The following is a 72,089-nucleotide window of genomic DNA, read 5'->3' on the forward strand; positions in this document are numbered from 1 at the left end:
AATACACGCCTCACTTCTTTTTTGACAATGGATGGACAGGAGTTAGAACAGATTTGGAGAACCATACATGCTTGAGTAGAATTTTCTGCTAGACCTGAATGCTGAAACTTCTTTTCAGCTACAAAAGATGGCAGAATTGCCTTTGTAATTGTACATCTGTGTTCACAAATGGAAAAAATAGTATCAGTTCAAGCATGGTAATTTACAGAGGAAAAAAACTATCTTTAAAATTCTCTTAAAACTCAATGAGCAAAAACATGGCCATAACTTCTGTCCTGAGTACTGATTAAGTGCACCTTGTCTACATGCTGCTCAGGCACAAGAATATCTAGGATTTGATGAATAAAGAAGGAATTAAAACCAGGAAACCCTCACGCATGCAACATGCAGGAATATATACAGTAATATACACTTATTACATCTGACTAAAAATTCTTACTCGAAACAAAGCCAGTACCAACTCTTACAGTACTCAAAGCCAACAAAAATTATTCATTCACTGATGTAAGGCATATTTCAATGTAAATATTGAATTTATGTGCTTATTCTTCCTTCTATTTCTCTCATTCAAGGAGCCATCAGTTACATCACTAATAGGATGGCAATTTGTAGCACTATTTGAATCACTCAGTCCAACTGACAGAAGACTTAGAAATAAGTACCAACCTAACAGAAACTCTTCCCCTTAATATTGCCAATTATCTTCACTGCAGTTGTTGCTATCTACAACCATTTTCTGCTCCACGTACTAACTAATCCTGTCCCCCAACAGAGTAATACTCATTCCTGGCTTCCTACCAGCTACACTTTTATGTCCTTCAATTCTCAAGACTTTTAGCTAGAAATCCTGTTCCACCACTACTCAAACTTTGGCTAAAGCTCAAAACTTTATGCCTCTTAGGTGCATTTCATAAAACACTCAGTGCTTACAACACTCCAGATTAAATTGTCCTTGTAAATGTCTACAAGTTATCTAAATTAGTTTTATTATAAAAATACACTCTACATCTTCAGGTTTTCATATCCATTAGCCTGAAATCCTTAAATACTAAACCTTTTCCCTGATTGTTTGGTGAATATGAACTCGGTGTTCATGAAGTTTGAATGTCATCACTTTTCTGATACTGACCTCAGGCATTTCTCATTCCTTTCCACAAGGAAAACAGATTAGTCAAGTTGCTACAAGTCCTGACACCTGTGTAACTTAGTTACCACAAACACCAGCTGAGCCTACTTTTTCCACCGACTCTCCAAATCCCACATCATTCCTCCTTACTAAACCAAACCAGAGAAAATGCCTCAGAAATGTCACTTGAGACCAGCTCAGAATGACTCAACACTCTCCATCACTTTGGGCTTCAAGTCTGTACCGGGGCCCAAGGCTTTCCTTATTTATAGCCACTTATTTATGTCTATTTCCTTCTGCAATACTTCTTCCTTTCCCAAATTCATAGAACCATAGAATATCCTGAGCTGAAAAGGTTATAAAAGGATTACTAAAGTCAAACTCCCGGCCCTGCAAAGGACCACACCAAGAATCACACTATGCTGATTCGACAGTGTTGACTAAACACTTATGTCAGACTTAGCACCCTAACCACTTCCCTAGGGAGCCTGTCCCCGTTCTCAACAACCCTCAGGGCGAAGAATCTTTTCCTAATATCCAACCAAAACCTCCACATCTTCATGCCGTTCCCGCAGGCCCTTCAGTGGTCACCAGAAAGAAACGAAGTGCCACCCCTCCACTTCCCATGGTAGCTGCCGACTGCTGTGAGGTTCCCCCCAGTCTCTTCTCCAGGCTGAACAAGCCAAGCGACCTCAGCTGTTCCTCATGCGACATCCCCTCTAGACCTTTTACCATCTTTATAGCCCCCCTTCAGACATTTTCTGACATTTCTAACGAGTTCTCTGAGCTTTCCCCATGATCTTACTTCCTGTGGTTTTTCAAACTATCTTTCGGAGCATCGACAACACAGCCCGAAGCCCCTTCTCTCAGGGTGTGGGGGGAACTTTCTGGCTCCCCTTGAGAGAGGCCCTACAGATGGGTCCAGCAGAGCCGCCGCATCCCCTGAGAAAGGCGAGAACGCCACAAAGCGCGGAAGCCCGGGGAAAGCGGAGCTATTTCGGGCAGGCCCGGGGGCACCTTGCGCATGTTTTTAAATCCGGGCCTCAGGCGCGGAGGCGTGACCCCTGCTTCCACCCGCGGTGCCGCCGCCGCCACTGCCGCTCCTCCCCCCGCGGCTCGGCCCTTCCGCACGAGAACACGGTGCGGAATAACCAGAATAGACGGTCCTGCTGTCCATCCTCGGCGGCCCACGGGAGAGCAGGGGGCCGGGGACACGGGACTGCCAGCGCTTTCCAGCCGGCGGGGCGCGGGAAGGAGAGCGCGAGAGAGGAGGGAGTCAGCGCGCGCGGGCCCCCCGCGACCCCTGAGCGACTGGTGACGAGTGCCGCGAGCGCCGGCCGCCCATTGGCTGTCGGGAGGGGGGCGAGCGGCCAATCAGGGCCGGGCGCGGAGCGGCGCAGCGCTCGCCCTCGCCTCGCCCGGCGGCCCCGCGCGCGGGGGGCGGGGGCACGTGACGCTCTGTTTACATCCTCTCAGCTGTCGGACCCCGCCCCCTCCGTCCCGTCCCGTCCCGTCCCTCGCACGGGCACCGGCCGCCGAACCGACCGTGAACCCCGGCCTGTGGCTGCCCAGCGCCGGAGTGCTCTCCTGCCTACAATTCTCGCTCTCTTCTCGGCTCTCCCCCCTCCCTCCCCCCCACCGGCGGGTCTCGCCGGTGCTGCCCAGCTGCAGGGTCCAGGGCCCGCTGCTGAACGGGTGAGTGTCCCGCACTGTAGTGGGGTGGGCAGAACTGCGCTCCGGCCGCGCTGTGCGATGCGGGGGCCCCGTCGGACGGCCGGGACGGTGGGTGGCGGCGGGGAGGGGGGAGAATGCGGCCCTCCGGCCCCTGCCCTTCGCTGTCTCCCCGGGCGCTCCGATCCCCATTGTCCGCGGGCCCCGCACGCAGGCGCGGGGGAAGGGGGATGGGGGGGGCGGTTGTTTTCGCGCAGCAGGGACAGGGTGAGGGCTCGCCCTGGGGAGGGACAGGACGGGCTCTGTGCGTACGCTCCTGGCAGCCCTTTTTTCTTCTTCCTCCTCCTCCTTCTCCTTTCCCCGACCCTTACCACCCCTCGCGCCGTCCGCGTAATAAATAATCTCTGGCCCAAAACGGGTTGGGAGGAGGAGAGGTGGTTGGTGTAGCTGCCGCGGGCCTGAGCAGCTGTGAGAGGACGGGGACAAGAGAGAAGGTTCCAGCCTCGAGATCCAGGCGGGGGGGTGCTGGTACAGACAAGGTGAGAGCAGCGCTTGTCCCCCGCTGCGGCTCAGCGCTCTGCCTCCCCCCGCCCCCATGACGGCTCTGCGTTTGCTTTCTGCCTTTGAGGAAATGCAGTGAGAAGGGAAGCCTGCGTTTTGGGGGATTTGTTTGGGCTTGGTTTGTTTGGTTGTTTTTCTTGCTGTCGAGCCTTTAGAACCAGAGGGGCTTGTGGGGTCTGCGTCTTCTAGGCCGAGACATCGTTGAGGGGTGCGTGAGACAACATTTTGTTTTGTTTCAAGGAAAAACCGTGGGCTAAGGAGTGGAGGAGGTGGTGCGGCTGCAGCGAGCGGGATACTTTGTTTATATAAATAAAGTGTGTGAAATGCGCGATAACTTCACTTTTCGCCCGTAAGCCAGGGTGAATCGGTCGGGGAGCATTCCTGGCGGCAGCCGCCGGGGGAAAAGGAGAAGGCTGCCTGTGTCCCCAGCTTTGCCATAAACGCACATTCTGTCTCGGTTTATGTTGTGGTCTCTGTTTTGGCTGGGAGAAGAGTAAGGGGAGGAGCAGGAACTGGCTCCAGGGCTGCCACCTCCTCCCGTCTGTTTTCTTTGTTGTTATCTGCTCGAGGAGGCGTCCTGGGGTCATGTCTGTAGCTGAGCTGCGGTCTGCGGTGTTAATGGGATTCCTCTTGGGCCCGAAACCTCGAGCCACCTTCTGCAGTGCATGTGCGGGTCTCGTCTCTCCTCCGTCCGCCGTCCTCTCCCCTGCCTCGGCAGTTAATCAGCGGCTCCCTCTGAAGTTGCAGGAAAGGGAAGGGAGGGCAGAGGGGAAAGGAATCTTGGCATTTATTTGATACTCGGTCAGCCGTCTGCTTTGTGCAGCTCTGTCATATAAAAAAAAAACCACAAAAAAAAAAACCCCACAAAAAAACCCCAAAAATACTCAAAACCAAATCAACAACAACAAAAGTGGAAAAAACCACCTAAGGTGGAAGAGTGAGGGGGTATCTGAAAACAAATTCTTCATGAAACTACTAAACTTCTCCAGTGTGTGGAAAATACTTGTGTCCTTGCAGTACTTGCCAGTGCCAACATAGTTAATTCTTCTATGGGGTATTTTACTCCTGTCAAGTAATAAGTCAAGTACAGTTGAACTGTAGGCTTTAGCAAGAAGGTAAGGTTCTGTCTCATAATCAGCAGCAAACGTTGAGAAACACACAAAAAATACCCAGAATAAGGCTAGTCAGCACTTCAGCAAATTAATGAAGATACCCAATTCCTCTTGACCCTATGACATCTGTGTTACAGAGAATGCTTTTTAAGATGCAAGACACAAAACATCCAGTGCTTAAAGTTAGTAAATTACGATAATGTGTGGTGACAATATCTTTGTAACCTTAATCAGTTATGCTTGAAAATGAATTATAATGTGTGATATGCTTTTTTCCCCCAGCAGGACCATTATCTTACTCTGGGCAGACAATCTCTGGAAGGAATCAGGCTTGGATAAATGGAGCTGTCTTCTGCAGAACTCCTGCCTGATTTGTTGGGAAAGTTTGAAAAGTATTATGGATATGTAGGTGGAAAAATGTGTGACATCTATCGGTATTTTAACTGAATTTGGTTGAAGAAATATAATGATAGGAATGTTAGAAGTATGTGAGTGAGGTCAGAGAGCCACAATGAGGGCTTTGGAGAGGGACACTTAGCCAGATGTTCTTTACAACAGTCAGTGTCCCTCAGAAATGCTAGAAAATACAATTAGATGTTGTTGAAAGGTCTGCAGTGAGGAGGATTTGATGAAATCGCAGAAACAGAAAAACGTATATAATACTGAACAGTCCTGGATGGCCAAATTTTATTGCTCTGTCTACGCAGGGTTAGGTTCCTTCCCTGCATAATCTCTTACCTTCAGTCCAGAATACTTGTAAATATCTTCCTGCCTCTCTTATTGGTCTATTCTCTGGATTTTCTTCATCAATCTGAGTCATGACTTGCTTTTCATATGTGATTAGCCAGTTTTAATTTTGCAGTATTCTATTTGTAAATTATGAAATTTTGCCATTTTTATAAACATAGTCTTGGCAGTTTAGTGGTTTTATTATTTAGTCTTCTGTTTGGCTGTCAGTGACTGCCCCAGCCTGCAGCTCCTTTTGAAGAGGCTGCTGTCTAATAGGAGACCTAAGAATAGGACCTCAGTGTCAGGCATGTATTGTAGTTTTCCATGCCTGTTCTGGACGATACCAGAGCAGTCACTTGGCTGTTTTTGTAAACTTGAAGTGCCTTGAGACGGGAAGCGTGTATTCTGAAGCTAAAGGTAGGCTTCTTAGGCATGATACCAGTGCAGGTAGAAATCTTAAGGCAAACTTGCAAGACATTGTAGTGTATGGTTCTTGTTTTGTTCCCCCCCAGAACCAGGCAATAAAATTTCCCCATGCAGTGTCTCAGAAAGTTGATGTCAGGTGTTTTAAAAGTTCTCCTGAACAAATACATTAAAAGCAATTCTGAAACATGAAGCGTTATGATAATGCTCATGCCACTCAGGTGCATGGAGAGAAACACCTGAAAAGACAGTAATTTTTTCCTGGATGAGAAGTGTCTTTACATGTACCTGTTCTTGTCATTTCCTGCTTTGTTCCCATTTTCAGCAGGAATGTCACAGAGATCTGCTATTCTACCCTGCTGAACTGAAAGTGATGTTCTGTAGCTGATGATTAATTAGCTCTCTGTGTAAGAAAAGTGCCTTGAAGTCTCCAGCACTTGGCACTTTTAAATGCAGACATTGTTTAATATAATCTCATTTATTTTACCTACTCAGAATGTAAACTCCTCAAAGCAAAAGTGGGTAGGATATATGTGCAATTATGTTTTACAGATGAATAATGGGGTATGTGACTGGCCTAAGGCAATCCAGGAATCTTCTGGTAGGATCAGAAGTTGATCTGCATGCTTCATCCTCTCCAACCAAGTGTGGATTTTTTGAATGGAGAACTGTTTAAATGTATCTGCTTTGCCAAACTGTGTTCACACTATTCTGCTTCGTAATTTATGGAGTTACAGGGACTGAAGTGTGGTAGTTATATCAAATATTATGGGTATAATTACATGAGAGCATCAGGAAATAACTGCTGTGCTCCAATTCCTTTGGGACTTATTTGTATGCACTGGATGTTAATGAAAGCCTTCAGGCCTCCTTCATGCAAGCTCATAAAGCAGTTTCTGCTGCTATGTTATTTAAGAAATTTGGGCTGGACTTCTGGTCTTTGAAGAAAGGATAGAATTTATAGCAGCTCAGGATGGTGAATGTGACTTTTTGCAGAACTGAAAGATAGCTGGCTGGCATTCAGAAGAGTGGTATTGGTTTTCTCTCCTTTTTGTCCTGGTATGTCATGCCTACTTCATGTTTCAGAAAAAGTATTGCAAAGCCGACAGTGATGTTAACCTCAAGGAGGTTGGAATACTGATGGAATGTATGTTGTGGATTCTTGCTGAATCTGCTTCTGGTCAGAAGCTTATTGGAAATGTTGAAAGTAAGAAGTAAAAGTAAACTGTAAGCAAAGATGTCTTTAAAAATGGCAGTCCAAAGAAACTTATTTTTTGGAAAGAAGAAAAGGATTGGAACCTGTAGGATTGGAAATGGGTCTGGAGAACAACTGTAGGATCTTTATCACTTGTACATTGTGGCTACAATTGGTGACAAATTTCTCAATTAATTTTATCTGTCCTTTAAATTGAAACACAAACATATAAATTGTCCTTTATTGTCAGAAAGACACTGGTTTAGAGGTCACTACAGAGCACCTAAAATAAACAAAAGACAAACTCCACAGCCCTAAAAGAGATTAGATGTGACATCAGGAATCACCTTGGGAACTCACAGGGTACAGGTTCTGGTGTATTCTCATATGGTGAAGTTCTAGGGTGGGGAATTACTGTGGAACTCCTTAGAAGGGCTGTTTTGGGGCAGAAAAATAAGCCTGCTTCTTAGAAAATGCACTTAAGGCTTGTTTTGTTAATGTTTAATGAAGAAAGGATGTAAAGATCTTGCTTTTATAAGTGCAGAGTATTGAGCTCTATGAGTTGCAGGCAATTGGAGGTTTAAGATACTGTGAGTGTTGTTAAGGTGACATAACAGGTGAGGTTTGGAATGCCTCTCAGGTATTTTAATTTCACTTGATTTTCTCAGGGTAGTATTTGCTCAGCATACGAAAAAATTTGTACATACGTCTTTGAAAAACAAAGTTGGGTTTTCTGCATTTCTGGGGTGTAAAAGAGTACAATTGGAATGAACATTGAAAAACTTGTTTGAGTAAACAGTTCAGAATTTGACAACAAAACCTTAAAATCAGGTTTAAAAGGTAACAGGCTTACATCAAGTGGTTTGATAGAGACATGAGATGTTTTTAATCCCGAATGAAAGACATTTATATGGAGATGCTGCAGGGCATCAGAGTTGTCAGCATGGAGCTGTTAGATATGAGAGGATTTACTGAAGGTATACATTATTTGAAGTATTAAAAAAAAAAAAAAAGATGGCAGGCAGGGTAAATCTGAAGTAGAGGTAGCTAAGCAGTTAGAGAAGAGAGCTCTTGTCTTGGCTGATGACATTCCTGCTTTACTGGAGATGGCATGTGTTTAGAGACACACACACACAAAGAACATGTGGACAACCAACCAGTTCTGTGGCAGTGGAGATACTGTAAACAGGATCTCTGTTCTTAATGTTTTTTAGGATGTGGTGATGAGAGACTGGTTAAAAGTCAGTGGCTCAGGTTTGCTCTTCTGTTTCTCTTTCGGCCAATAATGCCTTTTATCTGGTTGCTTTTCCAGTCTCAATTTTCAAAGCAGTCTTAAGTCACACAGAAAGTCAGAAAAGCTGCTCTTACTTGCAGAGAAGCAAAGATAGGATGTGGGCAGAAGAATTTTCTGTTTTATTTAGCACTAATTGTTGCTGTAGCACCAGCCAAGTAGCCAGTAGTTAGCATGAGCACCTTAAATAGCACTAGAGGTCTGTGTTTGAGCACTCAAGTACCACAAGCTTGCTGTTTTTATTACAAAAACTTTCCTTTGCATGATTTATAAATAGGTAAGTCTTACTAAATCTGTCAGTAATCATAATTATTTCTTCCTTTTTTAACAATTGTCTTGTTAAAGTCTTTAGTGATAGGTGCATATTTCTAATGGCAAATTAAGCAATCTTGAAAACTATTTTCAGGATGAATAGTGACAACTTTGTAATACTGGATAATGTTCTTCCAGGAGGCATCTGTCACTGGGAAGATTTTTTTTTTTTCCAGCTGATGTCTACAAATGTCATTTTAGATTTAGTGGTAAGAGTTAGAGTCAAATCAGAGTTGTTCTAAAATACTAGTTGAAGACGTAGTGAAAGGCAGTATGCAGTAATATTGTAGACACAGAAGGAATGTAACTATTAAAAGTGTGTATTGATACCATCCTACAGGCAAAACAAACAAAATTTGTTTTGAGTTGTCTTCAGGAGTGAAAGGGAACTAGATTTCAAAGAGATCAGCTCAGAGGTGACGTGCTAATTATTTATTCATATTTTAAAAAAGACAAATCTGCCTCTCCGAAAGGAGATTGCTGTATCAACGTGTGGTTTTTGGAAGTGAAGTGATAGTAATTGGAATTGTTTATAGGAATAACCAGCTAATAATGAATCACAGTCAGCAACTGATGTGCTGTGGCATCCCTGTCCCAAAGGAAAGGCTTGATTCCTGTAAGTAGTTGTTTTAACACTGAAAGAGGAATTAAGACTATGTGGTTGGCAGAAAATGAGAAGTGATTACTATTCTGAGATTTATTTTTATTTCTATAGCAAGTGTTTCTAGCAGATACTTGGGAATTTGCATATGGTTTTCTTGACAGATAAAAGAAAAAGGAAAGTAATACTACTCAACCCAGTCAGGATGACTGTGCTGTTATATCATGGTCTGTGTATCAAAGTAAAAAAAGACATGATTGTGGGAGCCGTTATCTTCTTAATCATATTTTCAGAAAAGTTTTTGCTTGATAGGCATGACTGAAATGAATGCAAGTTGGCATTGCTGAAAGACTGAACTCCAAAGCAGTTGCTAAAGGAGATGCTGAATTTCGACAAATGGTTAATTTTTCTGTAGTACTAATAACTTCAAGTAATCAGGAATGCTGTATTTGTACTGGTACATCAGTTTGCCATTACAGGATTTGATTTTCATTTGAAAATTTTTGCCTGAGACTGATGAAGTTCTTTCATACTCTGGTAGTTCCTGTTGTGTTCAGGTGGGTGGGGTTTTGCTGGCTCTTCTTCTGCTGGGCATGTGATCCTGCTCTTTATTTGCAAAACTGTTTCCTTTACCCTTTTGAGAATGAACTGTGGTTTTCCTTCCATTCAGTGTAGTCCAGTTTAAGCTTTGCTGTGTTCTGCCTTCAAGAAACTCTAAATTTGGCGTTATTGCAGTCAGAAGGTCCATGAAATTGGAAGGACATAGAAAAGTCGAGCCGCCAAGTTTCTTTGAGTTCTGCTGAGCTGACATCTGCAGTATTATAAAATCCCATAGGCCTTAGTCTCTCATTATTTGCTTCAGTTAATTATGCATTCATCATGACTAAGACTCATTACTGCCAAGTTTCCTGAGATTCTGTGATGTTTTCTGAAGTAATTCAGTTGTCAGAAAAAGTCAGTGTAAAATTTGACTTCTCCCTTCTGGCATGCTCTGGATAAACTGTAGTTGTCCATGGTATAACTACATCAGGTTGTGTGAGTGTAGCAGCCTCTTGTGTTGTATCTGTAAACTACACTTCTGTCAGGTGAAAACCATGTGCTTTGTATGACTGCAAAAACCTGATACAGTAAGATTATGGGAATTATGATTATCTTGAGCTGTGCAAGTGCGCAGCTGCTATACAGGCAATGATAAAAGGTTCTCAACTTCCATTTCTTGCTGAAGTATTTGCATGAATATCTTGGAATGCTCCAAGCTTTCACAAATGCTCCAGATCCCTTCCAGATGACATCTGGAACATTACATTGTTGGTACTTTTAAGTAAATAATAAGTTTGGAGCCACATTTACAGTAGTACTTGATTCATACCTGAAGACAAAGAAAACCATTAATTCAGAAACGTTTTCAAGTTCTAAATGTGCTTATGTATTTTGGTTTGTGTTTTTAAAGAAGGCCTATAAAGAGTTTTGTTCAAGTATTTCTTGTTTTTAGTTTAGGTGTCCATGTCCTCAGGTCTGGTGAGTTGTGAGGCTAAGCACATATTCTCAGTAGCAAACAAACACATGTATTCAACGTGTACATATATAATTTGCCACCACACCAACACTAATGCAGAGATGGCATTAATGCAAGCACAAACAGCACCAATGGCCTCATCCTTTTACACTTTCTGGATGGCCAAGCTGAACTGGCTGGTCTGCAAGCACTTGTCTGTGTATTACGAATCTTTCCAGTTACTGGGTTTAGGCACTCATTCTACCCTGGAGTTCTCCTGTCTGTTTATGCCCCATTGCCTCTTAAACACATGCTCAGCTGCCAGTCCCAAACACCACAGATTCTCCAGCAGCTCAGCCCTCTTTGTTTCTCCAGCAGCCAGCTCACTCAGCTGCCTCACTCAGCCAATGTGTCCCATCCCATTTCCAAGGCCACTCTGCCAGTTTGCTGGCCAGTCCAGTTTGGTACTCCGTGTGACTACACCCAGACCTGCGGAAGCTCACGCCCTGCTTTACTGGTACCACAGACCCACCAGCCCTTGTGACTTGTATCCATGTCTTGTAGATGCACATGGGCACCAGACAGAGGCCCAAGAAAGAGCTGCAAAAGGAGATTTAACAGTCCAGCAGGATAGGCAGGGCACAGCTGGACACACATACTGACCTGCAGCCTGCTCACAGGTGACCTGTCCCACTTGTCACCATAGCCCTGACTTTCCCAGGCTTGTTTCTCTCCTAGTCACTGTGATTTTTCCCTTTCCCTGCCTCTGGTTTCTCCCCCATGCATCCCCTCACAGGGGATGTCCCTTTCCCCTGCACTCAATGGTAACTTTAGTAACTCCGTAAGAGTCACACCTTCGGATCTGAGAAATGCCTTGGAGAGGCTCAGTGGTGGTGGGAGTGTAGGGGCAGCTGATCCTAGCCCAGTTCATGGTATTAAAGTGTTTCCCCCACTTGTAAGTGCACTCCTGCTCCTTTGTGTGCAGAACAGCTTTCTGTCACATAACCCAGCAAGGTCAACTTTGATATGTGCAGGCAAATAACCTGTTTAATCATTTGCAAGCACTGTGGAAAATTTAAGGTAGAAGGTACTGACTGGCCACAGAGATGTAAATTAAAGTGGTACTGTTACAAAAGTAATACTTTGAAACATTACCTCAAAGTAGGGAGAATAATAAAGTATTTACATAAAACTTTGTGAAACAGGCTTTGATAACAGTATTAATGCTGTAACCTTTTACATTGTAAAGTGTTGATTTTTTTTTCTTTGATGACAGTAGACTTGCTGGTAGAATTTTAATATATTTAGTTGGTGCTTGCTTCAAATGTTTTAAAAGTTTTGATAAATTATCTCTTTTGATTAGAACCATGAAAGGAAAGTTGATCTCTGTTTTATATAAAGTAAGCATCGAAAATCTTAAGTAGTAGAGATTTATGGGCAAAGTCACGTCCTTTTAGGCTGTGCTGTTTATAGATTTATGGTATGTGTGGATACTGAGACAAATTATGATACGGATCCTTAAAGTCGAAAGCTTTTGGATATGTAGGATTTGGGGATTAAAAAGAAGAAAGTGGGGTAGATATCCATTGCTTTCTTTGACAAGATAAAACTAGCTCAGTATGCAAATGTTAGTAAACAAATTACCTTTGATAAAAATGGTGATTCCAGTGTGATGCTTCTGGAAGGTTGCATCAGTGAAAGAATTTTGTTTCATGGTTCTGAGGAAGAGAAGCAGAAAACAGGAGTAGGTTTTTCTCATTCTTCCTTCTTGAGAATTACAGGACTAAGTAATAAAATAACTTCTCAAAACATAATGTTGTATTGCATTGTACTGTTTTAAGAGTTGAGCAAAGAAGAATTGGGATTTCTTTTTTCCTTTAATTTTATTCATTTAGCATCTCATAAAAGGATGCATAATAAATTAAAGTTGAGATTCTCAGGCTATGAAAATAAATATGATAATACAGTATTTAAATTATTTATGCTGTGATTATTGTGTGCTATTTTGAAGCTTTTAGATACACTTCTGAAGATTAGAAACCAAAAATTTTCAGTGTACTTGGAGCTTGGTAAAGTTGATTGTTATTTTTTGATTTTAATTGGGCCTGGTTTTGGTTGGTTTTTTTTTTTTGTTTGTTTGTTTTTTTTTTTTTAGAGACTGAAGTAAATGCATAGCTCTAAGATGAGGTTTCAAGTGTCTGGAATGCAACTATCTTCTATTTTTACACTTGACCTCATTTCTATTTTCTTTTGCTAAAGGCAACAGGCGTATGTTGTTCTGTTGCTGCTAGAAGTGAGTTATTTAAATAACTTTAAATGTTTATGTGCAGTAAGTTTTTGAACTTTAGTACTGGCTGAAATAGTGAAAGTTTTGTCAGGAGGTACATTTTGCCTAGTCAAAGTTATATGAAGTGTGACTTGATATGCTTAAGAACTGTAACTTTTATGGTAAAAGGTTAGGAAAATATGTTTCGGTTCTTGTACAAAATCAGTTTTGTATTTCATTGTAAAAGAGCATTCTCCCTCCCCATCCCACAGTTGTTATTGGTTACTCTCTTAAGGTTACTCCAAGTAAAGGAGCATAATTTTTATATTCTGGTCACCCAAGCTAAATTATTAACTATCTTCTTTCATGAAGAGAAACAAGTTTTGTTTTAAAAATGTTGACTATTTCACTTGTTTTTATATATGTGTATATATCAAGTTATCTTAGATGGAAAATGATCACAATATTAAAATCTGCAGAAAGTGTGTCACTTTTATGCCTTTTTCCTTTTCATTCTAAACAGAATTAGATACACGAGAACCAGTTCTTTTTACACATCGCTCTACAGCTCTCCTGATTCTTAACATTTGTCTGTTATGGCTTATGTGAACCTGCTCAAAATAAATACTCTCCATTAAATATCCTTTTACAAAGCTCTAGCAATCCTTCTACAGCTGTGGCTGTAGCTTGTACAAAGCTGTGGCAATGAGTTTTGCAGCCTGATCATTCTGTAGCTCACTAATTTGTGAAATATGTGCACAGACAGCAGTTTCTGATGTGCAAAACAGGTGCATGAGACAGGCTCGGTGAGTATCAGACACCTGTATGTATTAAAACTCGTCAATTCATATCTGTCCTGAAGTCCTGATGTTTTAGACAGTGAACAAACTGCTATTACCTGGTACCTCCTGTTTCTATGGGTCTGTTAGGCCCCTGAGAGAAGCTTTTCATCTTTCCCCTTTCTCCTAACCAGTCTGATAAAAGCTTTTTGGCTAGTTTATACTGGTAAACTAAAAATAGTTGTGGCCTGGGAATAGACAGAGCTGTAGGCACACCTCTCAGGAGCTGAGACCTTTACAAAATGTGCTAGAGGAGAACTGCCAGGTTCCGTCATGGACACTGGTATTAGAGGAAGGATAGGGAGTATTCTGCATGTTAGACATGGGGTTAAACTGATATCCTTTGCTTAGGAGATCTTGAATGGAGCTTTGAAAGGTCACTAAGTCATCTTAGGCTCCCCAGAGATGAGAGCATTTTGTGCATTGTCTTACAATTAAGCAATAGGAAATGTTTCGGACTGTTGTGGATAGTGTGGCAATATTAATTATTTTGAAGTCTGCAGTTGATGGTATTCAGAACTAGGGCAGAGCTAGTGTTCGTTCAGTCATCAAGGTATACATGCAACCTGTTGAGAGGGAATCATCAGTTTGCCTACAGCAGTTAATGAGTCTGTGTTTGAAGAAGAAACTGCTCCTGAAGCCTGAGGGGCTTAGCTTTGTTAAAATGATTTGATTGTCCAGATTTTAAGTAATAAGGAGAGCTAACTCATGATGTGGGGTTAATCTGCACATTAAAATTTTAGTCCAAGAAGTATGTAGGATTGTTTGCTTTACTTTGTAGTAACAGGTAATGCATTTTCAAGCCTTTATCAGCATACCTGAGAACAGGTCCGGCATAAAAACTATGTATAGAAAAATGTTCCTTTCAGCATTCAGTCCTTAGTGTGGTGTGCAGAGGGTAGGTAGCATTTTAGATGAAAAGAGCAAATTAAGTACAATAGACAGTGGAGACCATGAAAGGAATGTCTCCTAGCTCAAAGAAAAGAGAAAAACAATTAAACAAACAAAAAAAGCAGCTAACAAAATTCTATGTTGTTTTATTATTTTTTTACTCAAGGTCTTGTGAACTATCTCAATATTAAAAAAAAAAAAAGTTGAGTAGCTATTCAGCAAGTTAGTCCAAAATTATGCCCTTGCGTAGCTACCAAGGTTAAATTCATTTGATCATGTGCTTATATGCTTGTCACTGCTCATACGTTTGTGGAGTTCCATAAGTTTCAGTACCTCCTCTGAGAGAAACGCAGTACCGTGTCTGCTGTTCAGTGTGTTCAGGTGACTAGAGGTGGAGGAACAGTGAGAGCAGGCACATACCTGGAATCTTGTATAAACAGCTGTTGAAAGCTCAAACAGGAAGATCAGGGCTTAAGCTTACATCAGACCTGACAAACATTTTCTGCCCAAGTAGGTCAATGCAATTCAGGTTAAGTCAGTAGTTGTAGCTGTTTACATTCATTTGACTTAACGCTAATCCTGTGGTCTATTTTTTGTTCCATTGCTATATTGCAAAGAACCTCGAAGTATGCTCTGTGGCGTACACTGCACTGGGGAGCTGCCTCTGCTTGGTTTTGTATTTGTGTCTGTTTAACTTGACGAGCTTCTTGAAGTGACCCACTGAACAGCAGTTTAGGAGTGAATGCTTTTATGTAAGATTAGTCTAGAGTATAGACTTCAAAAATGTGCAGTGTTGTCGACAGTTTTCCTTAATGCACCAAGTAGCATCATATATCCTAAAAACAACAGGTTTTCTTCTTTCACAGCTGCTTGGAGTGACAAAACAAGTAGCCATTAAAGAGAAGGTAGTTCTAGTAGCTGGGTTTCCAAACCACTTACACTTTTTGCTGTCTTTAGTATCAGTTTAGCAGCAAGGTTTAGGTGTAAAAATTTAAAAAAAATATTTATGAAGACTTCATTCCAAAATACCTCTGTGTCCCCCTTTTTTTTTCTTAATTTTGTAGTCACCTACTACTTTTAGTTAGTGCCAGGACGTACTTCATATTTTGGTTTTCTCCAGGCTTTGCTGGCTGACAGTAATATTAGAATTATTCTTTTCCTTGCAGATCTTAATCAATCATACTGTCTGTTTGAAAGCTCCTGCTGAAATCTCAAGCTCAGCTCTGCAGTTTGGGGTTGAATTCCCTTGTGTGAGTCGCTATTATGATACTTGGGAGAAGAAAGGAAGCTAAACTGAAAATAGAGTCCTGTGGTTGAAGGAGTCATTGGATGGGATGACAACAGACAAAACATGATCTTGAGTTCATAACAGCTGCAGGGATGTCATGTATTGAGTCTGGACAGAAAGGAGTAGGTCTGATATCTGATTTGTAGCCTGGGGAACTTAAAATCTATGCTGATCAGAGTGATTTTGCTTATCTTTGCCATGAGTAAACTGAAACTCTTAAATTCACTGAAGTGTTTGAGGCCTGTGTGTGTATTCATCGTTAATTCCCTTCTATTGCCAGTCACAGAATATTCCTTTCTGGGGAAACTGAACAGCTGAATCCTGATATTAATGTGCAGCTCAGTGAGTTCTTCCTCTCCTAGGAAAGAGGGAGGATTCACCAAGCAAGGTTGTATTCTATGTATGAGTTTAAAGTAATGTATCACACTCCTGATTCATTGTCATATTTCTCCAAGCTGATGTGTTAGTGAAAATAGTTGTGAGGAGACTTCAAATATGGCTGATTCTAAGTATTCTATTTTCTATTTTCCATTCTTTGAAACAAAGTTGGGGATCAAGTTAGTTGGCTCAAGTCGTTTGTATTTCTGAGTAATCTGTGTGGAGTCAGGTCATGTCAGTATTGCAAGATACTAAATTTTAAGATACTTGGCATTGTATGGCTGTAGCAATGTCAGTGAGGTTTTGTCTGGCAAATTCACTGAATACCTTGTTAACATGGTATTTAAACTGTATTTAAGAGAGTGTGCATGTCCTTAGTGGCCCAGGAAAATAACTTGAAGTGCAAATACATTTACAGAAATTCTGAAACGTGCAGAACTTGTGTACTTTTAAAAGCTGGCAAAAATACTTGGTTAACCTTGTACCTTGTTACTAACTTCTCAGCCAAGGGTTTTACAAATAGTGAAGAATTAAAATGCACTCAAATTGTCATCGCTTCTTAGCCACATAGCCAAAAAATGTGTTCCATTAATGTGGCAGTATTAAGGAGAAAAAAAAGGAAAACAATCAAAAAACCACCCAGAAATTATTTAAGGTATTTCACTGAAACTGGTTACAAGTTAGGTCAGAAACAGTTCAGAGGTGGTATTATACATTTTTGTAGATAGTTACGGAAATCGGAAAGTGTGTGTCCATTTCATTTTTTATCCTGAATATAAGAAACTTCAAGACAGGGTTCCACCTTACGAAAATAAATCCGTGAGTAGTGCGGAATGAGAAATGAAGATTGTGTTAATTGCATTTGGTTTTACTAAGTGAATTAACTTTTTTTATAAAGACTATATTGGAATTTTAACTCCTACACTGTAATTTTTGTTGGCTTCTGTATTCCAGAGATTCCTAAGCAAATATATATATATATATAACATATATATATATATATATATATAACATATATATAGTTAGCTATATGTATTGGCTAATATTCCTAATAGCTGCATTTTGTTAATTTTGAAGGTTTGATAAACCTTTCTTGTGAAGTTGCTCTACCTCTTGGTGTAATGGTATCAGAATGCTGCTTATGCTCTTTGTGAACTGCTTGTGTTTCAGTCTTAATATCAGGGAGCTTCACAGGATGTTTTTGGTGAGTATTCAGCTGTGTAGAAAGTTTTATCATAGTATGCTCTGCTGTTTTTGTCTTGGTCCTGGGTCAACTGTCACACGGAAGATTTGACTAACTTGCCTTTTTTCTCCACCTCTGCTAAAACGGCTTCTGAGATGTTTTCTTCTGTGTGTTTAAAGTATCTGTCATCTCTGCTAGTAGTAGTTGTACTTCATGAGCAAGTTTGTGCACATAAAAGCATTGGAGGAAAGTGAGTGATCAAAAAGTATTTCTCTGCAGCACAAGAGGCCACTTCTCATGAAAAGATCTATTTCTTTCACTTCCTAGGGCATTTTTTGGTTTTGAACAAAGATACTTTCCATTTGAGCAGCATTTTTGCCCACCTGTAGCTGTAGAGTGCAGAGTAGAGCACTGTAGATGACTAATGGAAGTAAACCAAAACAAGATACCTAAAAAGCAAACGTCATCTACCTAATGTCACCTTCTTAAGACAAGGGCAGTGTATGTAGAATGAGATGTAGCCTTCAACTGCGCTGCCAGATAGCCATGCTATTTTGCTTTGTCTCATTCTTGAGAGGAGACTCCATTTCTCTTCTCCCCTACTTTCCTCAATGTTACAGTGTTGACCACACCTTTTCTGTTCTTGCCTTTGAGATTTTGTGTGATAACCATTACTGAAGATGAGACTCTTCGTTGGTGTCATCAGTAAAAAGTCTTGTGATACTGCAATAACTTGAGCCATCATATAATGCCAAGAACACAAAATTGTCAAATACCTAAAATAATTCTGTTTCAGTGTTGTGATTGTCAAAAGTTAGAAAAATGTTATTTACAGGGAATAAGCGTTATGTGAAAGGAGTGAACACACTTGTTGATGGAAATGCTAAAGCTTTATGTTTTCCCCGTCCGCGGGCTCTGCACATTTGCTGGCGCACTGCTGATGGCTAGCCGAGGTCTCCATCTGCTGGTGCGAGGTGGTGGATGCACCCTGCAGGAAGAGCTGAAAGCAGCATTCCCATTTCTCAAATGAAGCAGCTGAATTTAGTCTTTAGGAACCTCAGTTTTTACCATTGTGGTTTTAGTTAAATTTATTACCAAACATATGTCAAGATAACCATGAGCTTCCTAGTATGAAAGAAGGTAGAAACTATTGTTTTAGTCTCTGTAGATTGTTTAACTGAAGTATCATAATTTGCTTCATTGAACCTTCAGGTGTGGTACAACTTCAGACAAACAAGGAGGGCTGGAATATTTTTATAATCTATACTTAGAATGTCTCAGGTTTCATATTTTCTGTCTAAGTTGTCCTGTAGTTTTTTCACAAGTAGAAAGAAATATTCCTGTGCAGTTGGATACACATGAGGTGTTCAGAAGTCTGTTTTTTCTACTTTAATCAAAGGTTTTGTTACTGGATAATTGCACGTGGTGACTTTTTACATCTTTCCATTCCTGCATGTCAGTGGGAATTGGTTTTGCTTTAGAGGGAAACACACAGCTGAATGGCAAGCAGTCATCATTTCATCTCTGATTTACCAGAGCTTTAACAGCCTTGAACATTCCATCCCCATCCCCAGTAAACTCCCTCTAGTTTATATACTGGTCTTGACACCCTGTGCTATGGAATATCCCATTGGTCATGTCAGGTCAGCTGTCCTGGCCATGCTCCCTCCTGGCTTTCTGTGTGCCTGCTCACTTCAGAGTGTAGGAAATGGAAAAGTCTTTGCTTAAGCTAAAAACTACTGAGCAACAACTAAAACTTCAGTTGTTGTCAACATTTTTCTGATACTCACTGTGTACTTTATTTGCCCAGAAGTGATGCATTAAACTTCCTGTTTTCCTGTCTCCTAGTCTTCTGTTGCTGTTTTACTGGTAATTCATGAAACATGAAAAATGTTAACATCTGGATTTTGAGTTTAGTAATTCATAATGAAATAACTGCAGATAAAATACAGATCTGAAGGGATTATTTTGAAATGTTGTTGCAGTGTTCTGTGTAGAATTACACTTACGAGCTGGCAAGCTGTTAAAAATTTCTAGGTACTTTTATTCTTTCTACTGAATATGGCAGGCATTAGGAGGCACTCTGACGCTTTTTGGGCTTTACTGTTTTGATTCCAGAAGAGAGCAATGTGCCATTGTATCTGCATTAGTATTCTGTTTCAGCGAAAAAGTGAACATCTGAAAAGCATCTCCTGGGCATCATCCCTTACTGGGCTTTGTTTTCCCCCCCATGGGGTGATCTTAGAGCATGGAAACCTATTTTCTTTCAAAATTATCTAAGTTGGTACAAGCTCCAGCTGCTGTTGGACACTTAGTTCTCAGGGTGGGACTGGAGCTCACCGAAGGGCAGTTGCTGTCCCATCCATGCCCCCTCAAATATATAACAAGGATGATGAGTTCTTAGCACTGTAGTGTTTGCAGTGTCTAGCAAGTAACACATTGTAAGGGTTTGCACACTGTAGACTGTCCATGTTGACATATTAAGCTGATGTTTCTCAGCTCTGAGTCAAAATCTGAGGAGCAGAATTTTGATTGAATACTAGCTTTCCTGACTCTTAGTTCTGCTTCGTAAAGTTATCCAGTACTATCAATATTTCATTACCTGCTAATAGTTGTCAATTTCTTTGTCTGTTGAAACTCAAGTTCTGTTAATATATCTGTTTTGCAGGATTCACTTGTGATGTCCTTCTGAAAAAGCAGCCGAGACTCCATTACATACATACAGTGTTGAGAAAACTCCTCCTAATGTATTTTGTAAACTAACTGAATTACCAGGGAAGTTCAGCATGGGAGGAGCTGTGAGTGCTGGAGAAGACAATGATGACTTAATCGATAACTTGAAGGAAGCTCAGTACATTCGCACTGAGAGTGTGGAGCAAGCCTTCAGAGCGATTGATCGTGGTGATTATTATCTGGAAGGATACAGGGACAATGCTTACAAAGACTTGGCCTGGAAGCATGGAAATATACACTTGTCAGCACCTTGTATTTATTCTGAAGTCATGGAAGCACTGAAACTTCAGCCCGGATTGTCTTTTCTAAATCTGGGTAGTGGAACCGGATACTTGAGTACAATGGTGGGATTAATATTAGGTAACTTGAACGTTTTTATTCAAATATAGTGTGTTTGCATATTTTATGAGATTACACAAGCCCTGTGTAATTTTACTTCTTTAACAATGACAGTACCATATGTAAAGCTGGCTCTTTGAGATGTGTTGTTAAAATATTGTTTGTTGTCTACAAGCAGTTCACTGGTGCTGTAGTTTGGTGACATTTCATGGGTGTTTTAGAAGAGGCAATTCTTCCTGTATTCTGTAGACTAAAATTCTCATTTGAAAGGAAACAATCCTTATTTTTGTTTAAAAGCGAAAGGCAGAGTGGAACAATTTTTGAAGACTAAAATTTTCATGTGCATTTGCATTCTTTATTGTACCTTCACTATATGTTACTGTTTTGATCTTCAGTTTACGGAAAGGCAAATCTAAATTGTAAAGGCTAATTTATCTTGGAGAAAATTAACTGAAAAATAAATCTGTGTCAGTATGCGAAGAGTTACTTTAAAATACATTTAATCAATTTTTTAGTGAGAAAATTTTGGGATGTAGACTGTTGAGATTTTTTAATCAGGTCTGTAGGTTTTCAAAATAATTTTAACACACTAGCACTGTGTTTTTTCTTGTTTTCAAATACATTTCCTATAGGAAAAAAGATGGAACTAAATATTGTTTCCTAAATTAAATTTTAACAACTGGAGAGAAAAATGCATTAAATCTCCTCATGCCCAACATTTGGATTACAGAACACATGCACCAACAACTAATTATTTTACAAATTATTTTATTGCATAAAACAGCTGTAGTTATTTTAATGTGTATTCTTTATAGATACAGTTTTCTTGACCGTATTACATGCAGTTTTTCTTTGGTTGCAGAAATCTTGCTGACAGGTAATATACAGATTTTGCTTACATTTAATTATATGCAAAACTAAGGTGTCAAGAGTTGGTCTGCTCATTTTCAATTAATTTAGTTGCTTTCTGTCATCAATTTGATTTATTGGAAGGAAGAAATTATGGCTAATAGTGTGTAACAAACATCATTTGTTGGTATCTGCAGTATCTTTTTTTCTATTTAATACTAATACATAAAAGAGATTCCACTGTTTTATGGAAACAGGAATTATGGTGATTTATAAGGTATAGCTATCTACTCTTTTAGACTGTTGCTTTTCTCTGGGAGTGTTTCTAATTGAGAGTAGATACTTTAAATTGGATTTTAATATTTTAAATTCAGTATTAAAATAATTAGTTAATATTGCAGTATTTTTTTCTCTAAAATGTTTATGCAGGGTAGTGACTAATGATACATGTTTATTTCTGTCTTGTAGAAAGCTTTGTTACTTCATTATTCTTTCCTAACTTCCATGTTTAAAAAAAAGAAAAGAAATTTATATTTATTGCACTTGATTCATATATTGCATTTGCATCTCTGTACTTAACCAATTTCAAACGGCTGTTGAATGCTCCTGGGTTTGACCTTTCTGTATGAAGCACAATTCCTATCTGTCAGAATAGTAGATTCAGAGTTGAGGGAATTAAACAAGACTCTTCTTCTGGTGAGGTTAGCTGACCGCCCCTGAGGAGCACAGTTACCCTGCAGACATTCCCAAGACAGCATCTCAGGTGCTGATAGTTCCTAGCAGGGCTCAGCAGCCTGGAGAAGCAACTGCCCAGCTACTTGCAGAAGTAGACTTTCCATGTTTTGGAGTGCTGTACCCTGTCACCAAAGTCTTAGTGTTGTAAAGTGTTGAGTTCTACGCTGAGGTGTAGAAGGTATAAATAAAATTTATGTGCCTTTATTTTCTTACTATATTCCTTCTGATAAAATTAGTTACATTTAATAATTCTACTTTAGTGGTTTTTTGAAACAGGGAACAGTTGTTTTAACAAAGAAAAATAAACAGATGTCATTTTCTGACAAATAAACCATATTAATTTTTAGTAGCTCACCTTTTTTTTCCAAACCAATTTCAGTGCACAGTGCAGTGAGGAGCAGAACCATGTGGGTTTTGACAGCAGTTGGGTATCTTTCAATTTGACAATGTCGTGAGTAATGCTTCTGGCACATTGGCAGTGTCAAAATGACTAGGTTAAATTATCAAACAATCTGAAGCTGGTGATCACTTCTAAGTATAGCAACATACTAAAACGACCACACACTAATCCACAGAGATTAAGTTAACTGTTGCTGATGCTGTTAAAATGGTGGAATTGCTATCTCATTATGCTGAAGGGGGCCAGTTGGTTTCAGAGAGTAGAGAAGTTAGTTTCACATTTTTAGAATAGTTGACTCTGCTTACATGTCCAGCTGTGACTTTCCCAGTGAAAAAAGAGAACATGCTTCTCATCTTTCCATTTAAATTATGGATACTGGGGTGTATGATGATGTGGTAATGTTCTGCATTCATAGTTTTAATTTCAGGTTGTTGGAGCAACTGACACTTGCAGGATGTTTTAGTTGTCTTCAAAGTTAGGTGCTTGAAGGAATGTACATGTGAATTTTTGGACAGATGATGTTTATGCATTTTTGATTTACTTTAGATTATGAGTTTAAAGAAATTGTGATTAATTTTTAGGTAAAGAAGACACCTTGAATGCTGCTGTATGCTATAGAGCTGATAGAAACATCATAGCCTATCATGGTGCAAGAGAATATTAAACAGCTAGAAAGGGATTGCCTATGACAATACTTTTCTTAAAATAACCAATAATAAAATGAATTTACAGTAAAAATGCATGTCAGCAGGAGGCAAACGTTTTCACAGGTTCTAAGAGCATGCCTTGGTGATAGCTATCTCTTGCCTGCAATCCATGAGATCTTACAAGCACTGCCAGTGGTAACCTAGTCTTGCATTTATTTCACCCAGCAGAAAATGCTCTAAGCTATGTTAAGAGTGCAGTTATTGATCAGGTTAATGGTATACAATATGCTATATTTTTGTTGCAGTAAAGCAAAACCTCTATTATTAATCCTAGGTCTGTTTTGTTAATCTGTGTCCTAGAAAAGACAAATTGAATTCTGTTTCACTGGAGTAACATCATGGAACTAAATATTTAGGAAAGATTTAGAATGCAGTAGAGGATATAAATAAAAGTTTTGTACAATCTTATTGATGTTTACTTTCCCTCTTCCCCTGCCCTCTCCCTCTTCCAATTCTATGCTCCAGTGACTAAAGACCCTGGGCTATGAGTACGTGTTAAATTTAGAATCCTTACAGCAAATGTGACTGTCTGATTCAGAGTCCTTCCTGATGTGGATAATCCTCATAATACTCTCTCATGATTTCTTCTTGTTCCTGAAATATAGCATTAACTTTTGGCACACAGTTTGACTTGAAATTATACTTGGATTTGATCACAGGAAGGCAATGCAGTTGTGATGGGATTGTGATGAATGAACATAATGTGTGGGCAATTTCACTGTTCTAGGTGGAAATTAATTATTATATATAACTAAATTAAGAACAAATTTTTTATTTTGCAACCTGCAAAATAGAAGAGCATATGTAGCTGAAGGTATATAATCCCCCAATCCCTAAATTGTCAAAAGATGAAAAGTTTGCCATAAGAAAGCTTCAAAATCTAAATATCAAAATACAGACTACATTATAATTTTATTTTGTTCTATTCCAGTTTAGTAATGTTTTGAAAAGAGTTTGCTCAGACTGACTTCAGTGTAGTCAACTTATTTTCTGCATGTTTTCAAAGAAAATTTGCTCTGTAATTTTTTGTTGTAGGTCTGTGTCTATTCTTTATTGAACCTTTGGCCTTTGACCTGCCTCTTTAGGCACTGGTGCAGATGCAAAAAAATAACTTAGTCTAGCAGTGTTTGGAGACTTCTGTTTTACATGTTTTTAATGTTTTCACACTATAATGCTGTTCCATGCAGCTTTGCTGTGCTTAGAAAAGAAACACCATAAAAACACACCATGCTATTTTTATTTACAGGACCTTTTGGGATAAATCATGGAATAGAGCTTCATTCAGATGTGGTAGAATATGCCAAGGAAAAGTTGGAGAGCTTCATAAAATACAGTGATAGCTTTGATAAGTAAGTATCTAATTTGTCTAGCTTGCTTTGCAATAACAATTTTGGTTTTAAACTCAGCGAGTCATTGCTTATGAGCTTAGGGAGGTGAGAAGAATGGCATCACACAACCAAAATCTAAAACTTCCAGTTTGTGGATCTGCTTCATGAGGTAAGTTGAGGCTTAAGAAAGCACTTTTTGGAAGTGTGGGAGTATTTCTGCTGTGCAGTGCTCAGCACAGTCCTGCACTTTGACGATGTGTATGTATACACGGGCACATGAGTGTATGTGCACATATATGCATTTAGGAGAGTGACATGACGTGGGTGTCCTTGCATGCATACAACAATTTTTACCCATTAAGTCAGTTTTTATTATGTAATTTTTCATTATCTCTCTGTACAGTATTAACTGTAATTAGATTTTTCTAATCTACCCCTGTTGATCTGGACATGAGTGATTTTTTCTGATTGCCTTCATTTTTACTTCCCAACGACATGGACTTAAGAGTAATCATCTGTGCTCATAGTACTACTCATTTTTACTTCTGGGTATAACTCTTGGTTCCAGGGCTTTGAACCTGACTGCTTCTACCAACTCAACAATTTTTTATTATTTTAAGTTGGTCTGTAAGAGTATTGGGTGCCTCTCCATCTGTGGAGAGGAAAGCAAAGTTCTGGCTAGGGCTGTTCTTCGTAGACTTACTTCCTTGCAGGCAATAAATTCTCCAACGGTGATTATAAGGTAACTTCTGGAAATGCAGAAAAGCTTTTGAATTGTAGGAGTAGCCTGAAAACTGCACACTCTACATATTTCTTCCCCTGTGGGCAGCAAAGAAAATTCTTGCTATCCTTCTACCTGTGTAATTTGCTTTATAGCTGTCAAGTTCTTGATTATGTTGTGTGGAGCTCAATCCACTTTTTCCCATACCCCAAACTTCAGGAGCTCGTGTCTGACCACAAGCCTTTCTCTTCATGCTCCTAAGTAACAGAAGAGTATCATCCTAGTACTACCTGTGTCTGAAGTCAATTTTGTAATTCTGATACTGGCTAGATTATTTTCGTATAATGTTAGCCCAGTAAAATAAATAAAATCATGTAGGAGAATATGCATATCTTTTCATTACTATTGTCTTAATACAAGCATTTATGTTTGCTGAGGTTAATCTATAAAACAAGCTGGAATAAATAAAAATGGATTCAGTGAGCAGCATTATGGTGCAATTTGTGTTTTAAAAAAATGTGTGTGAAATACCGTCACTTGTGATCAGTAATAATACTGCATTAATGGCTGTGTTAAGTAACATGTACCTGCTAGCTAGTGAATTCCTGCACATACCTGTACTTGTGTATTACTGTAGGTGTCTGTATAAGATGTAGAAAAGCTTTGATTGGAATGTCTTTCCAATCAGGTGATAGGTTTATGTATAGAAATTAAAGGAAACTGAGACAGCAATGAAGTTTTATCATTATTGAAACAAAATTTGATTAGGATAGTTTAGTAAATTAATAGCAGAACACTGGGGGGGGATTGCTAAAATATGCAAGAATTTGAGACAAATAAAACAAAACTGTTAAGCATTATGTAAGCAAGTGTCAGTGTTGTGTATGTTCCAAGGAAATACAGCTCTCCTCACCAACATAACAAAAATTACACTTTTGTGGAAGTGCTTTCTGGTACAAATCTGCCTGTAATAGCTGCAGTGCTGCTGATACATTAATGGTTTCCTGGTTGGATTTTTATGTTTTGGGGGGAATTTCCAAGTTGTCTGCATAGATGATTCTGTCTGACTGTTTTCTTTGTAATTATTCTGTATTTTCATGTAGTTAATGAAGATGATGTGTGTGTTTTTTTCTCTGGTAGGGTTCTTTTGTATTTATTTTTACTGTCATATCTTGAATTTTAAGCTGATCTCAAAGTAATGTTTTCCAACTCAGTAAATCTGGTTTTACTCCTTTTTTCAGTAACTTTTTCCTTCATCTTCATTTATAAGTAATTTTTACCCAAAGTTACAGGACTGAAGCATCTGAACTTTACTACTTTGGTCAGCTTAGTATTTGGCTGAAATACCACCCAGGGAAGAGGTGTGTGATATCTGTCTGCTTCTGAACACTGGTGTATTCCAAGCAGGAGTCCTCACTGTTGGAAAGTAGATTACATGGCAGACTGGTATGAATGAAGTTAGTTGTCTCAGTGAATATGTGTGTGAAAAGTAACTTTCACTTGACCAGTCTAACAAGCAGCCTCTAACAGGGTACACAGGGGACATAAGGAGCACAGAGACCATGATGTGTATTCCTGGCAATAATGGAGTTATATAAATGGGAAATTCAGTGAAGCTTTGCTTTGCCACTTCCCTGCATTCTTTCTTTAGTTTATTAAGTTCTGCAGTCTGTTCTGAAGGTTCTAAGCATTCTGCTTTTGAAACAAAAGCCATGACTTTAACCTTATGGGTAGGTGCTTGGAAATCTTCAGCATGGATCATAAATAAACACTTTGTAACTTTGTTCCTTTGCTTGTAGTAATAGGCCATTGGTTTTGCATCTGGCTTTTGCGTGGAGCTGGGTCATGATGATTTAGGTGGGTTCTTGCCTAATAAAACAAGATGGGATATTGCTTTGATGACATTTGTATGGGGGAATGTTCCAGTGCTGTGTGATACAGTTTAACTTGTTTTTTTGATTCCTGATAGTAAGTACTATTAAAAGTTTACTTTCCTATGATTCAGGTAAGGTACTTCACCAGAGACCCAACAGTATATAAAATTAGCATGTCCAGAAGGATTTGAGACTCTCAGCCTAATGGGAGGGCTGTCTAAATCTGATAGCTGGTCTTATCTCAGTTTTGGGCTCTGGAACTGTTCATCAGAAGAAGAGTTCTCTGATATCTGTTTCAAATAATTTCAATAATTACTTGTATCTGTATCCATATCCCACCAATCTATAAAAACACTTTTCTTCTAAATGGAGGTGGAGTTGTGCATTCTGAAAGATGAAGTGCTGCCTTGATTTACTTGATATGATGTATGGTTGCCAGTAAAAGCAAAGGAGAAGTTCTTTCTTGAAAACATCTGAAAGTGTCATGATGGTTGAGGTACAAAGGTTTTAGGTATAGACTAAAGAAAATTCCTTGAGTCTGAAATATTTGTAAGGCTCTCTTTCATTCTTGAAACCTTCAGAGAATGCATGCCAATTAAGGGGAAAAGAATCATTCCTTAAGAAGGCTCTATCTAAAACATATGTTCAAGTACCAGGCCCCGCTTCACCTGTTTATTGAAGGGGAATGTGTTGTCTTTTCTGCTCCCATTCAACTTCTAGACCTAGGATATCCAGCTTGGAGAGAGAGCCACAGGGCAAGGCTAGGTTGCCCATCTTCTAGCACCTTATCAAAACCCAAACCTGGGTAAGCTCGTGAAGTCCCTGCTGTGAAAGAAAATCACCAACCCTTCTCAGGATCAAAAGAATCCACTTCAATGGTAAGTGACAAGAACCCTAGTACTAATTCTGGGATAACTGTTATGGGTGATACTTCTTCCTGAAGTCTTGTAGTTGATTCTGTTGGCATTAAAGAATAGTAAAGAACATCTTCCAGCAGAGTATGTTTTGTCATTGAAATGTAAGGCTACTGGTAGGACTCTAAAGACTTAAACTTTTTAAATTAAGTTAGATTTGAAAGGCGAGTCCCTAATGTACACACAAAGGAAAATAGAGCTCCTTGGTGGTCAGGTGGCAAGTGATTGCAGGAAAAGCCAACTGTCTCCAGAACTTATTGATGGCTTTCTCAGTTTAAATCTTACTGATTAACTTAATTTCAGATATTGTAAATAATGCTTTTTTAGTGGTGAGTGAATTCTTGTTGAGGTTTAATCTAATCAGACCAACACAGGCAGCGGGGTTCTTTGATGACAGAGGTTATGTTAAACAAAAAGGAAAGGAAAGGAGGGGTTTGACATAGTAATTTTATTTAGAGGTATGAGGGAAATATTGCTTCTTGTTGTTTACCTTGTGAATCAGAAGGCTCCAAAACAATTGAATCTACTCTTACCTGGGGAGGAACTAAACCTGCATTTTCCAAGTATTTGATAGTAACAAAAATAGATATTGCCCTTAGAACAAGTAAAATACCTTTTAAAAATAAATCTCATGGTGGACATTGCCTTCAGAAATCTCTTATGTCTACAAGTTTTGATAGTACTTAAAATTTTTGTTGCATTAAAACAAGTGATGACACTACTTGGTATATGGCTTCTGTAAAAGCTATTGTTTCACAAAAATCCACAGTAGAAAATATGACTTTTTCAACCTATAAATTCATTTTCTGCTTCAGTAAAAATAGAAAATACTTTTCTAGTTTTTGTTAACAGACAAATCTTTCTCTTGACTTTTTCCATGGGTATCATAGGGCCTTAAGGATAAACTGTACTGAAAAAAATTTTCTTGCTTCCTTATGCCCATTCACTTTTTTTAAGATTCTCTGTGGAATTGCTGAAATGTATTGCTTCAGTATTACTTTTAATTTTACTACCAAAGTTTGGATATAATATAAAGAAGAACATTATTAAGGTTAGATTTTGTAAATATGTGTTGAAGGAAGAGTGTCATGAGTCATAAGTATTTTTAAGAAGTAGTGTTTGACTTTTTCTTCACAAGTGATTGAATAATGTGCATTGGTCCACAACTGATGAGAATATCAGAAATCATGAAGATAGCTAAGAAGCATGACAGTTTTATTCAGAGATGGAAAAATGACAAGTACGAGTGTGGTAGAGATACTGATTCCCTGCTATATCCCTACAGCATTGCCTGAAGCTGAAAAAATGTCCAAGATAAAAGTATAGAATAGAAATTTTGCCAGCATCACTTTTGGCTATTACAGTAATGCTGATTAAAATTATTGTTGTAATTTGATGTGACTTAAAAAGAAATCTGCAATGAGAGCTTTTAAAAATGCAATATTTTAATTTGTTTTTTTTTCTAGTATACATGAAAAAGGTATCAACAATACTAGTGGGTGAAAGGTGTGTAACTTTTCAGCAAAGCATGCTAGAAATATGTAAATATGCATTTATAGAGGAACCAAAAAGTAGTTCTGAGAGCTTGGAAAAATACTTAAATGAGATGGAATGAACAATGGAGAAAGAACTAGAGAAAAGGTGGAAAGAGCTTGCTATCTTACCCTGATATTGCCCCACTTCATAGGAAAAGAATTAACTCTCTAAAAATTGTTTACCTTTCTATCTGACTGGTGTTAGCTTTAAAGCACTTTCACAGTCAAGTGAAATGAGAGAGACTAATGAATCGTAAAAGTCAAAAAGTATTTAATTAATCTGTTGCATCTTCTTGTGGCATGTTATATCACATTAAGCTGTATGAATATTCACCTTCCTCTGTTGTTTTCAAAGAACAAAAGTTTTAAAACGTAAAAAATTTACTAAATAATTTGAAAACTTCTTCAAAGCTTCTTTCAGTGAACACATTAGTATTTAAACACTAGGTTCTAGGAATGCTTGGAGTAACATTACTGATTTAGGAAATTCTTGTTTGATATAAAGGAAACTCTGAGATTGTATTCTTCATGCAACTGCACAAAGAGGCCACACCTTTCTAGGTTAAATGATGTGTAGTTTTTCAGTCTGGGTCTTCAAGTCAGCATGGGAACTCATTTTGCAACTGCTGTAGCTTTATACACCAGTTTTTGGGTTTGTTTCTCTTCGCCAGCAAATGTGTCAGAACTGGTGGGGGTTTTGTTCTCTTCTTTCCTCTCTTCTTCCACAGTCCTTAGGAGTACATTTTTGGAAACTATGGCCATCAGTATATTAGAACTAGGACAAAAATGCAGTAGTATAGGACAAAAGTAAGTGTTAGTTCCTCATCACAGTAAGGAAAATTGTTTAATGTTTAATTATCACATATTTTCAGACTCTATGCATTTTGCAGATTCATTTCAGTGTCTGGTTATTAATGTATTTGATGGTTTAAGGGTGGTTTGATATAAAGCTAATTCCATGAGTTCTTATGCTGGATTTACTATTCTGTTTTGAAATATTTATTAAGATATGTTTTGTTGGTTTTTTTTCCCACAAAGATTTGTATGAAATTCTTTCTTCCAATGTAGTGTCACTGTAGTTCACATGACAAATGTTAACAACTTGCCAACCTTTTCTTATACATTATTCAAGTTGAACGGGTAGTCCTTTGTGCCCTAAATTTAAATAAATTTCCCATTGGAAGGGAATTACTTAAAGCAGTTTAATGGTACTGAATGTAAATTCAGCGTTTTTATAGCTTTGAGTTGACCAACTAAAGGAAATGTGTGTGGATGGGAAAAAAGCATACTAAATTCATGCTGACATGGATTTTTTTTTTCTATAAGAGCTGTGAACAGTAGGCTGAGAGATGTGTGTGGTTAGTATTTATGGGGATAGGCAGAAGAATACTGTCAGATGATATTTTGATGTGAACGTAGTAGTTGAGAGGTGTAAAATGTAGCTGGAGTGGTGCTAGTTATAAGAACTAAATAATTCTTCTCTTAGCAAAAACAGTTTTTTAAGTGATTCCTCAGTATTGCTTTTTTAAATTTCATTACATGTTTTACTGTTTCCTTCAGATACAAATCTGTGGATGCTGACAGGTTTTTTTTTTTTTTCCTTCAAATTACCTGGTACTTTTCTCTAATTTTATTTACCTTGTTCTTTTTTATAAAAAATTAAGTATGTTCACTACTTAAAACAACAAAAAAGGAGACAATCCATACCTCTTTGCACCTAGTTTCATCTTCACAAGACATCAGCATAACATCCTGCATTCATGGAGGTTGCATAGAAAAACTTATCCCAAGTGTCCTGTACTTATTCAGAGCTGGAAGTAATTAAAGGTAGGGTTCATGGGTGGGTATCATATTAGAACCAACCAGTGAATCCCCTTGTAAAAAATCCCAGCTACTAGGGTAGGTTAGTGCTATACTCTCCTGCTTCTTTATTTAGTATTTTGCTATGACACATATACTAGATTGGTGGATATGGATACAGGAGCAACAAACTTAACCTTAGGTCTTTGCTGTAAATGTTTTAAATGGTTGATTGTTTTATTTCAGTAGTAATACTTCACTGTGTTGCTATTTATAGGGAATCTAACTTAAAAATATGGGCAGTTACAATCTATTACTTGATAATTTTCTGAAGTATTTGCAGCAAAGGCAAAAACTCACTTTAAATTCTACAGTTTGTCGGGGTTTTTTTGGTTTTTTTTTTTAATTTAGCTGGAAGAAAGGTACCTTGGCCATGCTGAGTACAAACTTGAAATGCCCATTCCATGCAAAAGTCTTACATGCTTGAAACTGCTTGGTTATCGTGGGCCATTTACTACATGTGATCTGTGTGTGCTTAAATTTATTCTGTGGCAAGTGTTTGTTTAAACAGGGATTTTCTGTTTCCATGTTATCTGTAATGGGAACTCTTAATTTCTGTGTTCTTGACTGTTGTTTTTTTTGTAATCAAGGTAGCAGATTCAACTGAAGAACCTGAAGTGACTAAACTTTCCCAGATAGTTCCAGCACTTTTTTTTTCCTTCTTTTTATTATCTAATGTGTGAAATAGGTTTTTTTCATGCTACCAATATATAATGCATTGTAAAGCCACTCTGGTCACATGGTAGAGGCGAACAAACGTTAAAGAACACTTGATAATTCTTAGTTCCATTTCAGCTTGGAAATAAAATATTTAAGTGAAATACTAGCTCTTTTTGATAGCTGTGTTACATGTTTATCAATACTGCATGTTAAAGGAATAAACAATCTCATTTTCATCAATATTAGTAAAAGATAGCTCCATGTAACAAAGAATAAACTGTAATATCTGGTCTGTTTTGATACCCCAGATGCAGTAGGAATAAAATAAACTTTTTGAATGTAGCGACAATTAGTACTAAAAGAATTGGGGTTTGATTGTTTTTAAATGGAACTTGACCTAATATGGCTGATACTACTGTAAGACTAAAATGCTTGTGATGTGCCTGGTAGGTATTCTTAATATCAATCAATACTTTAAAATCAATAAAATCATTTTTTTATTGATAATTAATCAATTGATTAAAATCAATACTTTCTCATATTTGTAGAACCTTTGTGTTTAAGTTTTGAATAATTTCCTGATCAATTGATGGAGTCTCATATACTTGAGTAAAACAAATCTAAACTTTACTCTTTTCGAAAATTACTTAGGCAAGTTAGCAGAAAGAATTTTCAGAATTATACTTCAGTCAATGATCTAAGGTCATCTCTTATTACTGGATAAATACAAGAAAATAGTACATACTTTTATCAGCTCTTTCTGATATAGTGTTGTGTATATAATCAAAATCATCTTTTAGATTCAGGGATTTGGGAAGGATCTTGCTGCATCACTAATGAGATCTGTGTTTCACGGGAGTGTGGAGAAGCAAGATTCACTGTTCTACAACTGAACTAGTCCATGAAAAGCAGGAAAGCAGTATGCTTTTCTTGTATTTCTGTATGAGTCACTGTTCATGCCCTAACACATGAAGCAGTTATTTCTGAATAATTTTGTGAGAAGCATAAACGAAGAGGAATTGGATTTTAAACAGGCATATTGCTATTACCAGAGACAGTTTATCACCTTTTCCTCCCATTTCTTCTACCTACTTTTACCTTTCTGGATAACAGGGAACTAATTTCATGTGGCAGTTCCTGAACCAGCACACCAATTCAGGCCAGCTGGGGGTAAGCATTGCATGGCCAGATGAGGTGATTAGACCTCATTTTTCATCTGACATTGATTAAAGAGGTGTCTTCAGGAATTACATATAACCTAGTCCATAAAGTGTTTAGTTTTGCTGTGGAAAATGAGTCTGTGAGGAGGACCACCTGTTGACAGACCAGGTTAAAACTAGCTGAAAAACTATGTGAAGGAAGAAGGTATTTTTTTTGAGTAAATGGAATAATAAATGAGCAGTTGTTTTGGGTCATGAGCTTTGAATCTTGACAAAACTCTACCAATAGTTTGGAGGGAGCACAGTCCAGACAATTTAAAGTGCCTGTAGACAGTTGGTCTTTAATGCTTAACCCATCTTATTCTTACCAGTGTATTAAGAAGTTTCTTCTGTGTCTTTATTCGTATTTTGTGCCCTTCTGGTTGCAAGCTGCAGAGCTAAATGACAAATTTTCTTCAGCTTTTACTATATTAGTAAAGACTACTGTGGATTTTTGTCCTCAGCTCATGTATAGAGTATTTTGTGTCTGGGGAATGTTTCATGGGGTTTTGTTGTGTCTTGTATTCCTTGGAAAGTTTGGTGTTCCTCCTTGTTTTAAGAGGTTGTGTCCAGTGTATTCATGAGCTTTTAGGGTGGTTTCTAGTAGAAGAAACAAGATTTTCTGGTAATAAATTGGGTAGGTTTTAGAGGAGCATTCTGAGAAGATAAGGAAGTTGTGAAAGCTGTGGGGACAGGCAGACAAGGAGGCCATCTTCATTTTTCTAAAACTAACCAGGGACTGTGTCAAGGTTTAAAACTGCGTTTTGGAGAAGTAGTGTATTTATTCTCTCCATGCCCCTTCCCCCTTCCTCCTTTACTTTTTAAGCCCACAAAAGTACTTTGCTCAAACTTTCAATTTAAATTGATGTGGTAATCCTTCATTTACTCATTTAGGCAATCTGAAATGAAAACTATAGCATAAACTGCCTGATAGACCTGTATGTGGAATGTAGAAACTGTTGGAAAGAACACAGTAGCCCAAGTGCTTAGGAAATGAGATTTGCTCCTTCAGTAGATTCTTCAGTGTGCTGGATTTCATTTTCTTCCCATCATTTAGCCTTGCCTAATGTACTTCTTGATGTTTCTGTGTTAATCTGGAATTATTTCAGCCACAGTTCAGGCCAGCTTCACCTTCTCAATTTTGTGCAACAAGGCAATTTATCCCTCCTCCACTTCCATCTCCCTTTCTTCTCTTCAACTGACCACTGTTGTTTGTAGCTTTCCCACCGCCCCCCCCCACCCCCTCTCTGGATTTGAAAGAGAAAGCATGGACTGTTGACCACAAGAAGTGCATGAGAGAGAACCATGCAGTAATTGTTTAAAAATTCTGAAGTCTATCTGGACTAGTCAAAGAAAGAAGCACTGGAGTATTTTCAAGATCAAGCATCCCATCTTGGAGGGAAAGATACACTTCCAGCAAAAACTTCAATTTCCTGATTTGTTAATGGCAGCACACTAGATCAGAAAGTATTCTGAGCCTTACAGGCTTCATCCCTAAGCAGTGAAAGCTGCCAACTTTACTGTAACTGAAAAAATATGGATTTGAATGTTGTCAGGTATTGTACTGGGATTTGCTAATGCTGGCCAAGCAAAAAGAGAAATTACTTTCTGTGGATGCTGGCTTTAGAACAGGCTGCAGAGAGCTGCAGAAACTGCAGGCCCATGGCCTCTCAGTCCTGCCTGAGAAGCTAGCCTGAGAGATTCATAGGAGGATTTCAAAACAATCCTCAGAGACAGAAAACAACTGCCAGGTGCTGTTTGTCTGTCCTCTTGTTTTCCTTGCAGGAGAAAGTCAGGGGGGTGGTGAGCCCCACTGACCAATGATGGTAATGTAGCACTTTACTAACCAATAAGAGTTTCCTTTCTGTACTTTCCACGGATCAGTCTATAAAACAGGCCTGAAGTAATAAACTAGAGAATTCTCCTGTTGTGACTCCGTTGAGAGTCCGTGTCGTTCTTTTTCGCCGTTCCCAATTAGAACGACAGCTTGCCATTGACAGTCAGCTATAAAGTTCATAAAATGTTTACATGTATTGGAAGTTCTTAGAAAAATTCATTCCTTCTAGATGCTGTTTGAGATGCATTGGACTTTAATACCACTAGATGATGTTTGTGAACTTCTTCATTCAACAAGGGTGTTAGGTTTTATGCAATATTTTTTTCAAAGAAAACTATGAATACTTTCTACGAGCTACTTTGTAACATTTCTTTTTATACATAAAGTAATTGGGGAAGATATACAGTTACTCAAGGAATTTTTTTACAAAACGGTAAATTTTCTTACGGTGTTAACAGCTGAAGCAGTAACATGCTTCAGAGATTTAAAAAATGTCAGAAAATAACAGTGTTTTGGAGAATATTTGCAGCTTTAGCAATAAAGTACTGCCCTGTACATTTTTCCTTTCATATTTTATGCAGTAACAGAGAGCACTTAGAGCCCTTGCAACTTTTGTTATAAGCTTGGGTCCACTAAAATGCAGCTGTATAACTTCCACTGACAAAAATGAGGTGTTTCTGAGATAACAAAAGGTTTGGGTTTTTTGCTTTGCATGTGGTCAAAAAAATGTCAGACTTTTCCATTGAATTCCTGTTTGGGGAAAAGTGGTTTGGGTTCAAGGTCGAAAATTGGGAGGTAGAGAAAATGAGTCTTTAAAAAGACCCTTAACTGATAGAAAAATGAGGGGAGCTACTAGCAAATGAAATTTTTCAGTGTTTATTCAACAGCCCGGATATCTCTTATTATCTCATACCGTTTTAGTGGCCCTTGTACCATATGGTTTAAGATTTCTTTGGATTAATCTATTTGCTTGTAGTTAGGAAGGTGATGTTTTGAAGATTTCTCTGTTTTGCATAATATGTAATTGTAACTGCTTAAGAGTTTTTTTTTCCCTTCAGTAGTCCCTGGTGTGGCAGAAAAAAACCAGATTACATTCAAAGTAATGTCTTAATACAAACTTTTAAACTGTGTATGCTAATCATTGTTCATTATATTCGGGAAGATATGAAATATATTTTTATGTCTTTATCTGGACTGGCTTTTCTTAAAAATTCTAACTTGAAATGTGTCCCCTCTTTCTTTTTTTCTTCTTCCCCTTAGATTTGAGTTCTGTGAACCTGCCTTTGTGGTTGGTAATTGTTTGGAAATAGCCTCAGACAGTCATCAGTATGACCGGATTTACTGTGGAGCTGGAGTCCAGAAAGACCATGAAAACTACATGAAAATTTTATTGAAAGTTGGAGGCATTTTAGTAATGCCTATAGAAGATCAGGTGACTTATTTTCCCCTTCTTATCTTCTAGTATGAGAAATATGTAATTTAAAGAATGCTTTTGAGTATATATTTGACTAAATTAATGTTCAACTAATGATACTTTAATTTGGTGTATTGTTGCAGCTAAGCAGATAGTAATCTTTTTAATGAAGTCTTGAACTTTTTCCCTTAAATTTGTAGGAAAGCTTCAATATCCTGCTTTTAACAAAGTCTGTTTCATACTATTTCCTGTGTGTTATACCAGAACTGCTTTGAAATCTACCTGCCACACAGATATTTTCAGTCAGTACTTCAAAACAAAGAAACCACGTGTAAACCAGGAGAATTGGTTTGAAAGAATACAAAATAACTATGATTACTGGGACATTGCAGGGGGTGAAAAAAAACAAAGGAAAAATATGTCTGTATTCGCAGCAGTTTTGAATGTTGCTTTTCCATATTAGATTTAACGCTTTTCGGACAGGGGCATATTATTTTAATAATGCTTCGCACTTTTATCACTTTTCATCCTTAGACCTCAAAAGGCTTCTCAATGGTAAGTAGTATTCTCCCTGTTTTACTAATAGGGAAATTGAGAAAGGCACATCATGTGACTTAAGTTGATGTCCTCATAAATAAAGATAATTACTAAAATGCTTGTTGATAAGCATGTTAGTTACTTTACTTTCAAAAAAGAGTTTTTACATTATCTATTTTCTTAAAATACCAAAGGGATTTAAGCATAGCCTGCATGATTCTGTTCCATAAATAATTTCATTATTTATTCAACTAAGATACTATCAGCTGAAATTGAAGGAATCCAACTTCAAAGTAGTCACAATTTAAGAGAGAAATTAAAACTGTGACTTTTTTTGCCTTCTATACAAATGGATGGGTACTTAGAACATGTAAAGTGTGAGGAACAGCTACACGATCTGAGGTAATCTAGCTTGCAGAAAAACACCAAGGAAATATTTTATTCCTGTTGTCTTCCTGAAGGGGTGGAGAATTTACCTGATAGACAGGAGTCCAGTTCTCCTCACAGGTGCATAGCATACTGAAAGAGCATTACAAATAGGCAGCAAGGGAGCTTTCTGCCTGAAAATAAGGAAAACAGTTTTTCATAGTAAGAGTGGTTGAACACTACAGCAGATTGCCTAGGCAGGTGGGGAATCTCAGTCCTAGATCTTCCTTCACTTAATCGGAAAAGCTTCTGATTTAACTTTGAAGTTGTCCCTGTTCAAGGAGGAGGGTAGGACTCCAGAGGTTGCTTCCAATCTAAATTGTTCTTTGATCTTTTGGGAAAATGAGATAAAGAACAAAAAAACTTACCTTAGTTTTTACCTTAGGGCCTCTTCTATCTTCATCTCTTCCCATTAGCAAAGAGCCTTATTCAGTACTCGAGTGAACAAGTGATATTTTAAGGATTATCAAAGTCCTTTCTGTTTATAAAACAGCCTTAATTCATTAATTTTGAAGTAAAAAAAAAAAGCAGCGTGTTTGAAACCAATTTGAATAGTATTATGACTATGACAAAATTTTAACCACTGATTTATTTTGGTTTTGTTTTTCAGCTAACACAGATCTTGAGAACAGGACAGAACACATGGGAAAGTAAGAATATTCTTGCTGTTTCGTTTGCTCCACTAGTGCAACCAAACAGAAATGACAACGGCAAACATGACACTGTAGGACTCCGTAAGTTTGTGCTCCCTCCCTTTGGCTTGCTGAGATGTTAACAGTGCCTGATGTTGGAGGTCTGGAAGTTGAGAGGCTGTGCTGTAGAAACATTCCTTTTAGCAAAGCAGTAGCTCACTGATACGTTTTTGTGCTCCCAGCGCATGGTCTGTGTTGGTTCGCAGTTCATATTCTGAATTTAAGTGATTCAATGTTTCCAGCTTGTTTCAGCTTCTCTATTACAGTGGTACAGATAAAATAGCCAGCTAATATTAGGTCCCTTATAGTGCTAACTTTCTCATAGTCCACCAGGGAAATTTTTTTTTTCTCTTCCCCCTGAAATGGAAAGAAGAGGTCTAAACTGGGGCTGTGGTATGATTAGATATTAATTAGCCCAAGTGTGCTTTGTCTGTTTACAGTGGATGTAGTCATAGCTAGCTGTTTGTTATTAGTCATTGGGATTGGCTTTCTAGCTGCAATGCTTTGAGCAGAGGTGGTGAAGGTATTTAGAAAGTCTTTGGAAGTACACCTATTGTAAAATGGTAAGGTAAGATGATGCCAGGGAACGAGAAAAAGCTGACAAAGAAAAGCGTAGAGTTGAAATTTTCTGTCAGAGTTGTCAGGGCTAGAAGTAGAACACAGAGATATGGTAGCATATGGGAAATGAAATAAATGCAACAAAGAGACTGAAAGATAACATGTTTTAACTGTGAAACTGATACAAGCCCTTCAGGAATCCAGGATGTCCTATCAGCTTGCATTGCCTGTAACTGCTGATCTGGCTATTAATTTTGAGTGTAAGTGAGCTTGATATGATAGGTATTTTTATGTTTTCTATGCAAAGCATAGAAGATAATTTCCTTTATGTAATTTCCTTTATGTAATCTGTTCCTATCCAGAAATAATTAATTTTTGTTGTTTTAATGCTTGGTTTGAGCCCTCAGAAATAATTTCATGAAATTAGTTTACTAATTCAAGATTATTTTTTTCCTCTGTTCTATCCATAATATGTAGGTTGTGTCATATCTAACAATGAAATACAGAGGTGGCTAGTCAAACTTTGCAATGATTTTATACAGTCTAATTCCCTAGAACAAAAGAGGATTTTCTATCAATATTCCTAAATTTTCACAATGAGGAGTGCAGACCATGGACATTCAGAGGTGAATGGTAGTACAAGAAAGGTGTTTCCTGTGTTACAATTTAAAAATGAATTTTTAGTGAGAAGAGGAAAACATAACCAAATGTGGTATTGCTCACATTTAGAAGAAAAAATTGTTAGAGGCTTGAAGTTGCACTGTAAAATGAGATCAGTGAGATAAGCTTCTTGGCACTGCTCTGGCAGATGTGGTTTTATTTAAAAAACTTAAAAATAAAGCAGAAGTGTTCTTTTTGGGTGTGTTGGGTCTACATGGAAGGGATGGGGGAGTGTAAAAAGGAGAGTGCTGAAGCTCAGTAAATAAAATTTCAGCTAATTTTTATAGCAACATTGTCTATTTGTTTCAAATCCACAGGCCTATAATTTATCTTAAAAGTTCAAAGTAATCTAGTGAACATGCTTCTTCTGTAAACTTTAGCCAGAGGTTGCAAATGTCATTACTAAATAAACACAGTCTGTGCCATAGTTTGGACAACCCTTGAATGCTTTCTGACACATATGTAGTGTTAAATATAGACTAAAATAACTCATATGTAAAATATCTGTTAGCCATGCTCAAAGAAGAGTATTTTTTTTTTTTTTGTAGAAAACTACAGAGATGGTGTTAAAAGGTTCATTTTATTGATGTAGTTAGTGGATAGGATGCAGTTTACTAGTAGTAGACAAATGGAAATACATGGACAGTAAATATCCAAAATATTGCATCCTGTTCCTCTCATGAAAAAATGCATGCATTTTTTATAATTGACATGCAATCTGCAATCATGGTTTGTTTCACCTGAACTTAAGAACATGTTTTGGATGGTTAGATAGGGTTTTGTTCTTGAATTTTGAGCTGATTTTATACTAAAGAAATAGGACTCCTTTTTTTTTATTTTTTTATTTTTTTTGCCCCACTCTCTGGCACGACCTGAAACCAGTATTGTCAGTCTTAATATCCTTTCTGTCTCAGATAAATTAATTAGTCTGCAACTGAAGTCATTGTATGTAACTATAGATCTTGTTTCAACTACATCTGAAGCTTTTATAGCTAAATGGATTTTCTGGAAGTGTAATTTTTGAAATTATTTCTTCAGTAACCTCCTTGCTGTAGTCCCCATTAATTTTATGGTATTCTGTACAGGAAGGAAAGTGACAAGTAAGAAAGTTGAACAAGCTTCAACTTTGGCTGCTGTGCTTTTTTGGTTTTGTTTTCCTTGGAAACAGCCATCCATAGCTCATCTAGGGCAGGTGTCCAGCAGCCAACCAATATTCTGTCATCACCTGGCTATCATTGGAAAACAAAGTTTTTGCTTTTTTCTTACTTGTTGAATTGTTTTTTTCTCCCTTTAGGACTTGAGTAATTTTGATTTCTCTTCTGCTGCAAAGATGCAGGTGGCTTATCTGGTTCATCACCTGTGAATTAGACATGTCCCTCCCTCATCAGTTAGATTCAGTAGGAAGTGAGCAGAAGAAGGAGGCAAAGAAAGGCGCTTGCCTAAGCAAGTGTAGCACAGGGGTAGAAATTTTTTTCCCACAACAGGATCTTAACAGTGGTAGCAGTAGGTTCCAAGGCATGCCACGTGCTAAAAGGTGACAGTACTTGTATAATTTCTTAAATTTATTTTAATGTTTGTATTTGTTCACGCTTTCTACTTCTCTTGCACGTGTTAGAAGAGTTCTTTGTTTCCTGGACTGTGTCACAGGGTTTGTCAAGGTGACAGATCTAACCTGTGACTAACAAACAAGGTGACTATCTAACCTTGTGTCATTTGCATATTTATCATTTACTAAAATTTCAGTTGAATTGTTTTTGAACATTAGTCTCACTGCCTTGCAGCTAGATTGGGTTTTTTTTGCTACAGAGTAATTTCACATAGTATAACTTGCTTTTCTTTCATTTTAGCTCCATGTGCTGTTAGGAACCTCCAGGACCTAGCTCGAATATATATCAGACGCACTCTTAGAAACTTCATAAACGAGGAGATGAAAGCCAAGGGTATTGCTCAGAAGGCTCCTCCAAAACGCAAACGCAGGAGATGTCGTAGACGCAGGATTAACACCTATGTGTTTGTTGGTAACCAGCTCATTCCTCAGCCTGTAGACAGTGAAGAAGATGAAAGAATGGAAGATGATAATAAAGAGGAGGAAGATAAAGATCACAGTGAGGCCTTGAAGCCAGAAGAGCCTCCTCGAAATCTGCTGAGAGAGAAAATTATGAGTCTACCATTACCTGAATCTTTAAAAGCATACTTGACCTATTACAGAGAAAAATAACTTGTTTTAAGTAGAAATAATGCCTACTGATAGTTCCTTTATTCTTGAAAATGTAGCATTTATTAAGAAGTAGGTGGACAAATTATTATTAGTCTTTCATCAAGACTGAAGTACAGCGATAAATGGTAACTTGTCTCTATCTTGTCTTTGCTACAAGGAAGACTTGCATTCAACAGTAGAATCCCTTTTTAAAAGTCTATTTTTCTTTAAATTTTGAAAATGCTGTTTTAACTCTGATAGAAATATATATTCCATTATGCAGCACTAATCAATATTTTGCATGGTAAGTCTTTTTTGGATCCCTAACCGATTTGTATTGATAAAAGGATGAGTGAAATTTTATATATGCTAAATAATTGGTTAAACCTGTTCATCTGACTTGATGAGCAATTTGTCTGTATTTATTACTATTAGGGAAACATTTTAAACATGCAGACACTTATCCTCTAATGTCCAAATCAGACCCTTTTAAAATTTATTTTACTATGGCTTTGTTGCAATCATTATTACTATGTTGGTATAGATGTATTCCAACAACACAAGTGCAATAAATGTATACAGACACTGAATGAGCTGGCTTTAGTGAAATATGAAAATACAAGTTCTGAAATGTCAGATGACCCTGCTACTTCTGCATTTATCTTTTGCCAAAAGATCTTGTGACAACTAACAGCTTCTCTCAGAGCCTTAAAGAAACACCATATTGAATAAGAAGCAAAGCAATGCTTACTTCAGCTCTGCTTATATACTTAACTCCATTCTACACTGTCAGTATTTCTAACTAGAGGCAATTCCTCATTTGTGGGAAGTATAGGACAGTACATTTTGTTTATTTCTAGAGCTCACAGCATTGAGTCAAGAAGTTTGGTAATTCAAGATTGTAATTAAGATTTCAGTCATCTATATTTACTGCTTTTAAGTAGAGGTAGAATTTCAACAAAGTTTAGTTTGTATTGCTTATTGGGATAGCTATAATAGTAGAAGTTAGAATTGCAAATGCACTTTAGTAAAGTGAATTTTATACTTAACATGCATCTCCAAGAAGGTAGACTTGTGCCAGCCTATATTTTGTTTCTGAGCATGGCTCTTAGCACAAAAATATTTATAAAATCATATGCATCTTTTGGAAACCTAAGAGTAGCAGTGCAACTGTGGGGACCCACAATAGTGCTGATTTAAATCCTTCAATGATTTTTCCTCTTCTAGTTGTGGAGTTATTTGCAGTTCTCATTTTTAACTTTGCTTTTACCATCTTAATTTCTTCATTCTTTTGTAACATAACCATGAGGGTAAACAGTTTATTAAGAACTTGGCATGATATGTATTAATCATTGAAAATGTGGAAATGTATGCTTGTTAGACCCAGTGAAAAACATTCCCATTGAAATATCCCCATGATACATTTTATAATACTGGTGACACTTCTTTTTGTGTAAAAAAATGAACACAATATTCACGTATTTCTAAATCAGTAAATGTTCCTATTCCAAATATTTATAACCAACTAGTATTCATATGGTCTAGAAGTCCAATTTTTACTTCAAAATACATTAGCATTTTGTTGCATCTGAGAAGGAAGGTCAGACACAATCCCATGACACTGACTCTTTTTGATGCATTTCATGCTGTAGTCCCTGTTTCTAAGGTACATCATAGTAATGTTTAAATGGAATTTCATGAAGGCCTGTTGTACCAGCATGTGGAGTTACTTTCCGCAATATATTTACCATATAAGTAAGCAAAAGTATTTGAAATAAATATTCTGACTTTATTTTAAAAGCAGGAAAACCTTATAAGAAATAGTTTTCCAAAATAATTATACTAATAAAGTAATTGTGATGCTTCAGCTATAAGAATTGAACATAATCTTGTTTTAAATGGGTTATTTTAGATGGAGGTTAAATAATCTGAAGTTAGAGATGTTTGTCTCTTCTTTTCTTGGAATCTACATCCATGAGCTCAAGAATGAGATGACTAAATATTACTTAAGTACTTCAAGGACTTTATACAGGATGCTTTTTGAGAATAAATTTCTGCATTCTTTCATACCTGTATACTTGGAAAAATGGACAGTGGATGACTTGTCATAAATCTTAAGTATGTGAGTTTTTTTTGGAGTCACTGAAAGAATGTTTCCTCTGTGTTTTATATGTGGATTTATTTTACACTCTTGAATTTATATTTACATAAATAAAAAGGTAGAAGCGCAAAATTAATTAAAATTTAATTTTTGCCATCTCACTTGATGATGGGGACATTGTTGCAATAAAATGGTTTTTTGTGGTTTCTGCTTGCTTGAATTTCTGTGTTTCTGTGGAAGTATTTTCAGTTACTTGGAAATTCAGGTACCAGTTGTTCCATAATTAGATCAGTAATCTCTTAATAAAGGCTATTCTTGAATTTCATAAGTATACATTCTTGCTAAATTGTGAGTTTTTGCAAAGGTTGAAAGATGAGATGTTATTCATGACACAGGGAAAGCTATTTTAATTCCAGCACTACTTTTGAAGTACTCATGTGAAGAGTTTTCTCTGGAGAGCCCAGAAACTAAACTTGAGTTATATACTAAAGAACATTCCCATGTTTTGGGGTTTTTTTTGCAAAATACTGAATTTATTTTTTTTTAATCCTCATCTGAGCAGCTATCTGGGTCAAAACAAATAAGGAAAACTTGCAGGTAAGAACTGCAAGGGTGGTAAACAATCACTGAGACACTTCATACTGCAACTCTTTCTTGATGCAGCTTTATTTTATTGCCAGTTAGAGGAAAGATTCAAGGTGGGTCAGGTAGGCTGATGAGCAGTGTTACAATTGTGATCACTGTAAGCAAGGGTGAGATGAATTGGAACTTCAGGTGGGGGTTAACTTCTTTGGTCTGGACAAGGACCCAAGACCAATGCAGTCTTTTCAAAAGACATGAATTTTTAATCCTGTATCATTCAGGAAAAACTGAGCAGCTACCGCCCAAAAACTTGAAAAGAGCAGTTTTCATTGCAGTGAGCATGAACAGCTGTGCTTGGCTGAGGACTCTGTTGCTTGTTCAGGTGCTGGCAACTTTCTTTTTTTTTTTTAATCCTCTATTTTTTTTCTCTAAACTACTTTTTAAAATGCATCTTTGCCTGTCAGTTTGAAAACGAATAGGGAATGTAATCAAATGTGCTATGTTCTGATTAAAGCTATTTTAGCTCATTATTTATCCATATGTCCTCAAGAGTGTCTCCTTCCATCATTCATGTAATTGAGTAGAACTGAAGGCTTTGTGATTTACTAATCAGTCATAAAAGATAAAGGAGTGGTGTTCTGTGTTCTTAGAGGTGTATATATGGAATTTCGCTTTAATGAGCTGCTACTTATTTTGACAACACTTGAATCATGTATGAGGCGTTTTCCATAAACTTGTTCTGAGAAGGTCATTGGAGTGTAACTGGAACAGTGAGGCTTTAAAGGCATGTGTTAATTTTGAGATGTTTTAGTAAAACAACTTCAGTCAAATCTAGATGACTGGCTTGATCACTGCCTGTCTCTTATTTCTGTAGCTTCACAGTGTACTTGTCAACTTGTTGAATTACTTGTTGAAGTAAAGCTGGCTTGTTTATCCACAAGGCTTTAACCATGTTCATGGTCAGTATGGAAGCAAGAATCTAATGCTGATTTATCAGTGCTTATCAGCATGATGGTAACATTTTCTTTCTTGAGTTTTCTGCCATCCTTCATATTCTGTGATGCTTTTAAGAGAATTGTCAGAGGAGCAGAGGGAACTTGCACATCCCTTTTAAAGCTCTATCCTCTTCTACTGCAAACAAGGAATATATGTAATACCTTGCAATATTTTGCAAAATACTTCTATGCTAGAAAGAAGGCACTGCATTGTTTTCTGTTACTTTTTCTTCATGCAGTCATGATTAACCATGATTTTAGCATAAAGAGAAACCAGCAAAACAATAGGTATCAGTACATGCTAAATATGGTGTGTTTTGTTTTATGAGCATTTCCTTTCCATTTTGGTAGCCTGTTTATCCTGGCTGAAAAATAATCCATTAGGGTTTCCTGCTGCTCTACTGCTTCCAGGGATGCGTTCCATGGATAATCTCCACAAACTGAAGAATGTTCCTTGCAGGCAAGTAGATATGAAGAGTTAAATTGCACTTCTTTATATTACAGTAATGCAATTAGAACCGTAGCACATAATCTTTATTTCTAATCCTCTCCTTGAAGTTATGTTCAATCTCCCTTTGTTTCCCTTGAGTTTTAGATCCACAGCTAGAGAGGGTAACACAGCATTCTGCACCTCTGGCATGTTTCATGGGCAGAATATTTTGTTCATGTTGATGGTTCCTTCTTATGATGATCCTCCTGGGATCACTCTGGGAGTAATTTTTATGTTGGATGATGTGCTTTTAGCATCTTCATTCGTTGTTCTGCCTCTCCAGCTTGTATTCAAGTGATCTGTATGTGATAATCTGCATACGTTAGATACAGTGTTTTGTTTCAAGTTTTGGGTCTGCATATTTTTAAGACTGACTGTTCTAGAGCTGTGCATAGCTCTAGAATCTCCAGTGCCAAGGGTGGCCCACACCTTGATCCCCTTGCTGCTTCCTGTGTCACCACTTTTTTCCACTCAGACCAGGGCTCCATTTTCTGTATTACAGCACTGTGTGAGAATGGTAAATAGCTTGTATATTACAGCAATGGTGGCATGTTACTCTTGCCTGTATAAAGGCAGGCTTGTAGCACACAAGCATGGATGAGTGAATGGTTACCTTTAGACAACAGGTCAAGCAGAGACTGCTTTCTTTGTCCTGCCATGGGTGATGTCAGTACTATACACATGAGGCAGAGCTACACAGCCATTAAAACAAGCTTCACATCTTGACTCAGTAATAAAAAGCATTTTTTTTTTTCTGGATTGGAACAGGAACAGGACTAAAGGAGAGATGGATAATTTGTATGGGGAAGTTATTGGTAAATAAACAGAGCAGTTTATATAAATTATATAAAATTAGCTGAAAATTTTGATTCCTCTTTAAAAATCTTTAACTTCTTCTGTTTACCAGGTCTGCACAATGCACAGTCTTTGTATATGTTAGCTTGTAAGGAGATTGTGCTCTGTTTTAACCACTTAAAATACCTTAAATCTTTCCAGCCTTCCTATCTTGGCCTTCGGTTTTTCCATTTACTAAATTGCAGAATGTGCAAATTTTGTGCTGTAGTCGGTAAAAAAATCACTGTAAAGCACTCCTTTTGTACTCTGCTCCACATCTAACAAATTCTCTACGATTAACTTTCAGTAATTCCTTAACAGTAGAGCCCTTTTTAGATTAACAACCTACAAAAACTAAGTTGTTGTTTTGGGTTTTTTTTGTGGCACTTTGCTTGTTTTAGCTTGTTTTTATCAAAACTTGACGTGTCTTTTCTACACAGTCAAAAGTAGCTCATCCTTAAAAAATGCTTTTTTACCTTGCTGAAGAATTTTATCTGAAACGTTGTGTGTAATCAAGGATACCAGAAGAGGGCAGCATTGTCTTTCGGGAACAAAGGCTGGATGCTGGCAGCTGTTAGGAAACACAAAAAAGCTACGCTGATGTTTTCATAATGAAATATTTCTTTGAATAACTTGCTTAGGTACAAATACAGATTTGTAAAATTTAGAATCATTCTCAGAAGATTCTTTATGAGTTTTCGAAACAATTTTCTGAAATTCCTGTGTTAGGCGTATAGTATGAGGTTTTCTCCTGAATTGTGCTTTAATACAATCCAAGACCTTTCCAGAACTGATGATGTGCATAAAGCTTTTCATTCATAACCCTTCAAGGTGCTACTCTGTAAAAAGGTCAGTAAGGGTTTGACTAGCTCTGTAATTGGGCATTTGATGCCTTCAGACGCCAAAGTTACTTGTGACTTCATCCTAGTGCTTATTTGAGACCTTGTGTTAAGAACTGGGTGCTTGAGGAAAGCGCAGCTGTGCAGAAACCTTCCGTGGCTGACAGACCCCATGCCTGTGCATGACACACAGATGTGTGATGCAGTAGTTGCTGTTCCTGCTGTACAGTGCTGCTGTTCGTTTCCTGCCTGGAGCAGAGGCATAGGCTGGGAGGCCTGAGTTGTGAAACAATTACACATTATATGTTCTGAAGCCTGTGGCACTGTAACCTGGACCCCGCAGGACTTTCTCAGAGAAAGAGGTGTAACCTGACAGAAAGTGCTTCAGAGCTGTGCTTGCCGCTCTGCTGCCCAGCACCCCAGCAAGACTTTTGTGTCCATTCCAGATACTCGAGCTACACCACAAACAGATGCCAGCCCTACCTTCAGCATTTACAGCACCAACCAACCTCACTACCCAGCAAACTGGCAACTTTTCAGCCCTGAGTGTTTATCGTCTCTGGCAGTTGTTGATTTACTTTCTGAAAATTGGGCAATATATGAAATGGTGGCCAAAAAAGCAAGTGTCATATTTAAGGCATAAACCAGATCCATCATCGTGTTTCCACAGCTCGATCTCAGCTTTGCCAATGATTCCAGTGCCTAGATGAGCATTGGCAACAATCTTGTTCAGATGCAGTTTCAGCTTTTCTTGAAAAACACAATAAAGCCAACACATTTCTAAACAATTGTAATAGCAGAGGAAGGACATACTGCATATTGAATGTTCAAAGGCCAGAGTAGAGATTTGCATGGGCACAAATGTCAGGCTTGTTAGCCCAAATAACACAAAATGCCAGTAAACAGCATGTGAGATGTGGAAAATGGGTAATGAGCTATCTCCTTATGAAAACCTCTAGTGCTTCATTCCACAGCTCTTCTTTTCTACTCCCCAAAATACGGATTGTGTGAATGTGTTGTAGAAAGGTGTTACAGGATCATCATTTTAGGTACCTGCAGTAAGTGACTTCCGCGCATCGAAGAGCCAGGATTTTACATTTGGTTTAATTCTTACTAGATCTTTTTAATTATGACATGCAATTCCAGGACCTTATCTTGCTTCAGGAAATTTGGTTTAAAAATAGAGCAGCCTATTTTCCTTTTGATCACAAAAGTATATCCCATTTTTTTCAAGTTTTTCTGTTTTTGTGGATAAGGTAGTGATAATGATGTGATACTAACTTGAGATTTAAAAATAAAAAAAATCACATAAGCAAAGGTCCACAGTGGTGTTCAAATGTCCATTGCCTCTTGAGGTACCTCAAGTAAAATTCTGTATGTCCATATCTTCTCCCACCTTCCTGCTTTGAGATTTAATGTAACTTAATTGTTACCCAAGTCCCAACAAGGGATCATGGAGCAGCTGTCCCCTGGTTTGCTTTGTCCTGAAAGCACAAAGCACTCCTGCTGCATTAGGCCTTGGAGAAGGTGAATGAAGCTGTTGCAAACAACACAAGATATTGGTGCAAGTGCTCTGACAAAACCAGAAAGAAAAAGGTTTTCAATGGAAGTTTCCTTGTAATAGGTAAGAAATCTAAATTCTACGCTGGGAGAATTTATGGAAGCGAATGACAACCATCTTTTCCTCTCTTAGGCTTCAATATATGGGGCTGGTTTTATTAGTTCACATGCCATCATGCTGACTGTTGTGAATCTCATGCTGTCCCCATAAATTATCTTGGATGTGTGGTGGACAGGTAACAGGACACCAGGTCTCCTTCATGTGTTTAACCCTTCTAAGGAAAAGAAGCCCCACTATGGTCTAGGCACCACAGAGCAAAACTTACATTTACTTGCATATGCTGTGTTAGGTTCAAATTTTATCTTTTTTCCCCCCCTTTCTCCAGAGATTATAGTGTTTGTAAGTCAATTGCCTTTAATGATGCAGCCTTGCTTTGCTGCTAAGCTGTTTGGAGATTTCAGGATCAATAATAAAAAAGAGAGATTGAAAAAGCTATTGAAATATTCAGTCGCAAACAAGAATGGCAAAAATACCAACTATGCTGCTTTGACAATTTTTAAAGCTCTGTGTCAAAGCCATTTCCTAATTAGAACTTGGGGATGTGGCTACAAACAGATGATAACATCTTTAATGAAAATAGCTGAACAGTAAGCTTCTCACTGTATTGTTCTCTGACATCCTAGAAGTAAATATTTTAGAAACCTTCTCTCAGAGTAGAATAGACAGTGTAGAAATTTCTGACTTTGATTTTACCTATAACATCAATAATACTGAAATAAGAACAAAAAGCAGCAGTCCACCTAAGAGCACCTGAAAAAGATGAAGTCCTGATTTGCTTGAAGTCAATCAAAGACTCTGCTGTTGCCTCTTGACTGCAGACAGGTAAATGGTAGGAGATGGAGGTGGGGAGTAAAAGATGGGGGGTTAAAAGATGAAGAAATGAGGGGAAAGAAGGGTTGTGGATGCCCCCAAAAGAGGATTGGTACGAATTCACAATCACCAAGTGCTGATTTGGCCACCAGTTCCAGCTTTATTAGAGGGTCTGGCCAGCCCTTCACTAGCCAGGGCTCACAGTGGCCACACCATCTCACACCAGTAGAGCGTATTTCCCTCAGGAGAGCAGAGAAAATATTAGAAAATTGTTCCTGCAGTAATTCAACTACCGAGGAAAGAAAGTGCTGACATTTGCACTTTTTTCATGAGAAAGGAGCAGTACAAGCCTCTATCAGGTGAATGCTCAGCCCTTTCAGTTTCAATGAAGATAAATGGTCAGACACAATGAAATACCCTGTTCCTAGAACTGCAATTATTTCAGACTTGCCTTCCAGGCCCACCTTTTCTTCAGCATCTGCTTTTAGCTGAATATTCTCCCTAGCCTTTGCAGTTCCCCTGTCCCTCTGCCCCAGCCTCAGTTTGGGGGCCTTACAGAGGGAGGGGGCCTGCTTACTGCATATGGCGTGTGTACCCTAAAACCTGCTGTTACAGGAGCTGACTGGAGGTGGCGAAGGAGCTGCACTGGATTAGCTCTTTGGTACGGGGCACAACAGAAGTCTGTGAATAAATATAGATGCTCTACACTGCAATCCAAGGGAACAATATTAATTTCCTCTGAAGATGCCAGTCTATTTCCATGAAAATGCAAAGCTGAAAACAAAGAGCTCGTCTCCAAAATTGTCTTCAAGCTTTAAAAGCTGCCTGGCAATGGGAACATTTATCATCTGCAGGCAAGATGTCCAAAAGTTAGGGAGTACTATACAATGCTTATGCTAAAACTGTGAGATCTAAGTTGTTTAGTGGATCTAAGCACAAATTTCGAGTTCTGCCAGCAGATGTGGGAAAACAGCCTGTCTTAAGAGGGATTCAAGAAATCTGAGGGGCACTGAAGATTCCTTTCCTGGTCTGTAGGTTACCATACATACGGTCATTAACCCGTGCCTTAGTTTACCCATTGGGAAAACATGTTTTGTGTCACTTAGACCCTTTGGCAAATGTCTTTACAAAGACAATTTCTTCTCTATGAGAAGCATTGTTTAATTTAAAAGAGACCTTACTCAGCTGGCCCTAGATCCTGGTGCAGGAGAAACTGAGACCTGCTTTCCTGAATTCTTATTGGAAAGGAACAGGGAAAGGCAGCAGTGGAAGACAAGAATGAGCAAGAGCAAAGAGACAGGGATTACCTGCCCATTCTACAGAGAATGTGATGTAGCTTTTAGGCTCTGAATCTAGATAGCTTCTTCCTTATCACAGTCTCAGACTGACACTATCTCTCAGGAATTTTGGAGTCAGACTGTGTTGGGCAGATTTCCTCTTACAAAACATCATTTTGGCATCAGTAATATTTTCCCCCTTTTCCTGTAGGCATGTGCACAGCTGAGCTGTCCAGCCTGACTTTCATTACTTCTCAGGGGAGGAGAAGTTCTACCTTTGTTTGCTCTTTCCCTTTAAAAAGTCACAGCAGAACCTTGAAATGCTTGGATTTCTGGAAATATCAGAGGTGAAAGTGCAGCAGCTCCAAAGGTCTTAGTGCTGGCAGGACTTCTGAGCAGAATAAAAAGCAGCAGTGAGAGGACAAAATATTGTCTGCTTAACTGAGAAGTGCTTGTTTCCTGCACCATGTGGCTGAATAAAAAAGCTGCTGGATACTGTGCTAATATAAATAGCAGGTAATGTCTTCATGTCCGAGGAAGCTGAAGCATAGTGGATGGCAGATTCCAGGTCACACAGTGCAGTTGCTGGTGGAGGAGGCTGATGTGCATTTGAAGGTTTGGGATTCGCTGGCTCTCCTTGCCAGGATACCTTTTTCTCTGCTCACAAGATAAGCCTCCCACACTGTAGTTTTCAGAGCAAACTTCACTGCACAGCCAGTAATGGCAGATGGTTTTCAGCTTGATTACTTCTACTGTCATTTAGTTAAGGTTCCCACATGTAATTTTTGTACTCCTTATGTTTGTACATTAGAAGGGGATGCTTGGAAATGCTTGTTATGTGGGAGTGTAATATGAACAAGGAACACTGGATAATGATTACAGCAGCATGGGATTATCAAATTACTATTATTTTAGACTGTGTGTTTGTAATTAATTAGACTTTTGATCCTGCCACCTCCTTGTGAACTGTTTATAATAAAAATTAGTTTGATTGTAACTGATTAAAACAATTGTGGTCAAATATTCCTTGTTTTCCTGACCAATTCTGTGTGTGTGGTTAGGATGATCCAAGTCAGGTGTTTGTCTTCAGGAAAGAACTACAGCATCTCTGAGAACTTTGTAATCATTGTCCTTGTCTTTATAGCCTTGATAGGGACCTGTCTTTTTTTTTTTGAGCCTGGGAAGCAAGCAGTAGTTTGTTAGAAGGGTGAAAAATGGAGGGCAGGAAATGATAGGGGAATGAAAGAACTTTGGGGTGGATTTGATCTGAATTAATCTTCTCAAATAGAGTTTATTACCTGAAGCTGTTAAGCAGTAAGTTTTATAACCACAACACTGTGGGAAGTTCCTTCAAAATCTCTTTCCTGAAGCTCAGATCAGTGAAAATTTCACCATCTCACACCCACTTACTTCTCCTGAAAAAGAAAAGGGGAATTCACCATCACAGCATCTGCGTACAGAGGAGTGCAGGAGGCCTTAGTTAAAGAGTTATGTCGTAAGCGGATTGTAGTGACATTAAGTGATGAATTAAAACATGATTATCAAAAACAGATACTGTGGGTACTGTTTGAGTCACTGATCATTCGTGAAAGGCCCACATGTCAAGCTCATTGCACAGCCCCTGCACCAATTGACAGCTTAAAGTCAAACCCTGCCCATCACTCCTGCATGAGGGAGCCTCTTCTGTGGAAATTTCCTGTGGAAATTCTGCCTGTGTCCTGAGCAGTGCAATTTGCCCTGTCAGAGCCAGGGACATGGTGAGGTGCTGTCCACAGCTGAAAGAAATGTGGAAATGTGTAGTACAGGGAATGCAATAGCACTGGGAAGACACTACGTATGATGCAGTGTGGAAGAGAAAGGGGCCAAAGTCTGTTGAGAAAATCATTGAAATGTTTTCTCTGTGAGTGCTTTTTTGGTCAAGAGTTTTCATTTGGGAGGGCAGCAGCCCCCTCCAGGCTGCTGCACATGAGGGATCTACCACCTAGCATAGTAATTATCATTGGTTCATACCTTCCACAAGAAGGAACATGGTTTTATCTTGGCATTTCTCTTTATTGTTGGTGCTGTACAATTAATCAGTGCTTTGCGCGGTATTAATGTGGGATTTTGAAAAATAATTAAGGCTATGTTCTCCAGCAAAGGTGGAATACATATAGAAAATGGAAACCTCTTGGAACAGAGAGATTTATTTGAAAATATTTAAATTAACTTAATGGCAACAAAGGTTTGAAACGTATAATAAGAAATGTATTGAACTCCCGCAGTGTGCCATTTTTCAAGCCTGTGACCTGATAGAAAGAAGTGGTAAAACCTCTGGTCTGGAACAGATCTACTTACAATAAATTTAAAAAAAAAAATCATCAAGCCCTGCAAAAATACCTAGCAGCACGCTAAGTAAGGGTTTGTATGCATGTAATTGACCCTGTTCACTTTATTCATTAAAATAAGCTGTAACCTTATTCTGTTTCAGTTTAAAAAACTAGGGCTGTTTAAATATAAGCCAAATAAACTAAAATTAAATGTAAAACTACATTTACTTGAAATTTTATCCTTTATCTTCAGTATTAATTTAGTTACACATACACATTGCATGCAGTAAAGTCCCTCAAAGAGCATGAACTCCCATCGTAACCTAAAAGATGCCTAAATCACCTGCTTTTTCCAATGGATCAGGAAACAGGAAGATCTAAAAAATCTTGGTAATAAACAGGGGTTTTAGATGCAAAATAGCTGCTTGCTAACAGAGACTGACATTGTCTCAGCTGTTTCAGCTGAGTGCTCTGCATTGTTACAATATGTTGTTCAATTCTCTAGTGAACTGGATGGGAATCTGTACAGAAGAGAAATAACTAAAGAAAAAGTAAAAAGTATCAATACTTGGTTGTCATTTGAATGTAGTCAGTACTTTGTCAGATATAAATTTTAAATACCTTTTCTAAAAGTTTGGGGTTTTTTCCTATTTTAGGATTCTGTCCATATATTGTAGGAAGTATTCCTCTTGATTGGATTGTGTCAAATTCATATTTTATCTATTCATGGCATGTTTTGCTTGCTGTGGAAATGAAGAGTTTAACTATTCCTGTAAAGCAATAATACAAATTGTGAAAAGAGTAAGGATAGTCAAAAAGATACTTTGCCTTTTGAAGAAATAATATCTTATGTCAAGGACAAAATATATTTCACTTGAGACTTGGCATTTCTCAGTCCAGTTAGTAGTTTATTTTTCCTTAGCAGGAATGAGCATCAAATACAACTTTGTTTTTCATGTTTCAGATGATGCACCTGAAGTTGTGATCATCTGTGGAGGGGGGTTCTTTCTTTTATTGTGTGTTTTTATTCTTTGAGCTGGAAACCTTTTCAGGGTAAACAAACATTTTTTGTGCATATGAGATGAAAGCACCAAGTAATAGAAATGCTGTGGGCTTAGACCCGATTTCATCCCTGGTTTCTCACATAAAGTCTTCATTCTTCATCCATCCTTCTTTACTTGATGTCTTGTCAAATGTGCCACTCTCCAATAGCCATTCAAGAATGTCTTGGCATTTTTTAGTGTATTAATTATGTCTAATTACAAATCTTCCTGCAGCTAGAAATCTCTTGTTACAAGCTTATCTGAACTGACTTTAGAAACAAAGGAAATGTGGATAGTGTCTATCCAGCCTGAAAGTTTTTTCTTTGCATTTTGTAGTTTGTTATGAGCGTTCCTGATGTCTTACCTCTCTAAATTGAAAGGAAGAAGTAAAGAAGACCTGAGAATTTTACAGTAGGAGTGACAGATGCTCAGGTTGGAGGTCCATCAGGAAGATCAAGTGATATTTGATTCCAATTGTTTTTTCGATAGAGCATGCTAAACAAAAGTGGCATGCTCTTGTTTCACTGTCTATTTAGTTTTATGGTATCTTGTGGCTGCACAAATTTTTTTGGTACTGCCAGTGTCCTGGACTGTGGGACAGCTTGTCAGACATCTCTCAGGGGATGTGGGATGCTATCGCAGTGCCTGCAGAAACCAGTCATGTTTATTTAAAAACAAGATTTAAAAATTTAAATTTTCTGTAAGTACCTGTTCACATCTCATTCTGTAGTTTGTAGCAGTGAGATTTGGCAGAGGAGCTGTTTTCTCTCCCCTTCAACATTCTATGCCAATTCTAAGGCTTTCTGGAAGTATTTGTGACATCAGGTTTAAAACTGGCAATTTTGTTTTAGAGAACTAACTGAGCATCTTGTTAAACTTTCCCCTGTACCTTTGAAAAATGTCTTTTTCTGAGGTTTTTGATTGGTTGGTTTGGGGTTTGTTTTGGGGTTGGATTGTTTGTCTATTGATATTTCTTTGGTTTGTTTTCATAAGGAATATCCAATTCTTTAGTGTGAGGATAACTAATAATCAGAATGGTTCTAAATAAACAAGACCTAAGAGGCTCCTGCTCCTACCTTTCCCAATCCATACCTGAAAAATACTGTGGCGCATGCAAGACTTTAATCTACTGTTTCAATTTCTGTTGATGAAAATCTAGTTATGCAGGAAACCATAAGAGGAAATTGAGCTTCTAGTAATAACGAACACGCTCATGCTAGTCAAATTTAAAGTGCATAATATGAATACCTGTGAGGGAACTTGAAGTATACTTTCTGCAAGAAAAGAGTCTGTGCACCCTTTCCAGGTATTGTGTGCTCCTGAGCCCATGTTAGAATTCCCCAAAAACCTCCATTATAAATCAAGGCATCAAGGAAAAATAGAGATTTTTTTCCAGAACAGTTTTCAGCTGACAATTCCCCACTCTTCACTTTAGAGAAGTTTCTTGTAAGTGCTTCCATGTTTCTTAGAAATCTATTTTTCACTCTACTTTTCCTGGGCTGACAACTTGTTTTCCTGAAAAAAAGCTGAAGGAATAATCTTTTCCTTCATCAGTGAGAGCTGGCTGCTTATCGCTGCCTTTGAAGAGCCCTGTGGAACAGTCATCTGGTTTGCTGCCGCTGTAGCACTAATGAACTGCAGCTGATGCCTGGGATGTGCAGCCTGTCATTCATGAAGAGCACAGAAAATGCTTCCAACACACTCAGCAATGGCACTTTGAAAAGCATTTAATGACACATTTCCTTTTGCAATATATAGCCAGAAAAGTTTCATGTAAATAGGCAGGGAGGGATGGATAGCAGAAGAATCTCAGGACTTCACGAGAAAATCCTTTTAGTGGAAAAAGAAAAATATTTCAGCAAAACTTTCCAATTTAGCTTGTAGGGCAATATATTGCATTTTTACACTCTGTTTCTTTTATGTGTGCTAAACTGAGAACAGATTTTATTGTATAGAATAGGGAGAAGCATAGTTTATTTTGTTTTTTATATAATTTACTGAAATTATTTAAATGCTATTCAAAAATTCAAAATTTGTCACCATTCAAAAATTGTCAGTTACAATGATAGCTGGTAATGATCTATAAAATGATAAACTTCTCAGTTTTTAGGTACCAATGTTATGTTGTTATGATCATTCATGAAGTTCATGAACTGTTCAGTAAGTTCCTCTTTGTCAGGATTTTGTTTATGCTTAGTTTGTTCCTGGGTAGCAGAGAAACAGATCCATGGAATATATAAATTAAATAAATGTTCTTGGGATGATTTCGGGCTGGCTGCTCTTTGGTATAAGAAGAGCGAGAAAACTACATCAGGCTGTTATCCAATTTCTAGAGATTGACAGATGGGTTATCACACTGGTCTTTTATTAGATTTTTTTTTTTCTTTTTTTATAATACTGGCCCAATTGTAGATAAATCCTGTAAAGATTGCCTGGTGAGTCTGATCCTACAGGTCTTCCCATTTCATGTTTCTAAGCCACCTTCAAGCCTTGGCTGAGGACTGGGTAGTCACCATGCAGTACAGCTGACAGTGAATGCCTATTTGCAAACATCTTTGTCTGCAGAACTAATACAAACTGGTTGAGTCTGAATTTTTTAATGGAAATTCACTGAATGGGAGCCACAATAGAGGGTTCTGGTGCTGTCTTGGTGGCTACAAATTTGTTGGGGAGTTGTGGTCGATGGTGCTGCAGTTGGGCTCCGGTGTGGTTGATGGGAGCATTCACCAGCAGCTTCATGGGCCATGCCTTCCCCTGAGGCTCAACAGAAGTCTAAACAAGTTATTTTGTGAATTGTCTCTTTACAAAAGCATGGAGTTGGGTAGTAGTTGTGAAGGATGAAGAAGGATGTTGAAGGTTTTCTAATATAATTCAAGTTTTCAAATTTTTTGCATATAAAGGCAAGATTTCTAAGCAGGTGCAACAAGTACCAGTAGAGTTTTTATATCAGGAAAGGAATAGTGTTAATAAGTTCACTGTCATGTAAGAAAAAATAAAAAGAAAGAACTACAAAACTATTATATGAGAATAATGTGCTTTTAAATTTCTAACTGGTTCAGTAGCTTGTAAAATATTTCCAGCATTTTTTCTCTTATTGAATAATAATGAAAAAAAAAAATCATGTAGAAATTTTCTTAGGTTCTCATCTTTCGCTTAATGGGAGATGATCAAAACAGATTTATTAAGTATAGATCTCATAAATATATGCTGCTGTAATGGTGTCAGTGCCTGATAATTAATTCTAGCTTTGAGCAACAGTGCAGCTTTCTGCCTGAGGTAATAACTAGCATATTCAGAGATCACAGGAAGGTTTGAGTAGAGTTTGTGATTTGGAATTTGCCTCCAAATTAGTTTTTTTGGTTTTGGGTTTTTTTTTGGTGTTTTTTTAGAAAATGTGACTATTTATAAGGTAGTTTATCCTGATAGGCTGGAATTTGTAATGACTGCCATGCTTACTAGTTTATATTTGTTTGTATTTACAAATTCCTGTATTTGTCCAGACTCATGTAACCCATATGGATAAGTCAGTCTAGAAGGAAATCCCTGGTTCTGAATGAAGTTCATATGGTAAAAATGCAGCATAGAGAAAAAGCAAAGAGGGAAATGCAAAGCATACTGAAGGTTCTGTTTCCTTTGATTTCTGTAAAGGGTCGAGTCTCAAGGCCTACCATATTGATGCTGGTCTGTGCAAAGTGGCCTTGTACTTCACTTTTTTTTTTAAAATACATGGCCTTATTTCATTGAAAGTGAGGAATCTTTTCTTACTGATTTTACCTCCACTGGTTTTCAGAAAGGCCAAATGCACCATGATTTTGTTGTTCTTCCTTTTTATTTATTCCTGGTGACATTTTTAATGACCTTTTAGAGTCCAATTCAGATTTGGGGACAGCAAATGTGATATCAGACTCCTAAAAACATGTGTACCAAAGAGCAAATGACTGCTTTGCATAAGCACACAACACAGAGGGCAACATCTCTGCATCTGCAACTAAAGTTCATCAGGATTTACAGGTTCACCTAATGAAAAAAAACACCACCATCAGCTTGTAGGAGAGAAATATGGAAGCAAAATAAGATAGACACTGAAGTTTACTGTGGAGAATTTTACTTGAAGATCTCTTGGACTGAAACCTGTATTTTTGGTAGTCATGAATTTGTGTTTGGATTAACAATGGGAAATACCTAATGATAACTTGTGTATAAAAACAGAAGGTTCAATTTTCTAAAATGTTCTTAGGAAAATTTTATCTTTAGCAATACTAAAAGAATTTGTTTCCCTAAGTTTCAGAAAGAAATATTTGGATATATGTGGGGAGCTAGGCCAGGCGGTCGGAAGATATCGGGATGTAACGGAAAGATAGAGTCACCCCCCTCCTCTTTAGTGTATGGTAATGACTCCTGTAATTAGCCAATAGAACCTACCTGTGATGAAAGCAGATGGGAGTGACACTGTGAACCTAGGTTATAAAGTGTCAAATTCTTCACCAATAAACGCCATTCCTGCCATCCATCACATTGGTGTTGTGTGCAAATGGACCAAGTGACCTGGGATTGGTCCCCGTGCCGTTCCTGAACCAGGTCCTCTGCCTCGCTGAAGGCAGCAGGTATATAAAAAAGTAAAGGAGAAGAAAATGTATCAGTCCTCTGGATTTGAAGAGTTTAAAAAGTCAAAGGTTTCATGAAAGTAGCACTGCCACAATATTTGCTTTCTTTGTTAGTAGCAGTCTAACAGGGAGGTGAATTACAGAACTGAGTTGATCAATATGGGCAGGGAATGAAAAAGTGGATTTGTAAGGTTTCAGCATGAACTGTTTTCTTGAATTATTTAGGAACACCTTGTACGTAGCACAACTCGAGCAACAAATATCTCCCTGATACATTTGGCAAGAGAGATATTTCAGACCTATGACAGAAAATTTGGTTTCTGTGATACAAGAAATTGTTACATTTCACTCCCATTTTCTTAACAGAATGCTCTAATTTAGTGTAGGGTGAGGGATTCCTTTTCCTTTCAACTCAATTTTTTTCTTTTAAAAATGTTGAAGAACTCTGACTTATTAGCTAGTTTGATAAATCAGTTCTCTTCCATAAACCTATGAAAAAGACACAGTCTCCAAATGTGTTTAAAATTATAGCCTCATATTATTATGCCAAAAGGAAAAAAATAAAGCAAAAAAATGCCACTAATAAGACACAAGTCTCTTCTGTTTTGTCAAGTGGAAACTGTCAGAGGCTAGTACAAGTCATGCTGGATCCCAAAGAGAAATAAATATGACAGCTTTTATTTGTTCTACATAAACATAGTCCCTCTAGTAAGTGTGATGTTAAAATAAAATATTCACAATCACTGAGGAGCTCATACATCTTTTTTTTATATTTCCTCTGCTGGAAGCAGCCAGACTTAACATGTCAAGTAGTATTGAAAGGTCAGGCTCAGAGGAGAAAAGTGCTTGTGTGCCACTGCAGCAAGCACTGTCTCCAGTGTCCTCCCAGCATCACAGACAGCACCTGATCGATTATGCTCTGGCAGCTCGAACTGAACAAGTGGGATGTCTCTACACCTCACCTGCTGATGGGCCAGCAAAGCCCCTTTTTGATCGTTTGCCCTAAATTCCAGTCAAGGAATTGGAGTTGCTGAGGTGTGGCTGGTCACCTCTGGCACAAACCACATCTGCTGAATATTTGGAGAATATCAAATCTGAGATCACCAGAAGAAGAGTCATCAAAAGAACTGCCAGGGCCTGAGTAACTCTCAGCAAAAAACTTTATGTTAAAGCACCATCCAGGAATTAGGTGTTTCACTTGCTGTTTCCTACATGGTATTTGAGTGCTAGCTGCTGGTACCAGTGTAATTCCTATGGAACTACATCTGTCCAACTTTTCTGGTAATTACTTGGAGGCAGCATAATATCAAAGTAAATAGAAAGAATAATTGGATTATTTCAGCAAAATTTGCTCTGCATGTAGTCATTGATATGGAAACAGACTCCATTATTATTTCCAATTTGAAATTATCTGACTGATTAGGAACTGAATTGCAATTTAAACTGCAAAAGAGGAAGGTATGCGGCATTTATACAATTTAAATACATTTTTTGGTTCTTCCCAGACATACTTTAATCTACCTCATGACATGGACTTTGAGCAATTTCAATTGCTTCTATTTTTTTAGCTGTATTTCTGCTACTTTTACAAAGGCTGTTAATGATAATTCTTCCTTGTTATTCATGAAATTCAACACCAAGCAGAAAAGCACAGCTTATCTCCTGACTTACTTAAATTGTCTCATTAAGTTTGTGGTCTCAAGTAGGATTAGCAGCATTAGTCCATATGGTAGTTCTTTGCAATGTTGAAGAGACCTAAAAATGCGTTTTATGCAGATGAGTTAACTGATAAGCATTTGGTTTTTCAAATTCTTTTCCTTCTTGTTCATTAGGGTTCTAAATGGGAAATTTAGATCAGTGTCCATACAGAACCTGTTTCCACACAGCAATTAAACTGTTGTTAATCTTCTTTTTCTGTCTCTGCTTTGCTGTTACTGTCACTTTGAGAAATCCAGTCATTTCTTACACCACTCAGAAGGCTTACACTTATATAACCTGCCAGGTCTTTTAATCAATCAAATGTTAGACAAAGAAAGTAGAAATAATAGTTTAGCAACCATACCTAAATGCAATAAATAAATCTTCTATCAGGGTATTATATGAGAATATGACACTATAGCCTTTATTCATATATTTTAAAATTCCTTATCAAGTGACTAGATTGGTTTATACTTTTAAATGAAGCTTCCAAACATAGGCTAAAAAAGGGAATTTACGACATTTTAAAATGTAGTGTTGCTGATCACATTGCACATGAAGGAAGAAGAATCTGGAGCTTTTCCTTCATTGTTGCAGATTCTCTGATGTATTTAGAGCAGTGGGTGAATCAGCATGTGTTGTGCTCCTGGGTGACAGGAAGTAACAACCTGAATGAAAGAACAAGGTTCTCAACAACAGGAAAAATGTTTCCAGGGTTATTATATTATTTTTATTCAACTAAGCAAGAGAGACTTTAATAAACTGAATAAGAATTAAAAGTAACAACAATGAAAATACCCCACTCAATGATATTCTACGTACCACAGCACCCTAGCTTCAGAGTACAAAAAAGTAAGATTTATAAAGAATTTTTGGAAGAGGTAGAAAGTAAAAGATTTTGAAAGTGAAGTTGTTTATGTTGGAGTCTGAAACACAGAGAGTGTGCCCTTATTTCTGATACCTAACTCTGAGATCCAGAAAAACACAGATTTTCATATAATATGAAATTTATGAGCATGTTTTCAGATAGTTTTATGGTACTGGAAGAAAACAACATATATAGAAGTGCAGCTGATCTATCATGGTAGATTCCTGTGGCATCCAGAGTTAAGGTTTGACAAAGAAGGTTAATTTTATGTGAAAAAGCAGCTTGTACTAAATTGAAGCATTTTTATACTGGACACATAGTAGTGAATTGGAAGTACTATAGTCTAGAAGCGGAAAGGTATGAGGTGAAACAATTCAAGGCTGCAAAAGTAGTGTTTGTGGTTGCATGGCATGATTGCTTCAGAAATCACTGATTCACAGGATGGATCAGGTTGGAAAGGACCACAGTGGTTCACCTGGTTCAACCTCTGCTGAAGTGGGGTCATCCTTGAGCACATGGCACAGGGTTGTATCCAGGTGCTTCTTGATTATCTCCAGTGAGGGAGACTCCACAACCTCTGTGGGCAATCTCTTCCAGTAATTGGTTACTGCACTATAAAGAAGTTCTTCACGCTCAGGTGGAACTTCCTGAGCGTCAGTTTCTGCCCATTGCCTCCTGCCCTATTGCTTGGCACCACCAAGAAAAACCATGGTTTTTTCACCTTCTCTTCAGATAAGTACAGACATTGATGAGTTCCTCTCTCAGTTGTCTCTTCTGGAGGCTGAACAACTCTCTCAGCCTACTCTTGTAAGAGAGAAGCTCCAGAAATTAATAGAACAAAAGAGCAAAAATACAGTTCTGAATAGCTTTTTCTGCATTTGGCTTAGTTTATAATTGTATGATTGTATTTGCCATGACTGATGCCATTGGCCATTGGTGCTAAATCTCTATCCCAAGTTACTTGTAATTTGTTGCATCCTTCTGTGCACAGCAAGGGAAAACAACTTTTATAGAGATACAGAAAAAAGTTTTCATGTACTCAATCACTGTTTAGTGTTGTTGAATATAAAAAAAATAAATACATATAAGAGAAAAAACTTTATTCCCCTGCTGTGCTTTTGAAGTTTTAAGCAATTCAGAGGAAGCAGTGTGTTGTTATTTTTCCAAAAGACAGCATCTTAAATATTATAATTATCACCAACTATTTGTTTGGGTATGAGTGAATCCAGAAACCTTTCCAATCCACTTCATTTGTAATTCTATTCCTTACTTACTTTCCTATCACAAGTTTCAAATCATGTCCTTTGTTTGAAAGCAACAACGATGTTGCCATGGTTTAATTCCATGGAGAATCATTGTAATTACAGGAAATGCTTTAGCCCTTTCACCTACATCCTACTGGTGTTAGTAATTCTTACAGCTTTCATTTGCACTTTCTTAAGTTTCAGATTAAATTTAATTTTTTCAGTTATTTGTCCTGTTATTTTCTGGCCAATTCTGATATTTCAAGTGCAGCCTTTAACATTAAAACTGTCTGCTGTGATTTAAAACAAATAATTGTTTTTGTTTTCTGTTTACCTATGTTTCTGGTTCCTATTTTCTTTCTTGTTGATGGAAAAATAAAAGCACCTAACTCCTGTTTCCACCCATCCCATGTCACAATGTCACAGCATTTTAGTGCTGTGAAACAAATTAATTTTTAATGTGTCATGGTAAGTGTGGTAAAGGTTTTTTTTTCTCTGGATGAAGGGATATTTTTGTTTGCAAAAAAGAATAACATCTGTCAATCTGTGTGTTTGTTCCTTAGTCTCCTTTTCATGTCAGGATGGGTAATTGAGTTGATGAAAACATGAATGCAGTAGAGTGAGTGGCTTTGCTCTGCTCATGGGTGGTTTATAAGATTAAGACAGGGTTATTTGAGCCCCTTTACCAAACATACAAGGCATGTTATGGGTCATTTCAGACACAAAATATCATTTCTGCTAAGACAGGACAGGACTTGCATTGTTTCATGATTTCAAGTGTATTTGGGAGATTAGAGCTGCAGACCTTCTTCCCCAGGGAGAAGTTAGCAGCTCCTAGAACTGGTGGTCACGTAGCCTGGCATGAGAAGTGTCTCTAACCCAGGGGATATTGGAGGGAAGAAACAAAGACCTTGGTCGTACTGGGAGAAGACGCAGAACAGTGTGTGAGATGGCCTAGGGAACTGAAGAACAGCTTTCCTGATCCTGTTTCTGACAGCAATGCATTTGGCATGGTTGGTAAAGTATGTACTTAAACCACCATTTGTGTCTTTCTGAATTGAAAGAGGTAGAATGATAGAAGTCAGATTTTTTATTTGTATGATTGACAAATAACAGGGACTTTGACAATGACAGGGAGTTTTCAGAAGCAGCACACCTTCCAGGTCTGTGTCGGTGGCCAGTTGCGCTCTGTCTTAGAAATTAAGGTTGAAACAAGATCTTGGTTTGGGAAATCTGATCGCTGTAACACAAAGGCTTTGGGCAGTGAGACCAGATTCACATTTATGTATTTTCACCTCTGTTACAAAGCAACATGAGTTATTCCACAGCATTACCAAATTTCTGGCTTGAATTCTATGCTATTTTCTCCTAAAAACCCCTAAATGTCTAAATATGTGTAGGGCTGTTTAAAAGTGTGCTATCACCTATGCTTTTCTCCTACCTACAATTAGCACAGTGATTTTTGCCTACAGTGTGGAATTGAACTGATTGAAGTTTCAAAGTCTTGTCATGTTTTAAAAAGTAAGGGAAGAAATACTCTCTAAAATAGCTCTGTTTCTATGCAGAAATTATTTTAATAATTCTCAAATACATTAGTTCTTTAATTCTCTATGTGTGTGTGTTTGTATTTGAAACATCAAATGTAGGATGCAGTATTGAGAGAGATTAGGAATACTCCATTATCATCTCTGACTTTTTGATGCAGATATTTAATCTTGTGCATGCTTCAATTTTCCCGGCATTTTTTTTCTATTTTATTTTTCCTGTGCCAGATGGATACTCTGTATCAGATAATGTGCTTTTATTTTTATACATTTAAGTGCTTTAAAGTTTCTCTGTTTATAAAAGCTCTGCCCAGGAGCAGAGCCTTTCCTTGTCTTACTTACCCAAGTCCCCTCCCCTCCACCTGCTCATTTAGAGCAACATGAATGCGTGCTGCTGCACTGAGGCGCGGGAGAGCTCCCATCAGCAGTAATTGCTGACCTACCACAGTTACAGTCAGTGATCAATAGATACTACTTTGCTGCACAGCAACAGCGCAGAGAAATTGTGGACCCCACTGAGAATTTGTTTTCGACATGCAAACCCAGCTGATGGCCTTCGACTCTAACAGATGTCAGAGAGTGACAGGCACCCCAGGGCACCCTGAAAGTACTGCTGGAACCTGGCTGGGGAAAAAAGGAATGCTCTCAAATTACTAAGTGCGTTCTAACAAATCACATCAAAGGGGAGAAAAAGCCTGAGCTGAAGAAAATTACTACTTTCATTTTCTTTCTTATCCTGCTCCCCAGCACAGTGTGCGCTGGTGTGTGCAGTGCTATCCAACCCTGCACTAATGAGCGGCTCAGCTGCAGAGACAGCGCGGCTCTCACGCTGCTGGCCAAGGGGCTGTGGCACAGGGTGTCACCCTGAAAACTAAACCTTCTGAGAATGTTTTCATAGTTTTAGTTACTTTCCCATGAACGTTCTGTAAACATAAGTTGTTTATCACATTCCTTCTAAGAAATGTCTTTTGATGGACATTTCGCATGACCTGTGTGCTTGGGAAGGTGGTAACTTAATTATCCAATCCCTGGTCATTGTCGAGAATCTATAAATACTGGAGCCAGAGAATAAAGGGACAGGTTTTGTTCTGACACTGAGAGTGGTTGTGCAAATCATTTTGTGTCCTTCAGAGACGCGGGGAGCTGGGCAGGTCAGGAAGAGCACACTCTCCTATTATAGGAGCACATTGGCTAACTTTGTTACTTCGGCAGGTGCAGTTTGTAAATAAGTATTCACTGACTTCCTCTCCTCACACGACTGTGTGAATCCAATGCAATCTAATCCAATGCAGGGAGAAAATGTGGATTTTTCCCCCCCTTTTGTCTGTTAATTATGTGATTTGTTTATTTGCAATACCTTCATTCCTGGAGAGGTTAATTCAGAGGCAGGACTTGTCTGAATAGTGTATTTTTAATTCATTGATAAATTTGGACATTTCTGGCCATGATCTGTGAAACTGAACATGTATGTAACTACAAAACTAAGCATGCATGGGGTCTATCTTGTCCTACAAAATACAAAGTTCAGTAAGCCAAAGTATATTAATTAATACTTATTATTATACAAAGTATATTAATACTTAGAGAGACTCTCTCTCCAAAAGGAAAATAAAAAGGTAGCTGTCTCTGTATTATTTTTCTGGGTCTTGAAATGGATTACTATCATTCCACCAAGGGGCATTTCACCTCATGTCACTGAGGTATATCTTCAAGTTCTCTTATCTTTGAAATACCCCATTGCTGCTTATGCTTGTCCACAGTCCACGCACTCTTCTCACACAAGAGTCTCATAGACAACGAAAATAGTTTTGTATTTCAAAGGAAAACTATACTTCTGTCAGTGAAATGAAAAATGCAGCCAGGAAGATGGTTCAGTCCTATATTTGTGCCCTAATGGAGCCTGAGGACCATGGAAGAGACACTCTCCCAAAAGCAGCTTTCTCAATGGACTTTTAAAATGGAGTTAGGTGGTGCCCATCTGATCCTTGTAGGTAGGTCTAGGACACACAGAGAGCTCACCATTGTCCTTGGCTTGGACTGATCTTTCCTTTGAGCAAATTAAAGAGCATAAATTTTGCGTGTGCAGTGTGCCTGAGGAGAGCATGTACTTGCAGAGCTCCCCAAACAGGCAGGGCTGGCCCCTGTTTGTCTGCAGGGACACTACAAAGTTCTTCAGAAACAGAGGCAAAGCATCCAGCTGGACTGAAATCTGGAGGGGCGAGTCTCAATGTTCTTAGAAGAATATTAACAGATAATGTTGTGTAAAAATATTTTAGACTGTAGTCCCACACAAACTCACATAACACTATACCTAGATTTTCATTATGATACAATGAGAAGACTGCTTGCTTTGTTTATGAAAATAGTTGTATTCTCAGAGAACATGGAATCCTGTCTTGCTCTTCAGAAAAGTTTTGTGAATGATTTCTGCTAATAGTTTTCTTATAACCCTCGTCTTTAAATATGATGTTATAAGAAACTGAGAGTGCCAGTCTTGAGCAACTGCTGCAAGCCCCCTCCTTCTAGTTAGCTTTTACATTCTGTGTCCTTGGATCTCTTTTCAGAGATCATAAGGGCAAGACATACATTTCAGATGGTCAGAGAGGCAGAATGTCCAACAGGGCAACCGTAACAGAGATGTCATGTTGCTAAGAATTGGCTGATTTGAGCTATCATGAGCTGTACAGTGAAGCAAAGAACTATCAGTGAGGAATTCACTCACTATGTTTGTCTGATAAACTCTGTAGTGTCATGTTCAGAACCTTGATCACGGGGATCACAAACATGCCTTATATAAATAAGTATTAAGAAAATATGACATATGTATATTTTTATCTATCTGTAAAGCATTTAGTGGAGATATAGTGGAAATATTAGGAATTTGATTCAAGCACCGTCATTCGTTTATGTCTAATTGTACAGTAAAACTAAGAATAGTGTAATCACAGTACTGATACAGGAAAATGTCAATAGTAATGACACTAGTAAATTTGCAATAGATGCTTCTACCCTTTTTTCCTGGGCTAATGTTCACCCTTCCCTTATTCCATCAGATCCAAAGGTCAGTGGCTTCACTCTGGGGTTTGGTGTGTGGAGGAGTGTTAGGAGGCATCACTGGTGTCTGGAGTCCTTTCCCAAGATGAATATGGTGTTCATTTTACTGGTTTCTACTCCCATGACCCTCTTGGGATCCACCATTTGTGTATTTGCTTACACATATTGTTCTTTTTCTTCATTGCTCCTCACTGCCAGGCTATATCCTTACTTACTGTACATAAGAGGTACTCCTTGCATGTATTAGACACTTTTTCTTTGTTCTGTTTGGTGCCCCGAAGACCAATTCTGTCAAGATTCAGGTGTTCTTTTCTTTTTTATTGCATGTTTTGAGGATTTTAAAAACCTTTAAAACTTTTTTTGTTTTCAAGTTTTTTTTTAAAAAAACTTTTAAAAATTTTTGAAAACTATGAAGGTCTGGGCACAGCTGTGGGGTTACCCATACCAAACACTGGACCCACCTCTTGCCACGCCATGTCAGTATTTACCTATGCCACTTCCTGCATCCTTAGTTCACAGGGACTCTGCTTTCATACCAAGGCTGCATTTTCTGCACTACCACATTGTGTGTGAGTCACAAATATCTCCTTCTGCCAACAGAGGCCTTTCAAACTCACTACAACAATGTGATCTGGTACTAATAGTGGCAATTCTCTATTAACAGGGCTACACAGTTATAGAAATAAAAGGCACTTTTGAATGTGGTGCTTTTTTAATGTGGTGCTTATACTTCTCAAAAGTTCTCCTTGTTATAAAATAACAATGCAGCAAAAAAACCCCACTTTTTACCAATGAAGGACTTAAATTTGCAGTACAGAGCAAGAACACTGCAACTCTATTTAGATATCTTATGTTCTGGAAAGCTCTCTTGTTTGGAACACCTTCCACCCCCACACACACTCTGATAAACTTTAGCTGTTAAGATTCTCCAGCTGTGCCTCCAGCGATAATTGGGGTCATTAGTCAGTTCCTCCCCAGGCTAATTACCAGCACAATCCAAATGTCATCAGCTAAAGAAATGCAGCTTGAACAGGTTAAACAATACAGGACATGCAGGTAGAAATAAGGGGGAAGAGAAAAGATAGGAATGTTTCCTGTGCCTGTTTGTGTTCGGTCCTCTAGCTTAAACACCAAGCTCTACTTGTTTCTACAGGTACTGTTTATTTTAACAGAGTCCTAAGTGTTCATTTGCTGTGAAACAAGCACAGAAGAGATGTTTGTGTCTTGGCTCTGTTCATACTTTGTGTTCTCCTTAAGTAGAAATGGAGTCCTTTAATTTTGGTCCGAAGGGTGCTGCATTTGAACTGCAGTATCCAGTAACTTTAGTTCTGATATGATGAAAAACTAAGATGTTTTCCAAGTTTGACCAATGTTACAAATTTAAACATGGGCTGGAAAAACCACAAGAATGTTTAATGCACTATCAAGTGAACTCTTCTTTTAAAGTCAAATTTTGAAGTCAATTTATGAAGGATTATATGTTAAAATACAAATTAAGACCGAGAGATATAAGATGTATCTTTCTTATACAGAGAAGATTCTAATTTGACCCTAAAGTATAAAATTAACATTAAAATTTTATAAATAAATTCTTGAATTCATACTAACATATAGAAGGCATCTCTTTAAAAGCTTTGCTTTTACAAGTATGCTCTTTTTGACCTCAAGAAAATTGTATGGTGAAGTGCACTCCTCTGATGAATGGTAGAAAAAATAAATTTTCACCTCAGGTCCAGAATTTTGCTCTAAATTGATGGTTGTGGATTGCATAGCAGGTACTTAGTAATGGGGCAAATCAAAGGTTCTTCTAGTTTCTGAAAGCAATTTTGAGGAAGAGTTCATGATATCACGTCATGTTTCAGATAACTTACACTCATGCCGATAAGTTAAAATGATTCTATGAGGAAAAAATGCAAATGATTTGGTCTCTAGGGCAAGATTGCAGGTATATTTGCATTCCTTTAATTAGAGCATGAGATAGCAATGTGCTATATGCAATATGTTTTCCCCAGATAAGTACATACAGGGCTCTGCTGCGTAGCTGTTGCTGGGAGCTGAACTTCAGGGCAAGTTTTGTGTTACTGAAGTGGATTTAGTGAAGCTGCTTTAGGACCATTGACAATTTTCTGGATTTGATCATTCAGAGCTTCAGCGTTTGGAGTATGAGTAGCTTTGTATTGCTGTGTAAGGGAAGGAAAATGGATCTGGCTTTTATGCAGAATATCTGAGCTCATTCTCATGTGTCACATGAGCAGTGAGATCTGAGAGTTAGCTTTAGGTCTGCTGTTCACACTTGCAAGAAAATGTTTTGCCAGAATAATTTCCTCAGGAAATGAGGAAGTTTTGTTCACCTAACTCTTATTTTTAGCAATCTCACCTGAGAATCACAGAATGGTCTGAGTTGGATGGGACCCACAAGGATCATGGAGTCCAGCTCCTAAGTGAATGGCCCATACAGGGATTGAACCCACAACCTTTTTATCACTGTGCTCCAACCAACCACTTCTCCACTTATGTTTATAGCTCTTGTCCAAGTTTTAGATATCTTCACATGTTTCTGAGCACCCTACAGGCTGTTTCTGGAGCAGAAAGGCAACATTTTTTTGAATACATTAGCTGCACAGTTATGTGGGAGATATGACAAATTCCCTATCTACTGAGTGCCACACCTGGGAATGTATGAAGATCAGGAATAATTTGTAGCTAATGTAGCATATTCACAGCTTGACTGAGCCCTTTATTACAGATTCATGATTACAGCTGAAGCAAAATGCTTTCTTGTGATAAAATATTGTATGTAACAGAAAGTGTAGACTTCATGGGCAGCAAGCACCTGTTTAGGTCCCACCACTGCTCTAAGTGGCTGAATGGTAAAGTTTTCTTAGCTAAAATTTCGCTAGAAAATGGCTTCTCAATAGTGAAAATGTGTCACTTATGGCTTGGCCTATTGTTGAAGAAGAACAAAAATGTGGGCAGGAAGGTAAGGGGAAAGAGAGGAACAGGAGATCTGCAGGCAGAAGACGTGGAGTGAAATGTATGGCTCGTTGTGAGCAAGAGCTTCCTGTATTCCCATTGCTGCAGGTGATGGGTCTGGAAGGAAAGCTAAAGGAGCAGTTTCAAAGTCCAAGGAATTTCTGAGAAACCAGGAGTGTTTTGCAGAGGTGAGGATTATAGTCTGTGTGTCTGCCCCTTGTGTGTGGGGTGGAAAGATAACAATGGGTTAAGGGGCCCTTTGAATCTCTCTGGCAATTAAGGGAGGAAGGTTTTCCCACAGATGTTTTCGGATGAAAAGTGAAACTGAACAAAAATTTTCTATTGGAATGCTCGGCATTAATGAATATTTTCTCAAACTGAAATTTTGATTGACAGTATTGGCTTCTTTTCCCCTAAGAGAATTGAAAATTAGATTTTCTAGAATTGTACTGTAGTTGAACTGCAGAGGGTGCAGGACACCTGACTGTATCTTCTGTGGCTTGGCTGTGGAAATCATCAGGAATTTTGTGAGGCAAAAGAGTTTTCAGTCTCACTTCTCAAGAAAATGCAATGGAAATGACAAAAGTTTCTCAAGGCTGGTCAGCTAGTGAGCGCTGAGTTGTGTGCTGCTACAGCAACACAGGTATTTATGACAAACCCTGGCTGCAGTATAGTTTACAGTTTCAGGATTTTTGCTGCCCATGGCTCTTTCTGAAAAAGGTTTCATTTTAAAACCAGCTGAGATCAAAACTTGCCATGTAGCTTCATGACAAACTATATTTTGTTCACATTTTAATATCTGACATAACTTATTATGCTTTTTCATAGATCAATACATCTGTTTGCCTGAAAAACTGTCAGAAAACCTATTTATTTGGTAATGTGCTGTATACACTTATGAGTATTGCACATTTCTTGGTAACAAATTACCAAAGTCTATTTTGAAACCTAGTTGAAATCATCCAGAAATTCATTTTTACTTTGTAAGAGAGTGGAGGTGTGTGTTGAGTTTTGTTTTCTTTCTCTCTTCAGTTTTATTAAATTTAACTTTGAAAGGTTTTTTCCCAGACAAAGTCTTTTTCATAATTACAAACTTGAGAAGTGCCAGAACTGATGCTACTCTCCTACCAATTCTGATAAAAATTTCCTGACCAGGCATCTCTCTGTATTAGTGTGCTCAGAGTGTGCCACAAATGATTCATTACCTAGAGCAAATTCAATAGTTTTTAACAAAAATAATTTTATTTACAGGCAAACGGAGAGATTGTTCAACAAAAAATAATAAAAGTCTTTTATTTGACTCACTCGAATAGACTAAAACTGGCTACTGGGTTGCAGTTCTGAATGAAGCTGCAAATGGAATGTAAATTATGAACATAAACACTATTATCCATTTTTTCCAGTTCATTTCTCTTGTGTGGTAATTCTGCCTGTTACCCTTTCTGATTTATTATAAGCTCTGTCAAGAGGAAAAAGAAATTAGAGATCAACAAATGTACAAGGCCTGTGGATGTTTGTGCATGTTTATGAGACTTATTTTTTGTGAAATACTGGACCAGAGCACTGGGTTCTTAAAAAGATATCTGTGTCTGAATCCTTTGCTGCATCCTCATGTGTCTTCACACCATGAAAACACCAGACTTTTCAAGAAGAAAGGTTTTTCTGTT

General features: G+C 38.0%; 1 protein-coding gene and 1 long non-coding RNA gene across 5 annotated transcripts in view; both read left to right on the top strand.

Moving 5' to 3' along the window:
• The first annotated feature begins 2,616 nt into the window (after nt 1-2,616).
• Nucleotides 2,617-43,857, top strand: PCMTD1 (protein-L-isoaspartate (D-aspartate) O-methyltransferase domain containing 1). 4 transcript variants are annotated; one of them, XM_005517169.3, is made up of 6 exons: nt 2,617-2,821; nt 20,030-20,454; nt 24,371-24,473; nt 36,313-36,484; nt 38,040-38,163; nt 41,187-43,857. In XM_005517169.3, the coding sequence occupies exons 2-6, from the start codon at nt 20,148-20,150 to the stop codon at nt 41,555-41,557; spliced, it is 1,077 nt and encodes a 358-aa protein (XP_005517226.1). In that variant the 5' UTR covers nt 2,617-2,821; nt 20,030-20,147; the 3' UTR covers nt 41,558-43,857. The 4 variants fall into 4 exon arrangements, with proteins under 4 accessions (XP_005517226.1, XP_014111861.1, XP_014111866.1 ...); XM_014256386.2 differs by lacking the exon at nt 2,617-2,821 and adding an exon at nt 3,114-3,336; XM_014256391.2 differs by lacking the exon at nt 2,617-2,821 and adding an exon at nt 15,698-15,762.
• Nucleotides 43,858-68,494: 24,637 nt separating this feature from the next.
• Nucleotides 68,495-72,089, top strand: part of LOC148185062 (uncharacterized) — a 5,477-nt gene continuing 1,882 nt past the window's right edge. Inside the window, exons 1-2 of the long non-coding RNA XR_015773962.1 lie at nt 68,495-68,602; nt 70,531-70,610. This is a non-coding gene — a long non-coding RNA (uncharacterized LOC148185062). The remainder of the gene's footprint in view (nt 68,603-70,530; nt 70,611-72,089) is intronic.

Source organism: Pseudopodoces humilis, chromosome 1, assembly GCF_049639895.1.
Source record: "Pseudopodoces humilis isolate 2021_Gansu_Grassland_sample_001 chromosome 1, ASM4963989v1, whole genome shotgun sequence".
In the NCBI taxonomy this organism is placed as follows: Eukaryota; Metazoa; Chordata; class Aves; order Passeriformes; family Paridae; genus Pseudopodoces; species Pseudopodoces humilis.

Excerpts from the sequence above, each read along its gene's own strand:
- PCMTD1 (XM_005517169.3), top strand. The coding sequence starts at position 20,148 with ATGGGAGGAGCTGTGAGTGCTGGAGAAGACAATGATGACTTAATCGAT. Across the intron at positions 20,455-24,370 it reads AATGGTGGGATTAATATTAG|GACCTTTTGGGATAAATCAT; the intron begins GTAACTTGAACG and ends TTTTATTTACAG. Across the intron at positions 36,485-38,039 it reads TAATGCCTATAGAAGATCAG|CTAACACAGATCTTGAGAAC; the intron begins GTGACTTATTTT and ends TTTGTTTTTCAG.